Source organism: Amphibalanus amphitrite, unplaced genomic scaffold (assembly GCF_019059575.1).
Source record: "Amphibalanus amphitrite isolate SeventyFive unplaced genomic scaffold, NRLGWU_Aamphi_draft 001323F_arrow, whole genome shotgun sequence".
In the NCBI taxonomy this organism is placed as follows: Eukaryota; Metazoa; Arthropoda; class Thecostraca; order Balanomorpha; family Balanidae; genus Amphibalanus; species Amphibalanus amphitrite.
Genome location: NW_024882816.1, coordinates 1 through 69,558, shown reverse-complemented (window position 1 = coordinate 69,558; position 69,558 = coordinate 1). Strand labels below are relative to the sequence as shown.

The 69,558-nt window shown below is 55.7% G+C and overlaps 5 protein-coding genes across 5 annotated transcripts; 4 read left to right on the top strand and 1 right to left on the bottom strand.

Annotated features, from left to right (window-relative positions):
- Nucleotides 1–36,476: 36,476 nt before the first annotated feature.
- Nucleotides 36,477–38,530, top strand: LOC122372151 (ras-associated and pleckstrin homology domains-containing protein 1-like). Its single transcript, XM_043349034.1, has 3 exons — nt 36,477–36,655; nt 36,948–37,054; nt 37,296–38,530. Exons 1-3 carry the CDS (start codon nt 36,641–36,643, stop codon nt 37,933–37,935), a joined length of 762 nt encoding a protein of 253 aa, XP_043204969.1. The 5' UTR covers nt 36,477–36,640; the 3' UTR covers nt 37,936–38,530.
- A 3,341-nt stretch (nt 38,531–41,871) lies between these two features.
- On the top strand, nt 41,872–43,940 carry LOC122372150 (cuticle protein 16.5-like). Its single transcript, XM_043349033.1, has 3 exons — nt 41,872–42,051; nt 42,539–42,612; nt 42,875–43,940. The coding sequence occupies exons 1-3, from the start codon at nt 42,037–42,039 to the stop codon at nt 43,542–43,544; spliced, it is 759 nt and encodes a 252-aa protein (XP_043204968.1). The 5' UTR covers nt 41,872–42,036; the 3' UTR covers nt 43,545–43,940.
- Nucleotides 43,941–44,289: 349 nt separating this feature from the next.
- LOC122372149 (sodium- and chloride-dependent glycine transporter 1-like) lies at nt 44,290–47,146 on the top strand. The gene has a single exon (XM_043349031.1). The coding sequence runs from the start codon at nt 44,480–44,482 to the stop codon at nt 46,862–46,864; it is 2,385 nt and encodes a 794-aa protein (XP_043204966.1). The 5' UTR covers nt 44,290–44,479; the 3' UTR covers nt 46,865–47,146.
- A 4,460-nt stretch (nt 47,147–51,606) lies between these two features.
- LOC122372148 (E1A-binding protein p400-like) lies at nt 51,607–55,208 on the top strand. Its single transcript, XM_043349030.1, has 3 exons — nt 51,607–51,725; nt 52,224–52,369; nt 52,769–55,208. The coding sequence occupies exons 1-3, from the start codon at nt 51,702–51,704 to the stop codon at nt 55,206–55,208; spliced, it is 2,610 nt and encodes an 869-aa protein (XP_043204965.1). The 5' UTR covers nt 51,607–51,701.
- A 2,830-nt stretch (nt 55,209–58,038) lies between these two features.
- Nucleotides 58,039–67,681, bottom strand: LOC122372153 (nascent polypeptide-associated complex subunit alpha, muscle-specific form-like). Its single transcript, XM_043349036.1, has 9 exons — nt 67,552–67,681; nt 66,222–66,485; nt 65,787–65,873; nt 65,249–65,456; nt 64,592–64,715; nt 62,004–63,124; nt 60,635–61,048; nt 60,044–60,297; nt 58,039–59,286 (listed from the first exon to the last, which is right to left on the bottom strand). Exons 1-8 carry the CDS (start codon nt 67,648–67,650, stop codon nt 60,071–60,073), a joined length of 2,544 nt encoding a protein of 847 aa, XP_043204971.1. The 5' UTR covers nt 67,651–67,681; the 3' UTR covers nt 58,039–59,286; nt 60,044–60,070.
- Nucleotides 67,682–69,558: the final 1,877 nt, after the last annotated feature.

The following is a 69,558-nucleotide window of genomic DNA, read 5'->3' as shown; positions in this document are numbered from 1 at the left end:
CGGATCGATCGTCCGCTGAGTGACGGACTGTTTGGGCGTGGTGTGATTGATCGTCCCGCGCGGGCGGCCAAACATGAGCCGTATAAATGGTGAGCGTCTCTGATCAGAAGGGCGCGCCCTACTGAATAACCATTACCTACCGCACAATAATCGGCAGACAAGATATCGATATCGCCGTCTACTACAGCTTATCAACATAGCAAAGAATCATGAAACATCGGAGAGGTCCTGACTACCTGACTTGGAACTCATTGCAGAAGTGTGGTTAAACCGATATACCTACACAGATAGACGACAAACAAGCAGCTAGGCCGCTTCCTAGGCTCAGCTTTCAGAAGAGGACCTAGGTGAGACTGTTATAGCTCGCCTCTGAAGCAGACGCACAAACCCCATGCTAAGGTCGGATCAGTTTCCGAGTCCGAGCTCTCAGCCGGCTGCCGACTGTTTCCTCGGGCCAGACGGAGTGTTTTGGTCGGGCCGTGCTGTGGAGACTCGCCGTGCTCGGTAGAACTCAGGTAGAACTCAGGTAGAACTCCTCGGGCGGCAGATGGAGTGTTTTGGTCGGGCCGTGCTGTGGAGACTCGCTGTGCTCGGTAGAACTCAGGTAGAACTCAGGTAGAACTCCTCGGGCGGCAGATGGAGTGTTTTGGTCGGGCCGTGCTGTGGAGACTCGCCGTGCTCGGTAGAACTCAGGTAGAGCTCCTCGGGCGGCAGATGGAGTGTTTTGGTCGGGCCGTGCTGTGGAGACTCGCCGTGCTCGGTAGAACTCGGGTAGAACTCCTCGGGCAGCAGATGGAGTGTTTTGGTCGGGCCGTGCTGTGGAGACTCGCCGTGCTCGGTCGGACCCCGCCGCTGATCTGGCGCCGATACGGCGCGCCATGTTTCATCTGAGCGGCGCTATTACACCGGCCGCGCCAGCGCGCCAGTAATTGTCTCACACCTGATAGGATCGGGCACCTCCCATCGGGCGGCCGGCGACCAACCATAAGTCAGCCACCGACCGCCCACGGGCCCCGCCGGCCCGCCGACAATAGAGAGCGGCCCGGGAGCCGGCTGACACGGCGGCCCGGCAGCCCCGAGCACCGCAAGCAGAGGTCACAGAGCCGAGGTCACCGGCTCATCAGCGCCAGAACAAAGGTGCAGCGCGTGTTTCTCCCGTGTAACGGTGAAACGCGCCGGAAAATTAACGAACACGAGGAGAAAATTATGAAATTTCTTGGCGTAGGTACTCCAAAAATATGAGACCGACACGGATGCTTATCTAAATTACCTATTGATGGATCCACCGTTCAATGAGGTCACATTAGAATAGCAAAGCAAACATTCTCCTCTTCACACACCGTATGTTAGACAACTCATATCTTACATTTAAACACAGCGAGAAAGCCCAGAAGTTCACAATAATTTTATTCCTCCAACAAACAACGATCGGAGTCGCTGTATCTGGTGATACAAAACTCAAACCAACGAGTATTTGAGTGCAAAAGTTTCTGAAATCAGAAATATCTTACCGCCCGAAAACTAAGTAAGAGCCCTGTTTACCGGTTGTTTGCTTCCTCAGATGGTGATCCCGGCGGCTGTAGTGTGTAGTAAATCTCGGCGCCCGCACGGAATGGGACTACAATCAGCGTGCGCCAGGCACCCGGCAGCGGGGAGGGCCGGGCCGCTGCGGGCCCTATCTCCCCGCCGCCGGCCGCGGAGTCGCACAGCGCATCACCCAGAGGAGGAGGCGACACGGAGCCGAAACGGCGGCCAAACGTTTCCCGAATATCAGAGTTCAGACGCCCATCAGCGCAGGTGATACAAATGACAAATATTCCAAATGCATTGCATGAATAATTTGTCATGTCAACAACAATTTTAACACTACATGCAACTCATCAGAGTTTATAATGCGCACTGCTCGACTCAGAGCCGAATTTCACGGACCTGTTGCATGGAGCAGTGATCCATCCGGCTGTTATCAGGGTTCACGGGATCCGTGCCTGATAGCGCCGTTAGAGGTCGGACGGGCTCAGCGATTGGGGGTCGTCCAAACTCGTCCCTCGGGTGTGATATAGGCGGTGCATGGAGCACGCTAATCCAACTGACACTCCCCGGAGAGACGTGTGATAGGCCAGGTAGGCATGGCAACGAGATAACGATGATCATTCACCCAAACGTTGCTACCCAGGCTTCTTCCTTGAACCTAATCATGACAACTGAACCCTTTTGATGTGTGTTGAAGCAAAACCAATGACCATTCAATCAATCAATCAATAGCTCTCGCTTAATCCTGATGCTGGATAATATGTGAGGTTAGAAAAGTCAGCTCGACGATTCTGTTATACGAATGACCGCTGCAGCACATACAAGCTAATTTTGGACCCCCAGTTACTGAGAAGGTTTCGGTAGAGCCGGCCGATGAGTTGATAAGCAGCGCGACATCACGGCCCCGTTTTAAGTGGCGGCGGCCTCATCAAGGCTCGGCGCGGCGCTGGGTGTTCCACGAGGCCGAGCGCAGCACGCCCGGCACGCGGCGGTGATCGATAATTGTCCGTTACTAAACAGGCTGGTTTGGGTCGCAGACTCGGCGACCGCCGCGGCCGCGCGCATCCGGTCCGCATTTCGTCACGTATTTGTTTGTAATTAATCGGACCGTCGTCGGGCGGGCTATTTAGCGGCGGAAGCTGCCCCGGTTACGGTGGCCGTCACCGCGCTCGGCCGCCGCGGTCTGATCATGGTGGCGCGTCGGCCGCCGCCGCGCGGATCATGTCACGTAGCGGCGCGATAGGACGGCCGCCGGCCCCATTGGCGGCGCTCCCATTAACCTCTTCCTTTATGGCCGGGCCGCTCGGAGCAGGGCGCTTTATGGAGCCGCCGCGGCCGCCGCCGGCCGACTCACGTCCGAGCCCAATTCCACCGCCGGCGGCGCCTATTTGCGCGGCCGCGGCGTTTTCGGCGCACGGCCCCGTTTGTGGCCGCCGCTAAACGGGACCGCCTCCGGCGCCCAGTTGCAGTTCTGTGAACCAATTTTCTGCGACGTTGCCGAAATGGAAAAGTCTGTCGTTGGCGCGAATACGCCGGACGGCTGATGCTCAGAGTGCATAGAGTGGAACGCCTTTTTATTAACGTGTTTGCAGTTCATGATGACATCGTTAAAAAACTCCCGTGACAAACGATTTTTCATCTATATAATTGTTGTCAGCGCCCCTTAGAGCTCACCGGTTCACAATGTTTTAATTGCGCGCAACCTAATTTTGACTAAGCGTAATTGCATATAGGGTTGCAAGCAACGTGAAATTATTATGTGAGCCCCCCACCGTTCGCTTCAAAGCATCATTTTACATGTGAACTGTGGCAAACTGAGCACTCCATTGAAATTACTTCATGACATTATACTGATGAGCGGCAAAACAATGCGTTCGGTTGTAAACGAACGCTCTAATAACGTCAAATAGCTTAATAAGTAGAGTTATTTTCCGCAATGTTTGTAATTGCACGGTGGGACGCAGGCGCGCTGTCTCACATTTCCATCAACTTTCAACAACCAACACAATGCACCATTGTCACGATATAGTGCACAGGTATGTCAGTTTTAGTGCAAATTGGAAACGAGATCCTGGTTTGCACTGCAGCGGCAAAAAAAAACGTAATTTTAGGTGATGTGCATCCACGACAAAGGAATCTCGACAAAGGTAGTTACCACGGCAAAGCAAATCAGTTGTATACAAGCATATGAAGAAAGAAATCCTTACAGCGTTTCACTTGTGTGTATATTTAACAAGAGACAGTACACACATTCCTAGACGTGTTCATCTCATGCCTCATCAGCCGTTTTCACGACGGCCATCTGGTACATATTTGGTGCACATCTGGTACAGATTAGGTGCAGATCTGGTCAAATCAGGTTCAATGTGTCTCTTAGCAGCTATCAGCTAGGGTTGCACTAATTGCTTAATTGCCTGCTTTGTCATATTATCAGAGAGCATCATCGATTAAAACACTGAAATAAATTCATAAAATGAAGATATTTGCTGTAAAAGAAATTAGGTGCAGAGATTTGGTCAAATCAGGTGCATTCGCCGGAAAGCCCGTCGTGAAAAACGGCTTTTCTGTACTGGCACCCGAATTCATAAGATCGTCCTTTTAGATCGCTGCCGACTTAACTCCGTCGTAGTTTGATATAAAATGGGTAAATAAATCTCAAATAAGTCGAACAATAACGACTTAAGCTCATCCTGCAACTTTCACATCACACCTGTACCGTGGTATGCACCGCGACAGTTCCATCAGAGCGGGACAGCCGCCCGCGCCACCTGCAGTCCCAGCGGTGGTGGCGAGCAGTGCCGACAGTCCCATCAGAACGGGACAGCCGCCCGCGCCACCGGTCCCCAGCGGTGGTGCAGTGAGCAGTGCCGGGCGGGGCCGTGATTTGTCAATCTGGCACCGGCACAGTACCGAGGGCGGGGGGGGGGCGGGACGCTATTCTGCACACCACCCGCGCACAGCTGTGGCGGGGACGACACGGCGGTATACGCGCCCTTCACGTGTCGCTCCACACGTGCGGCACGTCACGTGGAGCTGTAGTCCCGGACTCCCGTGACGCCGGGCTCTACATCCTCTCCACAAAACGATCGCTCAGGACCAGCAGAGGCCGACATCATACAGACAGCACCTGCACCCGGCAAACGTCAGAAGTGACACGGGAAACATCAGAAGGCCGTCAGCGGACAGCCCGCCCCACCGGTGGAGCCGCCGACCCGCCGCCGGTCGGCCGGGCGCCGTCTGTACCTGTCAACTGCAGCCGAGCCGCACGTGACCGTCATTATCAGCCATTCATGGATTTGTCACAACCAGGCCGGACGCATTGAGCAGAGATTAGAGGCCGCGGGCCGGCGGCCGACTCGGTATCGATCGGCCGCCAGGTCGGACCGGCCGCCGGGCGCCGGGCCGCGCTGGCCGGCGCGTGCCGCCATGCAAATACCGGCCGGGGAGCCGGCCGGCCGGCGCGTGTGACTGTGTAATCTGCACGGCGCATTGTTCCGATTCAGCGCCGGGTTCGTATTTACATGAGCGCCGTGCGCGCACAAAGGGAGCCGGCCGCGCGCGCCGCTCCGCCCTGCAAACAGGCGAGATAACGCCGCTCACCGCTGCAGCGGCAACGGGGTGGACGGGCGCCGCTCCCCTCCCCCGCACTTTCTCCCCTGACTCTGCACTCCCTGCCCTCATCTATCTCTACCTCTGCCCTCTCTCTCTCTCTCTCTCTCTCTCTCTCTCTCTCTCTCTCTCTCTCTCTCTCTCTCTCTCTCTCTCTCTCTCTCTCTCTCTCTCTCTCTCCTTTTCCGCCTCCGCCATCGCCCGTCTCCTTTATCCCGTAAGGTATGAGCAAGTGGGCCATTTCGAGGCAGACCCCTGCGTTAACTTCCCCGGGAGATAAACAGAATTCAGCGCCGGCCCGGCCCGGACGAGTCGAGAGGAGAGCACAGGCTGTGATAGGAGTGGGGGCAGAGCGCGCCGGCCACTCTGCGGACAACACCCAGCCTCTCGGCCCGATATCGCCTGAGTGCGCGCGGCAGCAGAGTGGCCGGCGGAAGACTCGAGTGTTTGCCGCCGACCGGCAGACACCAAAGACCGGACGCGTTGACTCGGAAGGCCGCTGCTTCCGGTCGGCGCGGGGTCAGACGGACAGACGGACAGACGGACGACAGACAGGGAGAGTCAACCGGGCTTGGGCGCTCGAGAGGTCCGATCGTTTCCGCTAACCGTTGACAAACATTATCGAAATGGTTATTGGCCAGCCGCCAGGTATGTCGCAAACTCGCAATCATCATTACGCGAGCGTTGTGTTGAGGTTTCAATGCTACCACATTTATAAAGTTTAAATCAGTATGTACTTTTGCAAGCTTAGCGTAGGTTCTTTCTATTTCAAAGCCTTCATACAAAAACCAACTGTAAAGCATTGATATCGAAATCGTTCACCTTGGATGTCTCGACGACAAATGAGTGATTGCTTGACAACATTCTCATATGATCCTTCCCCATAGGTAAGACATCGGAGCAAGTATCTGAGCAGGTCCGGTACGAATCAATAAATTTATTGCACGACTTAACCATGTTCATTGGTCGACTGCTTATTGATAGACACTTGACATTTCTGCTTCGGTCATCTCAATGTAACTACTCTGTTCACTGCCAGCCATGAGCTGTGCTTTTATCTAAGCAGCATTACCTATTGCAATATGAACAGTTAATAGCTGCAGCATGCAAATGGAGTTTCTTAAATATGCATTATACATAGGACATATTTCTTATCATACGATATTTTCGTGCATACTCGTATTTTTCAACGTCCACATCAATGAACAATGACTATTTGCATTTCAATTCATAATGAAAGTCACTGGTGAAATGGCTCCGAGCCATTGCGATATTCAATGGCATTGAATATCGCGAAGATGGCAAAACATCAGCATATGGATTATAAATCGAGACCCTTTATAAATTCTTTCGAGATTGTTATTAAAAATAAACGCATGAAATGGATCGACAAATTGTCATAAAAATGAGCCATGGACTTGGAGGGGCATGTTCCTCGGCACTGTGTCGAAGCGTTTTATCTCGGCGTGGCTCCTCAGAGCTCCATCTGGGTACGGCGGCGGTGGCCGGTGCGTGACACGCCGCGGCACGGTCCGTATGAACCGGTGACCCGAGACGAATCGCGCCTGATGGGGCCGACGGACCGAGAGCAGCGAGCACCTCCCACCGGCAGACGGAGGGAGAGACGGAGAGCGCCCAGAGGAGACCCGGACACTGCACAGTGCCCGACAGAAAGACAGACCTACAGAGACAGATAAGCCAGACAGACGCGCATTCGTGCCCGCGGACAAATTTACTGAATGATGAAGTTACACACAAACATACTAGACATGAAAGGAACGAGCGGGGATCACACGCCACTATATACAGCGCGGGGGCGTAGGTATTTCGGCAGCCGCCGCGCCGCCGGCTCTGCACTGTCATCACCGTCCGAAACCGGAGCCCCGTCTGATCGCGCCGGTATGAGCCCGGCGGCAAACACCGGGCACACGCAGCTCCGCGAGCTAGCAGGTCGGCCGGCGGCGGGCCCTATCGGGTGTCCGCCCCGCCCCCGACCACGGCAGCTCGCCTGACCCGAACCCGCGCCGCCGGTGACTCGGCGCCGGCAGAACCATTCGGCTCCTATACTGCCGGCGGCGCCGCAACATTCCGCGAGCTCCCGGCGGCGGCGGCGACAGATGCGGCGCCGGCGGCGGCCGCGCGCGGACACGCCGGACGGCCCTCGATAAACAACAGTGGCCCGGCCGCGTCGTTAATCATGGCGCCCGGTGCCGGCGACGTTTCTCATTTCGCCCGGACGGTATACTGTCGTTTGATTGCTCGTATGCGGTCTCGGCCGGCGAATAAATGTCGCGCTGCGAAATAAGAACGCTTTATGGAGTCGGGCCGGCGCGGCGGCGTCGGAGCGCGGCGACACAGCGCGCCGGCACTAAAACGGGCGACAGGCCGTAACGCGGCGGGCGACGGCCACCGAGCTACGCCGAACGGGGCGCCGCAGACGCCGATCGCGACACCCGCCGGTGGCGACAGGGGCGTGCGCGGCCGATTGGGCTCACCGCGGGGAGACCGGGCAGAGGGCGGAGGGCGGACCGGTCCCCAGGCGGCCATCTTGGTCTCCTGTCCCTGCAGCGGTGTCAGCGGTGCTAACCACCGGCCACCGCAGCCGACTGTATGTAGGTATCTGCACTCTGCAGCGGTGTCAGCGGTGCTAACCACCGGCCACCGCAGCCAACTGTAGGTATCTGCACTCTGCAGTCGGGCCAGCCACTGCGCCATTCACTGATCACTGCAGTGGTTACACACACACACGGCGGGACTTCTGATCCCACCAACTTAAGATTTGGTCTGAGGTGACCACTGTAAACTCAAGGCCCCCAAAACACGCAAACTAAATGAGGGTCAGCTCAGCGGGGCATGTTTGTCGCAGCCTGTTTATCAGAGCACAATTACACCTGCAGTGCGTGCCGAAAGCTGTCTGAGATAAAGCAACTGATGCAGCAAACAAAGGTTTGACGCATTGTTCTATTGATAATCAACCGATTACCAAAACATTCGTTCTTTTGCTGTCCCTACCAACAACCTACCAATACATAATGAAGGTTTTAGTCATATTTGTGACATATACAACGATATAAGCTAATCAAAAGATAAATATCTCGTAAGATATTAGGAATAGAATGCGTTGGCGTAACAATGTTGTGACAACGGGACTAATACAAAGACGGAATCGTGAAATTATCCAATCACTTGGTGACACGCACCTCGCTGATAAAGCTGACCGCCGCAGAGGGACCATCAAACCAGGATTGGTGTCGGACACTGATCTATAGCGCATTAAATGATAACCGGCCGGGTCCCGGGTTACCTGCATGCAACGGCGTGGCCAACCGGGTCCGTCGGGAGCGTCCGGCGTGGCCCACGCCCCACCGGGTCCGTCGGGGACGTCCGACGTGCCGTGGAACGAATCGCCGTCCTCAGGGTGAACTCTGCTGAAAACCCGCCCCATCGCCCTCTGCGAAACACGCCCTGACGAGGGGCAACGTAACCGATTACCCATCTCCAATCACAACGTGTTTTAAACTGTTTACCGCGAGTTTGTGACGTAGATTAATCGGCTGCGTCATCGGCCCGGACCCCGATACCATCCTCGCTTTCCGCTTTTTATTGCCATTGTTTCCACGCTCGCTTCCCCGGGCGGCGAGGGGACCACTCGCTTTTCATTGATCATTTTCGACACGTCATTTGGAGGGGAGACCGCACTGCTTCCTGCGCCGCCGAGCCCCGAAAAATGTAAACCCTAATTTTATTTTGATTCGGCCGAAAAGCCCGGAGGCGGCCGAAGCGGACCCTCGGTTCACGGTCAGGGGTAGGCCACATTCGGGACGGCTCTGAGGGCCGGTGACCAGCGACAGAGCGCCATCCCGTGCGCCAGAGACCAGTTCCGTGACTCGATTCCGGCGAGTGTCACTGTCGGCAGCCGGGGCGCACAAAACACGAGCCGCGGACCGCCAGAGTGTCGGATCGCCGCTGCCGCCGCCGCCACAGCCCGGCCCACCGACGCTATTGGGTCATCTATTATGCAAAATTCAATTCCATTCGGAGACAAGGGGATCATTTGCGGGTTAAAAATGAAGCAGAGGCGGCGCGGCCGTGTCAGGGGTCGCCGCCGTTGCACAGCGCGCAGCGGCCGCGTGACGCCAAGCCCGGCATTACCGGCGATAAACACTGTTTTCGGACGCGGCCGGGCACACGGGCCGCGACCCGCGCCGGCTAAAAGGTAACTCGGTCCGCCGGATACGTGCCGCCGGGTCGCAGCGGCCGCAACCGAAGCCGCCCGGTCGGGGGCGACACGTTCCATCCGAGCGAACCCGTTGGCACCGGCCGACCCCCGGCCGCCCTTCGGCGCGCCGCCCGACAGAAATTGGACGATCGAGTTACGGCGGCGGCTCTATTAGAGGGCGCGCGCACCCTTTCACCGCGAGGACACGAAATTAGAGCGACCACGGGTCACTCCCTGTCGCTTCTGTCCGCCGCCGACACTCGGCGCCGGCCACAAATCCAATGTCGCCCGGCTTTAATCGAATCGGCGACGTCACCACACGCGCGTAAATTAGATTCATCTGTTTGCATTCTATTTCTCGGCCGAGAGCGTGCGCACATTTCCGGGCTAATTCGGTTTTTAGGGTCAGCGTCCCGCGGGTGCGATGGCCGGCCGACATGATCTCGGCTTTCATCCGCGCCGTAATGAGAGAGGAGGCCGCCGCGCCCCCCGGGGAGCCGCTCGCGCCGCCCCGTCGGCGTCGATCGCCCCGGGCATCGGTCCGTGTCTCGTCGACGCCGACGAACGGCCGCCGAGATCGCGGCGGAGGGCGCCGGGCGGCCCGGCGGGACGATGTGAATCCTCGGTCCAAGCCGCCGCAGCGCGGACCGAGCCGAGCGCGGCGCGAAGACGGGAAATTCTCCCGGAATTCTCGCTGAGCAGCTCGGGTCGGTCGCGGCCCGGCGACCGGAGCCCGGATCGGTGGCGGCCGCTGTTGACACTGCGGCTCAGCAGGCGCCGGCGCCGCTCTCCAGTGAGCGCCAACAAAGGGGCGCCGAGTGGAGGGTGGCCGCGGCGCGCCACCGGGCCGTAATCCGCCGGCAGCGCGGCCACCCGGGCTGGCCGCGTCGGCAGCTGTCGGCGCGCTCCGTCCGCTCCGCTGGACCGGCCCTTTCCGCCGTGAGCCCCGGCCTCGCGGCGTGTGCGTCTCAGAGCGCTGCGGTGTCACCGCGCGCAGATCCGCTCCGGAATGTCGCCGCTTATGGAAACCACGAGCGGCCGCTGTTCTCCGCCTCTGTGAGGAGCGCCGCCTCCCCCTGACACGACCCGTCACCACACTCACAATAGACGTGCCCGGGAGATTTAACCGCCGCCTCAACGAGCCCCTGTCGTTCGCGCCGTCACATTCGACCCCCCGCCTTCCCCCCCCCCCCCCTCCACCGAATACCTGTGAGCCGCGAGACCCGACGGCCGAGAGTCAGGGCGATCCGCTTCTGCAGGCTGAACCCAACTCACCGGTCCGTAGAACGCTGAGTTGAAGACACTTCAGGATGGTGAAGGACGTCAACGAAGTCGGTCATAGAACAGAGAGGCCGCGCGGATGAGACCCTGCCTCGGAGAGATGCTGTTGGACTGGGCCTCAGGGTGACAGGGGCGGGACCGGACCTCGAAGGGATGACAGCAGCGCCGGCAAAGGTCAGCGGAGGACATTCCGCGCTTTGTCCGGAATTTACATACCGGAGATGGAACAGGCTGCAGGCGCGTAAAGAATGCCTCGAGAACGCATTTCAATAGCTCTCGTGCTATATTTTCTTTTTTATGACAGATTTATGTAATGACCAGGTGCGCTGATCCGATGGCTAAAAGCATGGTTGTTCATAATAATTTGTGGTAAAAGAATGAGTTTGGTAATACTATTATATTTATATTCTCGTCATCATTTGATATGAATTGCCTGCCCCTTGCATACTGCATAGGTATAGGTAATTTGCAATATTAGGCATAGGCGGCGGAACGGGGGTGGCACCGGGGCACCGTGCCCCCCCCCCTTTGAATGGGCTTTGCATGGAAAGAATGGGACCAAAAGTCGGCAGTGCCCCCCCCCCCTTAACTGAAGGCGTTCCGCCGCTACTGATATTAGGTACATGCTATTTGCAGCAATCCGAAGACATGAGATGATAAATAGCATGATAGATTCGAATTCTGGTGGCAACCAAATGCAAATACCCATCTTGTTTCCCACGGTAGGTCGGTGTCCAAGAAGACTGATACTACCTAGGTATATTCGTCTAGCATCCTAGGTAATTAGTTTTGATACCCTCAGGGAAGAAGGGGATACCTGAAGGGCAGTTTTTATATTGCCAGCATTATTTCTTTGATTAAACTATTCCGGAACAACAAAGTGGGAGCTGACCAAATATATCACACGCTAAAGTACTTCATAAGCGCCTAAGTATACCTCAGGCCTCCGCTAAGTATAGCCCTCAAAATTGGCTTCCACTTCTGCACATGTTTTGCAGCTGGGCTTTGCCTCCGAACGGCGAGTTATGAGCACACATGGCCTCCATGATGCTAATGGCTGCGTACCCTCCGTATTAACATAAAAACGCACTGTTCATCTTGGTCTGACATACGGCCGAGCGGGCACGCACGCCCACCCTGTGTCCACCAGGGTATAATTATACATTGCAAAAGCGTCCCATCCATGCGCGCGCATTCACCGCGGCCCGCGCGCCGGTCCATTAATTGCCTTTATGACCCCCGCGCCACTGCAGCCGGCGCGCAATTTGTTTATAATCCCTCCGACCGCAAAACACACTCTCGGGGGTATTGTCTGAGGGCGGCGCGGCTGCCGGCAAATCACCACCTTCTGCGGCGCCGAATTAGCCGGCCATTGACGGCTACCAGCGGCGGCTAATGGGCCGCGGCCGCCGCGCAGATCGGCCGATCGGATTCTCATCCATATCCAGCGGCGGCGGATTCCTGAGATGGCGCGCGGCGACCTCTGTGTAGCCGGGCGACCCGGCGCCGCCCCCGCGGCCGCTACACATGTCGGCGGCGCCGCGCACCCGGCAATTAGACGGAGACGAGCTGAATGGCGCGGCGGGCCGGGCATTGCTGCCGTGCCGGCCGGGTCGGGCCGACACCTCCACCGCGCCGAGACGGCCGACCGGCGCTGCATATTCATAGGCTGGTCGGCGCGCCGCGCGGCCGCTCGCCGCCTATGTAGATGAGCGGGCGCGCATCTGTGGCCCGTCCGCCGCCCCGTCCCCGCCGCCAGCCCGTCTGTCTGTCTGTCTGTCTGTGTATGTGTGCGAGCACGGGGGTGCGATGAGCGTGTAATATGCAGGGCTGGTCGGCGGCCGCGGTGCGCCGCGCGCACCCGTTCCGCACGCGCCGCGCATAATCGAGCCGCCGGCGCCGCCACAGCGGCCAGCACGCTGTGAAATCTGAAGATGTGCTCATCTAACGGCGGTATAATATCCATCCGTTGGCGATCGAGCGTGCATAACGAGTCGGAAATCGGCGCCCGAAGCTCAGATTTCACGCCCAGTTTGACGGCGGCGCTGCGTGCCTGCAGTGGCCGTGGACGCCGCGCCGGGGACAGAGTCGGACGCTCGGTCACGCCGCCGGGCTGGCCGTCGTGTACCGGCGCGCTGGACCCATTGTCCGGGAGCGGCCGCAGCGCGGTCGGACGGCGCCGATACGGCCCGTTTGTCCGACCAGCCGGCCGACAGCTAATTGGCACTTCATTAATCTCAGTCCGCCCCTGGGCTCCGTTCCTTTCTTCTGTTTGTTCTCTATCGGGCCGGGGTGACGTTTCATTTGTTGGACACCATGTAAAACGTCCCAGCCGCGCCTAATGTTTCTGATGCAACACGCCTTTTTCTTCTCCCGCTCTCGCAACCGACGACTGGGGGAGTTGAACTGCACTGCGTCCGCATGTTTGAAATGAAGATACTTGCTAAATAAGCATTTCGAGCCCTCCACTTTTGATATCCTAAATCCAATCAACTCGACGTCGGCGCTTGACGTTTTTTAATCGGGTCGTCGGACTGCGTTTTTGCGATCAGCCGTCGCCACACCCGTCGGCGAATTTCCTGAGAAAACATCAAACGCAAGCGCCGCGCGGCGCCGTCGACAAAGACGCACGTGTCGTCCGATAGAGCCCAAATTACATGTCAACAGCGTATGATGGAGCGGCGAATCGATGCCTGCCGAGCTGGCGGCGGCACGACGCGAGCGGGCGTCGCAGCGCGTCGGACGCAGCCGCCGGAGCCGGCCGTCCAGCCTCCCAATCGATACAGCTTCATTACAGCCGAGCCCGCCGGCCTAGCCTCCTCTCCGGGCGCGCCGGCAGCTCGCAGCTCACAATCGCAGCTCGGCGTCCGCCCGCCGGCGACAGAGCGGGCCGCTGTCACACCGCCGCATTCAAAAACACATCACCTGGGCGGAGCGCGACAGTTAATTTCCTCCGGCGGCCGTATCTCCCCTCGCACGCCCCTCGCGCCAGCCTGCGGCCGGGAACGGCGGATGAGTCTGTTGTTCCGGCGCGTTGGAGCTGCGGCCGGGGAGAACTGTCTCCCGTCGTGTGGAATTGCGCGGGGTGCGCGCGCGGATCGCGGGCGGCAGCCGCACATGATAATGTGATTTCTGCCCAGCCGGTGGAAGTCGGCGCTGTTCATCACGTGCAAAGACTGGCGTGACCGTCCGCCCGTGGGCGTGGTGTTTTGATCAGCCCGTCGTCACGGCAGTCCATCAGGAGGCGTTTGCCGATATCGTGAGTTCGTGACAGGTCACCAATTGACCCAATTTCTCAGGGGGAAACTCAATGAGTTAATAGTTCGTTGGAAGTCGCTCCGTTGTGCAGCACCTTGCACCATGCCCAGACCCTATACACGCCGCTCCCCTCCCCAAATGCTCTGCGCCCGCGCGGTGGCGTGACAGGCCGTTTCGTGATTCGGTCGGAGCTCCATTCATCTCCGTCCGTGCCGGCGCCACAGCTGCAGGCTAAGCGGCCCCGAGCGTGATTTTTCGCCTTCCGCGTCGACGCGGGGCGGGGCGGGGCGGGAGTTCGCGGCTCCCACAGCTCCCCGGCTCCCCGGCCGCAGCTCCCCGGCTTCCACACCTCCCTGGCTGCAGTACGCGGCTCCCACAGCTCCCCGACTGCAGCTCCCCGGCTCCCCGGCTCCCCGACTGCAGCTCCCCGGCTCCCCGGCTCCCACAGCTCCCCGGCTCCCCGACTGCAGCTCCCCGGTTCCCACAGCTCCCCGGCTGCAGTACACGGCTCCCCGGCCGCAGCTCCCCGGCTCCCACAGCTCCCCGGCTCCCACAGCTCCCCGGCTCCCACAGCTCCCCGGCTCCCCGGCCGCAGCTCCCCGGCTTCCACACCTCCCTGGCTGCAGTACGCGGCTCCCACAGCTCCCCGACTGCAGCTTCCCGGCTCCCGCAGCTCCCCGGCTGCAGCTCCCCAGCTGCATACGCGGCTCCCCGGCTCCCACAGCTCCCACAGCTCCCCGGCTCCCCGGCCGCAGCTCCCCGGCTCCCACAGCTCCCCGGCTCCTCGGCCGCGGCTCCCCGGCTCCCCGGCTTCCACAGCTCCCAGCGGCTGCAGTCTCCGGCTTCCACAGCTCCCCGGCTCTCACAGCTCCCTGGCTGCAGCTCCCCGGCTCCCACAGCTCCCACAGCTCCCCGGCTCTCACAGCTCCCCGGCTGCAGTACGCGGTTCCCACAGCTCCCGGCTCTCACAGTTCCCCGGCTCCCACAGCTCCCCGGCTGTCACAGCTTCCACAGCTCACCGGCTGCAGTCCCCGGCTCTCACAGCTCCCCGCGGCTGCAGTCCCGGCTCTCACAGCTCCCCGCGGCTGCAGTCCCGGCTCTCACAGCTCCCCGCGGCTGCAGTCTCTGGCTCTCACAGCTCCCCGGCTCCCACAGCTCCCCGGCTGTCACAGCTCTACGGCTCCCAAAGCTCACCGGCTGCAGCACGCGGCTCCCACAGCTCCCCGGCTGCAGTACGCGGCTCTCACAGCTTCCCGGCCGCAGCTCCCCAGGGCCGTCCGAGAGGCGTTGGAGCCAGAGATTTGTGGCAACGCCATCCTTCGCCAGAGGCTTGCCGCCAAAGCCTAACCCGCAATCTATCGGCAAATAAATTACCGACGCAACAAGAGGTCGGCCGCTGTCCAGCGGTCAACAGGAGGGAGCTGGCGCCGCGGCAGCGCCGGAACGCCGGTCAACAGGAAAATACGGCCGGCCGAGGCGACTGAGGTGGCTGTCACACGACGAGATACTGCAGGGAGGAACGACGAAAAGTTTTAATTGCTTCCAACCTGAGACCGGGAGTCAGACAATGTTCGGACAAATCTGTTCTTGTTTCGCGCACTCGGCTCGGGTAAAGCAGTGGGAAAATAAAAAGGAATGTCTCAGTGTCATGAAAAGTGGAGACAATGCAAAAATTTGGACATATACATAACTGCCTAATAGAATGTTTGATAAGAGGCATACTGACGAAATTGGCCCTGTCTAGTGTCTTTCCCGCGTTTCGTCTATGTTCCCTATGTTCCGCTGTGTTCCGTCTCAGGAACGGTCGGTGCCGAGGACGGCTCCTCCAGTGGCTCTGCGGTCCCGTTAGCGGCGCTCTCCCGGCGGGAAGGGCCTCCTCGGACGGCCCATTGATCGGCGCGCCGCCGGAGACGGGTCGCGACAGAGCGGCCGGCTCTCTCCGGCGCGCGGCGCATTGTCCACATTCCGCGCTTTAAAAGGCGCATCTGGTCGGGGAATGCGGCCGGCCCGCCCCCGGACACAGCTGGGACAGCGCGCCGCGCCGGGGACACCGCCGCCCCGTCCACACCGACTTGACTTGCATGAGCGCCGCCCCTCATCGGCTCACCACGCCCTCCGCGCGACAGACGGACAGGGCAGACGTGACGGACGGACCCGCCTGGCCCGCATGGCTGTAACAGACGGACCGGCGGGCCACGGCGCCCGAGAACGGTCCAGGATGGACGCACACCGCCGAGAAGGGGCGAGGTTGGGTGCCCCGTTCGCACGGACAACGCACACGATGAACATTGCTGCCTGACCCGAACCTATGAAGGCTAGAGCGTGTTTAAAATGAGTAAATTTTGGACGATAGCGAGGATTCACGCTATCTGATAACATGGCCGTGATTTGTGACTATCAGGAAGCTATACTGCAATCGCGGAGCAGGAAGGTATAAAACAAAAATTTAGGTTTAGTAAAGCTTATGGTGGCGAGAAGGCTTCAAGATTGTAACGTCAGCCAAGCCAGCAGCAACGTCTTCAGACAATAAGGCTGAAATGATGTGATTTGTGCGCCCCTATACAATATATGATGGGTCACATTTTGCTGATTTTAATTTAACTGTCAGCGCCGCCATGTCGACATGTTTAGTGTTCCGGCGACATATCAATTCGAGTGGAACTGAGATGTTCCAGCTTGCTTGCTTTTCATTTTCCTGTGAGCTATTGTGCTGGCGTCAGCGCTCGTAATGCCCTCTGTGCCGACTGCTGACGGTTGTCCCGTTCCCCATATCCATGTCGGCTGAGAATAGCGTGCACACGAGCTCAGTTAAGCATAAAGAATAACTCCCATAAAATTACGCCGTGATTTACCCGGCAATGCTTGCACATTCCACTGTAAGTGTTTGATATTATCCCTACATGAGCCGTCCGTTGCGGTGTTATCGTCGTTATTTATTGATGTCATTCTGCGACATTGATCGGCCGGTAGTGTTATGGGCGATATTGCGTTTATGCATGGTTCCCCACGCCATTTAAATGGCCCATAACCACAATCAAATGGCGCGGAGGCTATGAAAATCGAGCTAGTCCCTAGTGCGTTAATTAACTGCATTTACCGACACCCATTTTACGAATTACGATTTACGCCTATCGTGACAAAGAAAGTGCGGTAGATAATTAAATGCAAGTTGTTATTAAACACTTCGCTCAGAATGTCGGAACAAATCGCTAGCGTATATTATCATGACACAGTGCAGTGACGCATAGTGCTAATTAACTGCAACTGAACAACAACAATAAATACGGTCATTTTTACAGAGTGGAATCATGTCTCGTAATGCAATATTGCAAAGAGACGTGCCGCGCCGATCGCCGCTGATGGGAGCGCCGCTGTCCGATAGTTGAGCAGGACGCGGCTGTCTACCTGTCCCGCTGTTACGAGGCCCTTCCGGTCATTGCGCGTCTCCCGGCAGCGGTGCCCAGCTGACCCGGGCTCCCCAGTTCCCGGCTACCTGCCGCCAGGCAGCGGCCGGCGCCGGCCGAAGCAGTCCGTAAAACCATGAATAGCAATGGTCGTATTCGGTGTCCAACGATCGCAGCGCTGCGGCCGGCACCGTTTACTGCCGGCTTAGTATGCATTAACGGCAAAATACCGCGCCGAATAAAACTGAGTCACAAATCACCGGCCGGCGGTGCGCTTTGGTGCCGGCCCGCCGCGGTCCGGTCGGCGCGCTCCGTCGGCAGATCACGCCGGTAACGTTTCTATGAATGCCGATTAAGCCGTTGGCGGTGGCCGGGCACGCCCGTGCACCTGTGATCACGCCGGGCGTCACCGGGAGCCACTGCATGGGCAGCGGACGGACAGACGGACAGCGCTGACCGCAGGCCAGCACACCTTCACCGGAGTCGCTTTATCGTCTGCAGACGGAAAAACGGACAGACAGCGACGACCACAGGCTGTCACCTTCGCTGGGAGTCGCTCAATGGACATTGGACAGAGGGACAGCGCCGACCACAGACCGTCTCGGTCACCGGACTCGTGCTGTGCATTGTTGGCTCCTGTGTGGCGCCTCCGCCATCCCGCCGCCGCCGCAGAGCCGCGAGCCGGTCCGCTCTGGCCGTCCGCGCTCGTAACCGACCGCGTCCCAGCTGCCGACATCGGACCGTGCACGGTTTGCGGACGTCGGCTGCCCGCTGATGGCCGATTTCCGGTCATCATGACCGTGCCGAACGGCGCCCCAGTGGAACCATTCGTCCGAGAATTGGCGGCCCGCTCGACAAAAACCTGTTGAGAAAACCGTGCGGCGGCTCTTCTGGTTACCCCCATCGGGTGGGTTCCCCGCCGGGTTCTCCGCGGCTCCCCGCCGGCTTACCATTCAGACATCTGGCCGTTCTCTCGGTACGGAAGGTGGTGGTCCGGTAACCCATCTGGCGGACGGGCGCCGTGTGCGGCAGACGCGGCGCGCTCAGCGGGTCTCCCGGCGGGCGAGCTCTGTATCCCTGCATCATCGACCGAGCGCCGCCGGCCGACCCCACCTGGCCAGACCCGACCCCCGCGCCCGGACCGGCGGACAGAGGGGCCGACGGCAGTAACACGCGCTAACGGCGCCGCCGACACCCCGATGACCGCTCCAACTGTTGTGTTCTCACTGGCAGTGTGTGTGAGTTATGGGCGGGGCCGCCGCGGGCCGGGCCGGGGCACGACACGGGCGCCGCAAGCAGGGCCGGACTGCCCGATGGCCTCATCTGGAACAGCACAGAATGTGGGCCGACGAGCCGCCCGTGTCGGGCTGAGAGTGGGCAGGCAGTCGAGACAGGGCTCTGTCGCCTGCACCCGCCCCTGTCGAGTCAAGGCCCCAGAGCTGCTCCGCTGAGACAGGGCCGGCCAGTGCAGAGCAGCGCCCCACCTCCGCCGAGCAGGGGCTGCGGAGCTGCACCCGCCTCCGCCCGGGAGCGGCCCGATTGGTGCCGAGGTGCCGGCCGGCGGACACTTATTGTACTCGGTCGTCGCCGCCCCGCTGCCGGCCCCGGGGTGACACCTCATAAAGAACGCTCTTTCTTGCGAGCACTACTTTGTCCTGATTCATTTTTCTTCTTGTAATTTTTCGTCGGCCGAGAAAGACAATGGCGGATGACTGGTCAAATTCCGTCAGTCAAGATTAATGCTTCCAAGATGATGACGCCAACAACAGCTCCTGTGGCAAATTACATACGGAAAGGAAAAAGACAAAACAGGTCGGCAAAAACGGGCTCATTTGTTTTCCGCAGGGGATGTACTCACTGAAAAGACCCTGTAAATGCACCTCCGGCTGTCCCCGGCGGTGCGGCGCGCCGGTTCCGATCGGGTCGGGTCAGCGCGGTCAGGTGGCCGGTGGTGGGCGGCGGTCGGCCCCGGCGGGGGTCAGGTGGCCGCACCCTCGGGCGGCCGCGCTGTGAAGTGTTCAGCGCGGCGCGGGCGGCGCCCGTGCCACGCGGCTGATGTATAGTATACGGTCGGTGGGCGGCGGGCAGCGGCCGGCCGCTCTGAAGTGGCCGGCGTGACCCGCCGGCGCCGGGGGGCGCCCCGGCTGCCGCCCCCGCCCCCGCCCCCGCCAGCCGCCGTATCGGAGAGCTGCTGGAAATGAAAACCTATAAACACGGTCGGCGCTCGTTTAAATTCATAGAAAACATAATGAGCCGGTCGGCGGCCGGCGCGCGCCGCGCCGGCTGGATGTCGCCGGCCGAGGGCGAGGCGCGCCCAGCGGCTCTCTGGGCGGACGTCCGGCCTCGGCGGGGTCACCCGACTTCGAGCAGCAGCCGGACGGGGAGGAGAGAGTCGCAGCCCTCAGGCGCAGCCCGGAGCCGCGCGGGGAACGTGCGCTATGCGAGACATGACAGGCGCCGACTCCCGAATAACATAGCACCCGGCTTCAATTGCCACCAAAATGACCTCTGCAGCCGATACGGCACGAGTTACACTCGTGATAGCTCGTTAGCGCCATGTACCGGCCGGTGCCGCTGCTGGGGTGGTATAACTCGCCCGCGGGTCCGGTGATAGCGCGGGATGTCGCTGCCGGCGCCCGCTGGACGCGGCGGACCTCGGCAGGGATATTCAGAGTATCGCCGATCGGGCCCGCGGCGGCAGCGCGCCACGGTAGCGTGCCATTGATCAGTTGCATGCGGCTGGCGGGCTGATGATATCTGGGGTATTCGCCGTGCTACTGGTGTTAAATGGCAGGTGGCCGGGCGGCGCCCGCCGCGAGTCGGCACTGCCGGCACGGTGGCCGCGCGCGTCGTGCAATAGCGATTTGTCAGCCAAGGCGAAACAGCCGGCCGCGGCGGCAGATGCCGCTGATGTTGGTTAAAACAAAACCAAAACCGGGACCGCACCGTGCCGTATCCAGTACACTTCCCACTGCAAGTGGCGCAGCAAAAACAAAAACAATCACGTTGTGGAGGGAGTCGGGCCGCGTGTGGGGCTAGCCCGAACTGTGGCCAGATCTGGGCAGCGCTGCCCGGGTATCCGTGCATGTAGGGCGGTTACGGCCAGGGGGCCCCCCATCGCGGTGAGCAGAAGACCCGTCGGGGCCGGCCGGGGCGGGACAGCCGCTCTCAGTGCGGTCAAACCGAGCGCGTTTGTGGCCGGCCGCCTCCGCAACATTCTGGGAACGCGGTGAAGCCGGGTGCCGGCCGGGAGGGCTCTCCGACCTGACTACAGGTCGGGCGAGCACCGGGCCGGACTGTGCTCACCAGAAGAACGGCGCGGCTGACTGTTCTCTAGCGGCCCTCGGCGGGTCAGTCTCATGGCGGCGGCTGGGCCTACCGTCCTGGTGTGACCCGTATCGCCCGATCTGTGAGTGACCGCGGGAGCGGCCGGCTGTCGACCGCCGCTGCGACTCTGAGCCGGTGACACCGTCCAGTAGCCTGTAATGACGCTGCTCTCCGCCGGTGGCCGCCGCCGCCGCCGCCGGACGGCGTTTTTACGTGCCGTCGGTGCTGATGAGCGGCGGCGGCGGAGCACAAAGGGCCACGCCGCCGGGGGAGCGGCGCGCGCCCGCCGGGGGGTCGCCGGACCTGTCGGCCGCGCGGCCCGCGGCGCCGCCAGCGCGCGGCGGGGCGCCGCAACCCGGCCGCGCCGCGCCGAGCGGCCAGTCATGACCGGGCGCCGCGCCGCCGGCCCCGCTCCGGCCGCGGCCGCGGCGGGGAGCACGCCGGCGCCGCATGTGCTGAGTGGCCGCCGAGGGCCGCCTGTCACGCTCTCAGCTCGGTCAGGTGGTCCCCGCGGTGACAGCTTCGACGGCGCGCGCTCGATTCGGCCGCCGGACAAAAAGGGTGCTCCGTGGCGCGGTGCTGATGGCTCGGACACCGCTCACAGCTGTCGGCGATCAACAACAGCAGAGCCTTACATAGTGGAAACCATAGTCACTAAAACCATTGTTGGCAAAAAAAAAAAAAACAGAGCAACAGAACAAATTTTCTATCAGAGAGAACACCATTGTACCCTTGCGTCACTCACCGCGCGGTCCACCCTGTGCGTCTATGCGGCCTGCGGGTCCGCGCGGGGAGCTCGGTCCGGGCCCGATCTCACCGGGGGCCGGGCCGAATTAAAGCCATCCCGACTCGGCTATTCATTGGACACGCACAAGAGGACGGCAAACACGGCGCCGGCACGGGCGCCGACATTGTTAATCTGTTTGTCATGTGCTTGAGCCGGTCTCGGGGGAGGCGGCGGCGGCGCGGCGCCGTGCGCCGTTCCTGCCGCTGCGCGCCAGATGGTATCGGCCGAATTACGGCGGCGGCGCGCCATTTTCCATTTCGCGCCTTCCCGATCGGGCGCGCGGCCTGCATCCCCGCGGGACATTACCGATGCAGATGAATTCTCGGGCGCCCCGGTCGCAGATGGAAACGGCGCCCCCGGGGGAGGTTGGGGTTGATTTTATACATCATTAATTAAAGCAGTAACGCCGGCACAATGCCGCTCACCGTGCCGGTGGGGCGACTGGGGTCGCCTCGCTTTGTGATTCATTTCCGTACTTAACTGGCGATTTGACATGGACCAATTGCCGATTAGCCGGTGCACTGGTACACTTGTTATCCCGTCATAAAGGCATTGAGCGGCCGGGCGTGACAGGCTGCCGAGGCGCACCTCTGCAGAGCAGTCTCAGACAATGCATTGGCTGGCGACATCACGATCACACACCGAACTACCATCACCGACATCTCCCGAGAGCTCGACATGGACAGCGCCGCCCGAGCGCCGGTGCGGGGCCGCGGGCTGCAGCAGCGGCCGGCCAGGGTGTGAGATAGGGCTAATGACCATTGGTGAACTATCGCGGCCGCCGGGCGCCCGATCCGATGGAATCTGCGATAAGGGTGGGTGGTGCGGAGCGCGCCCGCTGCGGGCGCCGCCGAGCTGACATCGTTACCAGTGCATTACTGCGAGCGGGCGCCGCCCAGCGCCCCTCCCCGGCAATATTGGACGGGCGGCCGGCACCGCAGACCCTGAGAGGGCGGCCGATTGGCGAGCAGGGTAGCTTGCAGAACAGCAAACCCTGAGAGCGGCGAACCGGGCAGGACGGTACGGAGTCAGTCTGCCCTCAAACGGAAGGGCTGGAAGGAAACAAATTGAGGGTAAATGTTCACATCGAATGGCCTATGTCGTGAATAAAGCTTGTTTCGTACCTAAAAACTTCACGTAATGGGTACTCGAGTATCACGCGAACCTTCTAAGCTTTTCGATCAGGTAAGTACAAGGTTAAAACCGCTTGCAAGCGAGACACTTTAGTTCTTATCCAAGACAGCAAAGAACGTTTCAAGCGCAGGTACCTACAGAAGATTTCACAACTGGTTGTATGCGTCGTTTAAAAGTGCAAATATGGAAGAGGTTGGAGCATTTGCTACGTTTCCACTTTGCCGTCAAGTTTTAATTGCAATTTAAACTGTACCGCCCTCACCGGGCTCTCATGCTTTTCGTCAAGTCTTCATTGCATCTTCAAACGTTTGAGAAGACAAACGTCGCATTTGTACATTTATCAAAAGAGAATGCTGCGGAGTTTGGACCACTTGTTTACGCGCCCCGTTGCCGGTCCGGTGTCTCCTCTATGACCGCCGCACTGCTCTGCACCGCTCCGGCGGCCCATGTTGTTCTGCCCGTCATCCTCCCCGTCTCTCCGTCAGGGAGGGCGGCCCTCCGTACGGGACGGCCCGTCATAGCGCTCACTCCAGGCCATGCATACAGAGCAGGCTATTTCCGTGTTTTCTCGCGGCGCGGCCCGCCCGTGATCGACCTGCCCGGTCCGCGACACCGCCGCCGCCGCCGGAGCGCGCTCCCAGTCAATCGTAACCGGAACAAATGGGACGTTTCCACGATTGGAACGAGCAGGCAGCAGAGGTGGTGGGAACGGCCGCCGGTCCGCAGCGGCGGCCGGAATTCGGGCGGATCGGCCCCCGGTGGGCGGGGACAGCGCCGGCGACCCCGCAGATGAAGCTCGAAAATGGCTGTAAATCTGGCCACAACAAAAGCGGGCCGTGCGATAAATCCGTGTTGACTCGGCCACTACAGCGGGCCACTTGGTTTTTGCACGTCAGTACCCGGTCATTAACTAGTAACGCGGCGGATTTGCAAGAGGCGATACAATCTGTGAGGTAGCCGAGCGGCGCGCAGGCGCGGCGATCCATTACAGCAGCGTATTTCATAACTCCGACTGCCCACCCAATAATTAACGGGGAGCTCTGGCCAACCCTTCCCGGGCCCGAGATTCCACTACGAGAGCACCGCCTCATAAATAACACGCGTGGCAGGCCAAATTGTAGAGGTATCAAAATATTTCATTATCAGCCACACCACAACGGCTATGGGGTATAATTTCGCGGGCAAAGCACTGTGTTTTCTTCAATAAATTCATCAAAGCGGAATAAATACAATGATTAACGTTTTATCATGTCGAGAGGTAGTAGGGACAGAAGTCGGCCGCGCATCCGGGAATACGATTCAACCCTCATTCGACTTTTTTGCGCTCGAATTCGACTTTGCGCAAAATAAAACGACAGCGCTTAAAAGCGACAGTTGCCGCAAATTGCACACTCAAACTGCGCTGAAATACGAAATTTCTTTCATGTCGCAAAATCTTCAAAGTTATGCATTCTAGGAAGCTCGCTGCAATGAAAAGAGGTAAATTAAGCCCCCCGGAATATGTGATAGTATCAGGACACTGTTTGATTCCGCCACAAATGAGAAAAACGCGATGCAGAACGATGCGGTGAAACTGCGCTCATTCGCGACAAATCGTGGGTAAATTGCGCCTGTATTCAACAGTCCTGTTGGAGCCTGAGTGGTCGAGCACTTTCCGTTTTTCTGTTCTCATTCGTTTATTTCGTAACCAATCTTTAAAAAATGATGCTCATTTGAAAGAGATTTTCTCGCTCGTCATTTCTGATGCATAATGCATACATTTGGTACATCACACTCACAACCATATGTACTTGAATTTTCAGATGAAGGATTTTGCCGCGAAGACGGAGTGTGTGTCGTATACCTTACCTAGATGTTGAGCTGGAATTCGGTGAACAAGTTTTTTTTTTTAAATAATGACCTGAAGGTGACCCAAACACTTTTAATTGATAGGTGTGTTTGGAAAACGCATTCCGACAGCTTTTTTTTGCTTTTAACACTGTATTTTTCTCGAAATACCTGTTTGAATAATTTTCCCGAGTCGACTTCAGGCGCAATTATCAGACACAGCCTAAAAACGACACTACCGAGTCAGATAAAAGCGCACTGCGCCATTTTACGACACTCTGCAGTATGATCCGAGCGCATATGCGCCCTTTCCAGACACTTTTATGTTTGATTTGGGCGCATTGCACTTACACTTGACGGCACAATTTACTTGACAGAGGCGGCTTCAGCCACTGGTTTTGTGGATTTAATGCCTTTTATGCTATACTTTAGCATGTTTAGATGTTAACGATCAGTTTTGTTGTATTTACTCTATGCACATACTTACCTGTTGCTTGTGCGGGACCCCTCTTCATTAGGCCTGTTATGCGTAAAGTATTAGCGGAGGGGATTTCCTTCGCACTGGTGTATGTGCTGCCAAATGTGTCCGTGTGGCGCTCAGCTGGTCGGTGTTGGCCGAGATATGAATGCATAGGTGTATGCAAGGCGGACGGCTCCAGTGGCGGTCGCAGGGGGGGGGGGCATCAGGGCCATGCCCCCCCAAAAGGCAAATCAGGGGGGCATCATATCATTTGCCCCCCCCAAACAACCGATGGGCCCCCATGGCCGTATGGGGCCCTGGCCCGTATTCGATTGTCACGAGGCTCGAGAAACCCACGCCAGCTATTAACAGCTCCTATACCAGTCTTTGAGGGTCCTACACTGACCTCTGAGAGCCCTTCAGTGGCGGTCAAGCGTCCACATTGACCGCTGAGGACCCACATTGACCTCTGAGGGCCCTCCACTGGCCTTTAAAGGCCCCTAAACCGGCCTCAGGGGCCCATACGGCGTCTGATAGCCTCACGCCGGCCTCTGGTGGCCTCATTTCTGTCTCTCTAGTCCCAAGACTAGCCTTTAAGTGCCTCTGAGGGCCCCGCACTGGATTCTGAAGACCCGATGTCGGCCTCTAAGAGCCCGCATCGGCCTCTGGGGGCCCATTTTGGCCTTTGAGGGCCCTCCGCTGGTCTCTGGGGTCCAACGCCGGCCCATGCCGGCCTTTAAGGGCCCCACACTGACCTCTAAGGGCCCATGCTGGCCTGTAAGGACCCACATTAGCCTCTGAGGGCCCCTGCACTGGATTCTGAAGACCCAATGCCGGCCGCTCAGGGCCCGCATCGGCGTCTGAGGGCCCATCTTGGCCTTTGAGGGCCCTCCGCTGGCCTCTGGGGTCCAACGCCGGCCCATGCCGGTCTTTTAGGGACCCACACTGACCTCTGAGGGCCCATGCTGGCCTGAAAGGACACACATTAGCCTCTATGGACCCCGCACTGGATTCTGAAGACCCCATGCCGGCCTCTAAGGGTCAGCATCGGCTTCTGAGGGCCCATCTTGGCCTTTGAGGGCCTTCTGTTGGCCTCTGGGTTCCAACGCCGGCCAATGCCAGTCTTTTAGGGTCCCATTCTGACCTTTGAGGGCCCCATGCCGGTCTGTATGGGCCTACATTAGCCTCTGAGGGCCCCCCGCACTGGATTCTGAAGACCTGATGCCGGCCTCTAAGAGCCCGCATCGGCCTCTGGGGGCCCATTTTGGCCTTTGAGGGCCCTCTGCTGGTCTCTGGGGTCCAACGCCGGCCCATGCCGGCCTTTAAGGGCCCCACACTGACCTCTAAGGGCCCCATGCTGGCCTGTAAGGACCCACATTAGCCTCTGAGGGCCCCTGCACTGGATTCTGAAGACCCAATGCCGGCCGCTCAGGGCCCGCATCGGCGTCTGAGGGCCCATCTTGGCCTTTGAGGGCCCTCCGCTGGCCTCTGGGGTCCAACGCCGGCCCATGCCGGTCTTTTAGGGCCCCACACTGACCTCTGAGGACCCCATGCTGGCCTGAAAGGACACACATTAGCCTCTATGGGCCCCGCACTGGATTCTGAAGACCCCATGCCGGCCTCTAAGGGTCCGCATCGGCCTCTGAGGGCCCATCTTGGCCTTTGATGGCCCTCTGCTGGCCTCTGGGTTCCAACGCCGGCCAATGCCAGTCTTTTAGGGTCCCATTCTGACCTTTGAGGGCCCCATGCCGGTCTGTATGGGCCCACATTAGCCTCTGAGGGCCCCCGCACTGGATTCTGAAGACCCGATGCCGACCTCTAAGGGTCAGCATCGGCTTCTGAGGGCCCATCTTGGCCTTTGAGGGCCTTCTGTTGGCCTCTGGGGTCCAACGCCGGCCCATGCCGGTCTTTTAGGGCCCCACACTGACCTCTGATGGCCCGTGCTGGCCTGTAAGGACTCACCTTAGCCTCTGAGGGCCCCGCACGGGCTTCTGAAGACCTGATGCCGGCCTCTAAGGGCCCGCATCGGCCTCTGAGGGCCCATCTTAGCCTTTGAGGGCCCTCTAATGGCCTCTGGGGCCCAACGCCGGCCCATGTTGGTCTTTTGGGGCCCCACGCTAACCTCTGAGGGCCCCATGCTGGCCTGTAAGGACCCACATTAGCCTCTGAGTGCCCAATTCGGTTTCTGATGGTCTCAAACTGCCCTTTGCAGGTCCTGTACTGGTCTCTGAGGGCCCTAATTTTGCCCCTAAGGACCCAAACCAGCCTCTAAAAGTCCCACACCGGCCTCTGATGGTCCCAACTCCCATTTCTGTCTTTGGGACCCAAACTGACCCCTATGTGCATCTGAGGGCCCCGTACTGGCTTCTGAAGGATCGATGCCGGCTTCTGAGGACCCATAACGGTCTTTAAGTGCCTCATACCGACACCTGAGGCCCCACACTAGCCTCTGAGGGGCCCCAAACTGGCCTATGAGGTCTCTACACCGGCCACTGATGGCCCTATTATGTTCTCTGGGGGCTCAAGCCTTACCTTTGGGCGTCACGCACTTGCCTCTGAAGGCCCACATCAGCCTCTGGGGCCCTACCTTGGGCCTTTGCCCTTTGAGGCCCTTCGCTGACCCTTGGGTCTAACACCGGCCTCTGGGGGGTCTGACACCGTACTCTAAGGGCCCCATTGAAGCCTCTAGGCGATAGGTACCTATCGCCGAAGCGCTATCGATGGGCCCATAAGGGCGCTGTACGGTGAGAAGGGCGCTATAATACGATAAGGAGGGCGCTGACAGGTCAGGAGGGCGCTGGCAAGTGTGGAGGGCGCAGAAAGATCAGGATGCTGTGTGGTAAGGACCATGAAGGCGCCGACTGGTCAGCCCAGAGGGCGCCGAATGTGAAAAGGGCGCCGGCAGGCCATAAGAGCGCTGAATGGCGAGAAGGGCGCCGACAGATCAGAAGGGCGCCGAACAGACAGAAGGGCGCTGAAGATGATGCCAGGGTGCTAGATGGTCAGGAGATTGGGGGTGGATGTCTGGCAGTTCAGGATTGTGGGTGCACCTTCACCCACAAAGAGATATAAAATTGTAAACCTGGGCGCCAGTGCCGCATGGTGTACCGCAATGGCTAACCGTCGAGGGCGCCTAGAGTGCTGGACATTAGAAAGGCGCCTTCGGCGCGCCTTCGGCGCCCCGAAATAATCGTGGAAGGCGCCATCCAGTGAGGGCGCCTACTAGATTTGGGGGGTGGGGCTAAAGCCCAGTGTGCCCCCCCCCCCTTGGCTGCGCCCCTGTTTAGAGCGTTTTACTGTTGTGTTTTCTATCAAGATAAGGTCGATGAGATTGTTGCCTGTGCCCGCGTTATGTACAGTCCACAGCAGAAGTAATGTGGGGTTTCAGTCATGGGTACGTTCTGCTTCTGAAGCTTAGGAACGATTAGCCGAACTACAATGAAACTTTGAATGTAGCTTATATGTATCGTCACCTTTGCAGCTGCAATTTTAGCTATTCACATCTTCTTTTCGATCACTCCGCATTAAACAATCGCCAGTCAAAGCCAATCGTTGAGATTAGTAAAACCCTACATTACTTTAGCGGTGGGCTGTACCTACCTACTGTGTGCGGCCGTCTGATCCTTGCGGGGCGGACGACCATTGACGTCATTTCGTCAGCTGAGCAAATGTAAACAAACCTACTGACGAGTTAACCCCGTAATATACGGCCTTGGACGATAAACCGATTAATGAATATTGTCCTGGGCCCTGGCCCCTGTCTCACCGCCCGACGCTGCGCGCGCTGGGAGCTAAGGCATACCCCTGGCGTCACTCGAATGACGTTGCGAGCGATCTGTTAGCTTATGATGAATCGCGTTTGGAACAGAGGTCCTAAGGAACCAAGTACAAAGAGAACAGAGGTTTGAGTGCGAATGCTGCTAGCGTGCTGGCGGAGCGGCGCGCTAGCGTTTTGCGATGACGTCATAGCTTAGCGTCAGAGTGAAGTTTGTTGATGTTGCCATGGAAACCCAACGCGCCGACGCGCGCAGCGCACTCAGCGATCTGCTGTGAAACACCACCCTGGAGTCAAGGTCACTGGAGTAATTGGGAGACATTTTCACTGAAGTTCCTCTACGTCATTAACGCCTTTGGTTTCACACTCGAACGCCGTCAACAGCCACAGTATTTATAATAGGGCAAAGTTTCCCGAGTATTTAATGATAGTAACTACAGAATGCAGATGGACCAGAGACATGCGATCAGCAGCTCATGACTATGACATTCGGTTGAAATAAATCAACCACCAATGAAGTCATAGCCTACGATTAGGCAGCCCAATTCAAAGAAGATATGGAGCCGTAGATTTGTGGACGGCTCCGGCTCCGGTTGAGTACCTAGGCTCTTATTGAGCTTCGGACGCCACAAGCCATTTGCTACTTCTTCCCCACTTTCTTACCCCCCCCCCCTTCCTCCCTGATTCCGCCACTGGCGGTTTCTGTCGCCTGCCGGCGCAGATGGAATGGGTGCGCTCGGACGGCTCAGTCGACTGTTGTTGTAAAGCGCAATTTGTTAAAATATGTGCAATTCTAACGCCGAATTAATTCGAAAAAGTGTCGAATGCCAAATCGTCTCCTGACTACAATGTTTGATGGATTGGCAATATCGTTGGTACCGAAGCATTATGAAACATTTATCTCGCTTTATTGAAGAGAGCAGGTTAAACTGAGCACGTTTATTGTCTTTAATTGCGTACAACTCTCGGTTCGATATAAGCGCACTCTGTCTATTGAAAGCGCACCTCTAGGTCACGTGACTGGGGTGTGTCACGTGATTGCGCTTAAAACCGAAATCGGCGGCACGCTTGAAAACTCATTTGTTTCCCGAGATTGTCTGCTGACCCGGCGCGACCTCTGGGCCGGCTGAAAAACTGTGACCGGCGGGCCGGAGCGGCCCGGCCGGTCGGCTGACGGACAGACGCTATTAGCCGGCGCCTTCTCTCCATTTGGGCTGGCACGCAAACCGAGAGACGGCGGCACAGAGCCGCGCCTCCGGCCGCGCCCCGGTCACGGCACGGTCACGACACGGCCGCGCGTCAGTCACGAAAACATCACACTTCCGTCACGGCTGTGCATCAGTCACGGAAACATCACACGTCAGTCACAGACATCTTAAACGTCAGTCAAGGACATCTCAAACGTCAGTCACGGACATGGCACACGTCAGTCACGAAAACATGATCCGTCAGTCACGAGAATATTTACGTCAGTCACGAGAACATCACACGTCAGTCACGGACATACCACACGTCAGTCACGGCAGAGTTCGCGTCTGAAGCGGACATATTACACGTCAATGATAAACATGGCACGGCCATACTCAGTCACCATATGACCACATAAACGTCAATTCCGTGGGTTCACCAGTATCGGTGTAGCAACATCAGACGAGTGGCACCGGTCTTTCAGTCGCACCAGCCTATGTACTCAATGTAGTCTGGCCAGTCTAGTCGGTGAAAGTCTGTTGTGGCCGGGAGAAGGAACAGCACCCTAAAACGAGGATTTGCTGTATTCGGTCCGCCATTTCTGGACGGACACGAAGTAGGAAAGCAGACCGCTCTCGCCACAGCGCTGAGCGAGGGCGCTGGCTGGGCGGGGCGCCGTCTGCCGCCGGCCAAATCTGACATATCTGTCAACTGCTGAGTGACGGCTTGTCGTCGCGCAGACGCGCCCACTAGCGGAGCTGTCATCTGCTGAGTAAAGACCGGTCGTCCATCGGACGTTCTATGAGACATCTGTCAGGTAGCACGGTTTCCCGTCTTGATGAGATGTCTGCCGTGACAGAGTGTCCGACATCCGTCAGATCGGACGGCCGGCAGGAGTGCAGGATATGCTGTCACTGAGGCCGCGGTGACCGCTCAAATGCGGGTATGGTGACAATGAGGCAGCTCCTGGCAATTAAAACAAGGGACGCGGTTCTTTAAAGCGCCAGCTTAAGTCTAACGTGCGTGTGCGGATCATGCATAAGCGCATTCATTCATAGGCATATAATTATAAATGCAAAGAGACGAATAACCGGTGCACGTTTAAGGTTTGCATTGATCTTTTTCCGTTTAAATGGTTCATAATTGCTGATTGCATTAACTGATTTGCTTTCGCCGCGAATTTCGGGTAATTTATTATCACCTCCGATAGTGTGCATAACCCGCGCCCCACTGGGGTCTGCGTATAACACGCCCTAATGGGGGGGGGGGGGCTCTTCATAGCTCCCCCCCCTCCTAACTCCGAAACTACTGGGCCGATCGTCAAAATTCAAACGGCGTCTGATAGCGCCGGACAAACTGTCGAACGAATCCTAAGTTCATTGACCTCGAGGTCACCGATGACGTCACAGGTCAGGTTAAAGTAAAGATTATTAGCATGTTGGCTTGTTCACATTTTGGGCTCTGGCCGCCGTCTTACAAGTCAGATCAGGCTAAGTTTTGGTTTACACACTCGTGAACAGATGCTCTAGGTACCCTGAGGGTACCAAACTTGTAGTTTGATTTTCAGGTCAGGGTCAGGTCATCACAGGTCACGGAAATATTATATCATGCGTCGGTCACGTGACACATGTTTTATGGTCCATTTAGGCCAAAGATTTCGAATTTGATGTCGTCTGCGTCATTCGAGGTCATTTTGAGTCGAATTTAGCTTAGGTCAGGTCACAAAAAGGTCAAATTTTGAAGTTAAAAATTTTCAACAAAAAAAGGTGTCTATTGGATGCAGTTTGAGCTCATGAACACGATGGTGCTATTTATATTGATGTACGATGTCAAATACGTACTGAAAATTTGATTTGAAAAATTATAATTGTGATTTTTTTTTTGCTATAATGCGTAGGGGAAGTTGGGGGAACGCCGAAGACTTTTTTCTGACGCCCGTAGCACGCAAGGTAGACAACATACGCTATTCTTGTTGGCGTCATTCGAGAGGCCAGTCTTTTGCCTTTCAAACATACCAGGCGCATTTGATGAATTCGCATACCGTTAAGCGCACAAACTAAAAATATCAAAGAAGTGACTTTTTCGGCGTTGCCCCGGACTGCGGGGAAAGCCGAAAATGGGAGAAATGATCTACGGGGAATCCCGACATTGATGTTTTGCCATTTTATCTCAAACTTTATCCAGAATTCATCAAAGCTGACACACGTTTCAAGAGCTTGAGGACGCGGTGCACACTGGAAGTTATAATTGTGTGATATAATAAAAAAATGCCAGGTAAATCATTCCTTATAGGTAACAGGCCGTTGTGTCGGTTGAAAGTGTAATTTGTGTGACTAAAAATACGCGTTGCTATTCTACAGCAGTAAAGTCCTCGTAGCGTGCTTTTAACACGTGCGTAATCGCACGTTTTCGGCATTACCCCAGCCAGCCATACTTTCATTTGCAGGCCCATAACTTTTCAACGTGCTGTATAAATTTCAAATAGGCAGCACACTTATGCAAAGACATGCTAAAGATTACTTGACCGAATTGGCCAGACAAACGGTAGCATAATGAGTAAAAAATGCAGCTTCAAAGGCGCATGTAGTACAAGGGAAACGTACCTTGAAAACGCTCTTGGCGCCCTCACAGTCGAAGTATTCCGAATGACGACTCGTAACAAACATGCGATAATTGTAGTCACTTAAGCTTCAGAGCATCACTGACAGGTGGCATCCATGTCTTACGGTTTTCGAAATATCTCGAATTTCGGCTTTGCCCCAACTCCGGCATTGCCCCAACTTCCCCTATAACTTGGCCATTTTTTAAGAAATTTAGCTAAAATTTGCTAGAGTAAGTCATAGGCATGCGTTCTGTCACATATATTCCGTTTTTTTTTTTCGAAAAGTCAAAAAAATTATAAAAATATAAAATTTTAATTTTATTATGTGAAATTTTCGAAATTTTCAAAATTTTTGAAAATCCGAGATAGCAGTTTGATAGCGCAGTCAATTTTGAGTCCTTTCATGCAAAGAAATTGGATCTAGCTTAAAAACTGAGCTCTTGGGAGCCATTGCCGTGGTTCAATGTTTTGCGTCGAAATCGGCCGAACATGACGTCACTCTGACGCCATTTCCGGCCGACCTATGGTAGCTACGAAGTTCAAATTTTGACACAAGGTGTCAAATTGATGCAGCCGAAGGTTCTGAAAGTTTGGCGTCGATAAGTCAAGCGGTTTGGAAGTTATTGCAGAAAAACGGGAGGGGGGCTATGAGTAGCCCCCCCCCCCCCAGTGGGGCGCGGGTTAACTCAGACCGACCGAAAATTATCGCTAATGTCAGGCATTGATATGTTTATTCACATCCGATGACAGCATTAGCATTGAAGTATTATCGCGCTAATACTTCAAGAAAGCTGCAGGCGACCCCGCGCAGATCACAGTTGACGCCACACAAACTCCGATAGGCCAAATTGAGCCACTAAATCACATAGAAGTGGAGAATAATATACATATAGCTTGTCACACGTTTGCGAAGCTTCAGTAGAAGCATGCAACGACAGGGAACTCAACTTAGCACTCAAATACGAAATGGGAACTCAACTCAGCACTAAAATATGAAATAACTAAAAGCCTAGGGTATGTTTTGACGATTCAGCTACGAAGCAGACGATCCCTGCCCATCAAAAGCGATGCCACGGAACATAGGAGCGTCGCACACAAACAATGACAGTCCGGTTCAGATCAGTTAGCGGCGGCGGCATTGCTCCCTCAGAGGGCGCTGCGGAGTGCTGCTGCTGACGGGTGCGGCAGCACTGGCAGCACTGGCAGTCCCGTCACCGGGGGCAGGGCCACTGCCAGTGCAGCCGTCATTGGCGTAACAGAATGATTTTCAGAGAACAAAACAACTGACATTGCTTCCGAGCCGGAGTGCAGTGTCTCCACGTCGAAGGGGATGGCTCGAGATTCTCTAACAACGCGAATTCTAGATGAAAAATCGATGTTACTTTGATGTGCGATGGGCTTACATACAAACTTGTCTACATTTACAGTCCGCTTTCTTCCAAGGCGGCAGTTACACCAAATTAGGTTTTAGCTTTATTTTATGAGTCAAGAATAAATATCTACTCAACTATTTACAAGACTAGTTATAAGCTAGAGTCAAGGCTTATTATATAAATCCCTTGGAAACAAAGGCGTTCGTTCGACGGAGCTGCAGCTGATACTCAGACCATCAGCGCTAGAAAAGGCTCAGGTCGCTGCAGATGGCACCACTGTTTCAATACTAGTACCGTACATGGCCGCCAGAGGGGAGACGAGGTGACGGCGGCGCCACTGTCGCTATATCCTCGGAGTCACACAAATTCTCCCCGGCACCACAAACCCCTTGTCCCGGGACTGAACGGTTAACATCATTCGAAAGAGAATAAATAGCTCCTCAGGATCAGGCCCGCGTGCCGTGGGGTGACCGTCTGCGAGGATTGGTGGCCTGTCCCTCGTGACGGGCTCAGCCCCGCGGCGCGCCAGTGGCGCCACCCAGACCAATGTCTCCCTGAATCCGAAGATCATACAGCCCTTAAACGGTCTCATTAGAACGAAAGGACATACCCAAACAAAACGTAGATCAAACATTCAAACCAGCGCCATAAATGTCACCAGAGTGTAGAACAGATGCTCTGGGAGTTGTCCCAAACTTTAACCCGCGCCCTGCTGGGGGGGGGGGGGTGTTTGAACACCCCCCCCCCCTTGTGGTTTTTGGTACACCTTATCATACATCAATTCTACACATGTTGTGAAAATTTCAGACCAAGGTCATTCAAGGTCAGGTCACCAGGTCACTTGAAGTGACCTCACCTCATAAAAAGTTTCAATGTCTGTCATAGCTACACCGAGTGACCGATCGCTTTGAAACTTTCAGCGATTGCTAAGAGCAATAGCATGTACAAAATGTATATCTCAGAATTTTGATATCGATGACCTAAGGTCAGGTCAATTTTGCGACCTGCCCATTATAAGTCAATGGGAGAAAATTGAAATGCGCCTCTTTTGGACGAAAGACATTATAAACACTCTCAAACACTGAATTACAAGTGTTTTAGACACACTGAACATGAAAATAGTGTCCGTGACCCCTGTTTATGCCCTGAGGTCAACTTAGGTCACGAATGGTATCTAACAGTTTTCGCAAATAACTTTTGATAGAGGCATGCTAGAGCGATGAAAACGCCTTAGACGTGTTCAGCTCGACGATACGGATCGACTGATATGCAACATGACCCTTTCCGGTCAGGTCATGACCTTGCCCTGAGGTCAAATTTTCAAGTTGACCTTTCAAGGTCAACTTATAGTTCATTCGATGCGTCTTGACGAGAGGAACACGATGCCGGTAAAAGTAAGCTCGTACAAGGCTTGGGTCAAAAGTTATTGCAGAAAAACTGTTTCCGAAAAAAATCGGCTATTTTTGCAGTTTTTGCCCCCTGCAGGCAAAACCATTGACGTTAGGTCAAATCTGAGAAAATTACTCAGAAAGGGCGTTAAAAGGGCTATCGAATGCGCTTTTCCGCGGCGCTGTAGCTCTATTGGTTCCCGAGTTATGCGTTGGCTTCTTGGAAATTGTCGACATTCGACCTGGAAATCGGCGAAATTTTGCCTTCAATGACCTCTGGTGACCTGACCTTTGACCTGACCAAAAAATTGACCGAAGTGATTTCCTCATTATTTTTGACGCTCTTTCGAACGCCGCCTTCCGCGTATCGCTACGTGGCCCAGGAGCCGAGTTAGAAGGGGGGTGTTCAAACACCCCCCCCCCCAGCAGGGCGTGGAAATCCAGGACCCCCAGCCGGGCGCGGGTTAATGGCAATCGCATGCTGGCGAAAGTATAAATTTCAAAGGCATCTTATCCTAAAAGAACATAAAAGGCCCTATAGCCCTTGTTCATTCAAGTTCAAATGAATGACATTTCGTTGCTAGAGAGCTACTCTGCATTAATAATGAAAAGATTTTAGAACATACGCTGGCCGTTGGCGAAAAGCTTATATTTCTTATCAAAAGACCGCTATTTCGTTCGTTCATTCGCGAAATATCGGAAGAGACCTGTGCGTTGTGCAATGGTGAATCACTGACAACCAAATCATTAAAATCAGCCACCAGAATATAAATTACCTCTACACAAGACCAGAGACGAAACTCAGCGTTCAAATCCAATAAAAAAAAAATGTCGCCCATCCGGTGGATTATCAGGCGCTCTAAGTCAAAGCGGGACGATTTCCTCAGACCGGCAGATGTACGGTTTCTCCGAGTTAGCGCGACACTCATATAGTTCTTCCAAGACACCGAGTTGTGCGTACTCACTAATTGATGACATTCTGTCAATCTCTCTGGTAATCCGGCATTTTTCGAGAGCCGCGGATGCCTGGTTGTCTTCGGAGTGAAAGCCGGGAGAAGCTGCCGCCGCTCGGGGACCGGTTCGGCTCATCTTCGAGGCTGTGTTTAGGTGGACGGCTGGTGAATTATGGTGACGGCTGGGGCCGGGGAGGGGGGTGGCCTCTCGCCGGACGTCCGGACGGCCCGTGGGCTGGCGAGAGTGACCGGGCCGGTAGCAGAGGACGGGGGGGGGGGGGGAGTGACCGGTGGATAACCGCACCGGCCGAACGCTGCAGTGGCACTCCGGAGAGCCGGCGGAAAACAGCGACTCCGCAGCGTCCCGCTCGGATCAGCCGAGTCCGCAGCGTCCCAGCCGAGTCCGCTGCGTCCCAGCGGAGTCCGCCGCCGCCGACACGAACCAGCCGAGTCCGCAGCGCGCGACAGGGACAACAGGGGCGCCGCGCTCGGGGCCACACCGGGCAACCGCCAGACGACACCAGCATGAGGCTCAGCACGGTAAGATTACGAAGTTAGTGGACCTGTGCACTGTGCCGATTCAAGTGACAAGTAGACTGCAGTGCTCTGCCGCCGCGATTGTAGCTTCATGTGTGACTGCGATTGCAGCTCACAGCTTCAACAGCTGTCTTTCTCATTATCTAAGCAGCATCTTACGCGTCAATGGGGGCACGGGACTACAACAGTTCCTTGTGTGAATATTCTTCTGAAATTCAAACATTTTGCTTAACCAATCGTGTCCCTGTAATACTCAGTCAACTGTCTGATGGTGGGGATGTTGGCACTGTTTCAGACGATTCTGCTCGTTTCCTGCATGGTGAGCCATGTGTCCATGTCGAAAGGAGGCAAGGGGCATAAAGGCGTCTGGGACAAGTTCAAGAACCTCTGGCAAGATGACGAGTAAGTTACACAAAAAGTAAACGGTAACGAGATCGTAAGCGACTTTACGAAACCTTTGAAATGTTCATAGTCATGCTCACTGATGCTACCGTTGTCTGCTGTTCGTATGAGCTCCTTTGTCCATCTTTTCTGGGTTGTCGAATAGTTGTGATCATATACATTCACTCCCCGTTTATCAATGAGCTGACCACCAGTCTGTCTCCCGACCGTGTCCCTTGACACCGCTGCCGACGCCCGCCAGGGAGGAGTATATCGAGGTGGCGGTGCCGATCCCGGTTCAGCAGCCCGTCTTCCAGCAGCAGCAGTCCGTCTACCAGCCGCAGCAGGCGGTGCCCCTCCTCCAGCAGCCGGTCGTGATGGTGCAGGCCGCCCCGCAGGCCCCGCCGCCGCCGCCGCCGCCGCCCCCGCCGCCGCCGCCGCCCCGGCCCGTCATCCACGAGGTGGTCAAACACCACGTGGTCAAAGAGCCGCCCGTCACCAAGTTCGTACGCGAGCCGGTGCCCGTGCCGCGCTACGTGCCCGTGCGCCACGAAGTGCCCGTCGACCGGCCCGTCTACGTCACCAAGACGCACGAGAAGCCCGTGGTGGTGACGCGCTACGTCACGCGGCCCGTCTACGTCACAAAGTTCCTCGAAAAACCCAAGTTCGTCACCCAGTGGCGGGAGCGTTACGTGACGGTGACGCGGTACATGGAGCCGCCCAGCTCCGGATACGGCGCGCCGCCGAGCACGGGGTACGGCGCGCCCCCCAGCACGGGGTACGCGGCGCGGGCCCTGCACACTGAGCAGGGGGAGGAGGGGGCGGCCACCCCGCCGATACCGCAGAGGGTCGACTGGACCGCCGACGGCGCCTCTCGTCAGTACAGGGCGGGCGACGATTGAGGCCGACGGCACCGACGGGGGACGATAGAGGAGGGTAGAGCAAAGGTGCACCGGCACCGCAGAGGGTCAGTCAGATGCTGCGAACGAAGTATCAGCTCGCCGGAAATCAGAGAGTGAGCCGAGTAGAAAAGGCAAATAGTGCAAGTCAGAACTCGTACAATCTGCGTTTGTTTGTCATTTGCCATCATCATTGCGAGAGTTAGTCAATTTTGGTAGGTAAATGACCAGCTTGTTACCGCCCCAAGGTTTCTTTCTGGCAATCACTATGGGCCATGTCGATAAATCAATATAGGGAGGGGCAGGTTGTGAATACGAAGAGTAGCATTGTAACTTCAAATGTACCATTTGGTAGCATTTGGCACTTATCGGTTAGCTCACGAGTTTGTTGTTGTTACGTTGCGATATTTATGTCAGTTTGATATCAGCCGGTGCCCATCGTGTTTCATCAGCTGAAAGTTACTTGTCATTGATTGTTTAAATGCTTAAATGTTGTAGAAGTGCGTGCATTTGCCATACATGCAACAAGTTGCTATGATCTGATTTGTTTTGTTATGTATGTTCCTGATTGTTATGTCCAAATACATGGAAAACTAGACAGCATTTTTAGGAGACTGTCAGCAACGTTCAACAAAAAATAGGATTTTAAGGTAAAAGTAGCGAAGAAAATGTTACAGAATCGCAGCCACAGCGACTTTCGCCTTCGTGTTCTCTACTTACAGTCTAAAATCTAAATCATTAACTATCTCTTATGGGTAGCTTGTCACCTCGACGTCTTCTTTGCGATGGCTAAGAACACGTCACAGATAGAGATATCAGATATATCATTTGACATACATCGGCGCTATCTTCGGCGGATCGGTGGATCTTCGGTACTACGCGCATTTTAGATTCTTACAGTTTGGAGGCATACCGATCTTACATTCTCTATAAGGGCCAGATTGGTCAACTGACCACCTCACTATTATACGTTAACAAGGAAAATACAGAAACTGATTAGGTACTTTGCGCCGGAAGTGACACAATCATGATTTCATATCTTCTTCCAATTTCAGATAATTGTTCTTCACTTTGAGCCTTGAATCATGAATGACGTCATATTTGACGTTAAGTGATATTGACGTCAATCAGGTTGTTGGAGATACAGTGGAATCCGTTTAATAAATCCACTTTGGTGACAAAGATGTCTTGAACTTATTAAGCGGTGGCTTTATTAATCGGATTAAGTTATTTTCATTTAAAAGGCGTGTATTGCAGCTGCACGTTCCGTTCCCCTGCAATACAAGCGCATAGGCTAGCATTGCTCATTGCTTTACTTATTCCAATGAAAGTGACCAGGGGCTCCGGCATCGGTGGGGTCGCGGGGTCCAGTCCCCAATAATTTGACTTTCGTAATGCAGCCTTATTCATAAAGGCGTGCGTTTCAGGGTTGGACAACCCCCAAACCTGCGAGCGTAGAAATGCCCCTGAAAGTGACGGCGCACACTGCACAGCTGTAACACCAATTAAGTCAACATATCCATCCACGATCACTGCCCGTCATGCCTGCTATGCCAACGCGGAACAGCCGAGCGTGCCTGCTTTGCCGGGAACATTTATTTGAAGTGCATGTTGATTGCGCTCTTTATAGCCCTGAACTTCTGTTTTTAAAACTCCAACTGCTGCAGACCGCTGCTCCAGAACGGTTCTTTGGGAGCGGGTTGGATGCCACGTTTCGAGTGGGGAGACGTCACTGCGGACTTCGAAACTCCCAAGTGGCTTTATTAAGCGGAGTGCGTGGATTTATTAAGCGGATTTAGGTATTAACTATGGGTATCTAATTATCTATGGAATTGGAGATAATCCGTGAACAGCTAAAGCGGCCACAATAAGCGGCTAGATTTATTATCCGAGGATTTATTAAGCGGATTCTCCTGTTCGTCCATACCTGGCGACTACAATGATAAAGCAAGTACGGAAAGGCACAATTCAACTCAGCATGAGCTACCTAATCAAATGATTAGACCTCCCTCGATGAGCTTCTGACCTACCTGGCCGGGTTCAACTTGACCTTGTCCTGCGGCCAACATCGAAGGTGATCTCCTAAACAAAAAGTATGTCATCAAACGCTGCTGAACTTGACCGATCGCGATCAGCCGATATTGGTCGCTGATGGTCGCTGAACTCATTGTTCAGCGACCATTTTTCCGAAGTTGTTTTTTCACATTAAATTTCGTTCATATACGCATTTGTCGTTTTTATATACCTAGGTATATCGTATATAAATAGGTGCACTTACATCGCTCGTGTAACACATATGTCACTCATGTATGCACATAGGTATTGGGCATGTACCTATTAATGTGAGCGCTTTTCCCGAGATTGTTTACCAAAAACTGCTCTTCGAAATTTGGGCCTTTGATCTGACCTCAGAGGTACTTACCTAACCACTAACCAGTTGGCCTCAGACCTTAACACTGGGAAACATTCACTGCGTCTCGTAACGGCGAACATCGAACATGCTCGTTTTTCTGCCAAGCTCTAGCTCTAGCTGAATCGGGTTGAAAGGCGAAGGTAGCATACCACCTCTAGGCCCTTCGGTATATCTATCGAAAACCAATCGGTACGTCGAGGGTTAATTCAAACTGTGCTTGCCGTTGGAATCGTCCGATTGTTCATCCTTATTATTGAAATCATTGAAACTGCATATCATGTGCAATGCGTAATACCTATTGCACCTAAAATGAATGGTAGCCAGCAAATACAGGTACAAGTTGAGAAAGAGAATGAGAATGAGAATGAAAATGATAAAGGGAGAAAGAGAGAAAGAGAGAAAAAGAGAAAGCCAAATAGAAAGCGAAAGAGATAGATATAGAGATAGAGATAGAGATAGAGAATGAGAAGGAGAAAGAGAAAGAGAGAGAAAGAGAGAAGGGGAGTGAGAAAAGGGAGGGGCAGAGAGAATGGGGGCATAGGGAGGGAGGGAGGGAGGGGGAGAGAGAGAGAGAGAGAGAGAGAGAGAGAGAGAGAGAGAGAGAGAGAGAGAGAGAGAGAGAGAGAGAGAGAGAGAGAGAGAGAGAGAGAGAGAGAGAGAGAGAGAGATCAGCTTGCATCTTATCCCAATCATACCGAAATAATGCCACCACTTATATTGCAGATCGAATCGGTCGTGACAAGACAAGTAACCAAATGCGAAAGTAAAAGAAAGTCGTGAAATACTTCCTCTTCGTTCAGCTTGATAAATTTAGCTTTAGAAAGCACAATGTTCTTAAGCTGGAACTGGTTTACTAAAGTGTCATTTTGCAATGTGATACAGTCTATGTTGATGACATTTTCGCAATTAATTAGGATGCTGCACAATCTTGCAATGCATTTTCCATAAATCAATAAGTCACCGATGAAGATAATTCCCGGGATTAGAGGCGTGCCCGGCCGACCGGCAGCTCGCAGTCAGCTCTCCCGCGATGTCCCCCGAACTGAGCGGCTGCCTGTGGTTCCTATTGTCCATTGTGAGTGAGGTGGGCTTTTGGAGTCGGCGAGAGAGTTGTTAGGTCATACAACCGGACCCGGATCAACCCTTCATCTGGTCTCGTCGGTCAGTTCGAGAGGTCACATGGATGATATCAGTGACCAGTAAACTATCAGACAAATGTATCAGGTACACACCGTGATTTGAGTTTAGAACCAGACATGTATGTGAGGTATATGAAAATGAATTCAATCCGGTGCTGTGTTAACATTTAGTTGACATTCGGTTGAGATAATGGCACAGTTGAGACTGAGCTCGGGCGAGTAAGTTATTTTGTCGAGATGATAACACAAGCCAGAGATAATTATAGCCCCACCTTCTGGCCCAAGCCTGTCGGTCCCGCTCCCGTCCCACTGAACCTATCACGGCCGGGACAGGTCTCAACTCCGACCCCACCGCAGCTCAGGGGGCAGAGCTCGACGTCCGATGGCTGCCGGCCGCCGCTCGGGTCGGGCGCGCGCCGCTCCGCCGGCCCGTGTTGCCTCACCGCCAGGTCGGCAGCTGTGCAGAGAGTGTGCACTCTGCGCAGGGCGGGACGGCGCCGCGGAGACGGGTGGGCTCACTCGTCAGCCGGCGGCGGCGGCGCCGACATCAGCATGGCCCCCTCACAGGTGAGACCCGCGGGGATAACGCTCAATCCTCCCTACACACACCCCGTATATCTATCCGTCACCGAAGATACAGAGGGTGCCGGTGGGACGTTTAGGTGCTGACAGCGGCGGCCCGCTTCTATGGTCACTAGAATATCCGCAACTATTCAGGAGTGCTAAGTACACTGAGATCTCGTCCTACGCAATGTCCATGGTTCCAGCTTATTGTGGAAACAAATAGGTACGATTAGGGAAACGAAAAAGGAATGCTGTTTATGATTTGCTATTGCATTGCATTGTCAACATTAATCAGTCAACAATTATGCTAACGTCTTTTTCTAGCATATTATGAGCTATTATTTGTAAATGGCCTTCAGACAACTTCTGAGAAGAACAGATTAGTAAATAGTTGCATGCATTCAGGTTTCTTAGCATACTAAAACAGTCCCGTCACTCGTTCATCCCTGTACTCATATTTACGCACACGTATGTACTTTCGTTTCCACAGGTTGCGATAGCTATGCTATTTTGCTTTGGTGTAGCTCACTCAACATTTGGTGGCCACAAGGGGAAAGGAAAAGGGTGAGTCCTAAATAAAGTAGACTGTGATGTTACTTCCAAAGCAGCCGAACAATTATTCTCAAGTACAGTTTTTCGCCTGTATTTGGTTATAGGTACTTTTTAGTGAAATCATAGACCTCTGTATACATCCCTCTGTATACGGTATACAGAGGTCTCTGGTAAAATATTTTTCGGCCATGACATTCGACCGAGCCAGGTATTTTTGTTTGCCGCGCCATCTGACACGTCTACCGTCCAGTGACCTCATCCGTTCTGTTTGCAGAGGTCGTGTCACGCTGGCGGCGCCGTCCTTCTCGTACTACTACCCGGTGCAGGCGGCGTCCGTCTCGTACGCTGCGGCGGCTCCCCTCCAGTACGCGGCGACGGCGCCCGTGACCTACGCTGCACGGTCCTATGCCCCGGCCCTGACGTACGCAGCGGCGGCGCCGGCGGTGGTCCAGGCAGCCCAGCCCGCCGTCATTCAGTCGAGTCCACAGGTGGTGTACCAGCAGGCCCCACCTCAGCAGCAGGTAGTGTACCAGCAGGCCCAGCCGCAGGTGGTGGTCCAGCAGGCCCCGGCGCAGACAGTGTACCAGCAGGCCCCACCTCAGCAGCAGGTGGTGTACCAGCAGGCCCCACCTCAGCAGCAGGTGGTGTACCAGCAGGCCCCGGCGCAGCAGACAGTCACGGTGGTCCAGCAGTCGCCGCCGCAGACGGTCACGGTCCAGCAGGTGGCCCAGTCGCCGCCGCAGACGGTGACTCTGAACCAGCCACCGGTGACGGTCACCTCGCTACCCCAGACGGTCACCGTGCAGCCGCTGGCCAGCACCGTCACCGTGCGAGAGCCGGCCGTCACGGTGACGGTGGTGGAGCCGCCGCCGCGCGAGCCCGCCGCCGGGTACGGGGCGCCCGCGCGGGACCCCGCGCCGGCCGCACACTCGTACGGCAAGTGAACAGCAGTCCGAGCGGTCTGCAGAGCGCCCCGGTACCTACCTGGGACCGGCGAAGGACCCAGCGCCGGCGCGGCGGCACACGGGTACGGCAAGTGAACAGCGGTTGGCGCAGTCTCCGAGGGTCGAGTGACGAGGAATGCGACATCATTGGGAATCCAGTGTGTGCTTAAATTCAGCGTAGTCGTGCGACATCATGTTCATACACATCCCTCTCCAGAAGTGTGGACATGTCAGCCAGTGGTAGGGCGTGATGTGAATGTATCTGGATTCTATGCATGATATGATGATATCAGCAACGGCACGCTGGTGATACAAAATAAAATCGAGACATTCCTCTCGCATCACTCCACTCTTATAACTTTATGTCAATATAGGTATAACGCCACGTTTTACCAACGACAGCCATCTTCGCAAATGGAAAGGGTCAGGAAAAGTTACGATTCTGAGTACCGGCAAAATGTTGAGCTATATCATAAGGTAAATAGGTAAGTGACGTCAAAAGCAATGGATTGCTTACTGCTCACTGCAACCAAAGGAACTACTAATGATGAGTTACTGATCAACGAATCAGTGCACAATACCAATGGTCGAGATAGGGGCACAATGGCGATACGTACTCTTTTGGATCTCACCACGATCTTTATCAAAAATAATTTGGGAAGTGCGTCTGTTCAACTGCACGAGTTTTATCAAGAGAGACGTAAAAAATAGACAGCCAATACAAAAAAGGCCTTGAAACAGGCAAAAAATAGACCATTAAGAAATCGTTTACGTCGATTGCGTATAAATGGGACAATAACTGGGTTCCACGAAGTGGTCATTCACAATAATTTGCATATGTCACAAGAAACCTGATTGAGCTGAATCGATTAGCAAAAAGATACATTGGACACAATAATCATTTCTAAGGGCGGAATCTATTGAAAGTTATCGAGATGGACTACTTTGTCACCATACCAGAAAGTCGTTCAACAAAAGAAACGGAGGCAAGCACCACCGATGGAACTGAACAAGTGACCCTCCCCGAAGTTCCGGCCGTGAACACAAAGAAGCCGGCCACACTCACCCCCTCACTGCTACTACTCGCAGAAACTAGAAAGCGAAAGATTAACACAGAATTTGGCACAATCGTCGTAGACTCTGAGGGAATCGAGGTGCTCTCAAACGACAGCAAAGACTCCAGAACAGTTCGGAAGACCAGGTTCCGCGATCCGGCCGCCCGGAAGTTCGAGTGTCCGCAGTGTGACCTCGTCCCGCAGGAGGCGGCGCAGAGGCCGGGCGGCTCGCGTATGATTCTGTTCAACCCGGCGCGCACCGTGTCGCGCCTGCTGGAGTCGATGACGGAGCGCAAGGTCCGCGAGGACCGCGGCGTCTGGGGCTCGGACGGCGAGCTGCTGGCCGTCGGCTGCAGCGCGCTGGTCAGCGTCGTCACCCTGCTCTACATGCCGCACCTCAGCCTGCAGCACAGCGGCGGCGCCTTCCTCCTCATGTACGCCGCCTGCCTCGTGCTGTTCGGCGCGCCCATGCTCCTGCTGGAGGCGGCACTCGGCCAGTTTTGCGGCCACGGCCTGGCCCGGCTGATGCCGGAGATGGCGCCGGTGCTGAAGGGCTTCTCGTACGCCATGCTGGTCTCACTGATTGTGATCGCCATCACGTACATGCCAGTGGTGAGCAGCGCGGCGCTCTACAGCGTGGAGGCCACCCGCAGTCCGGCCGCCTGGAGCACCTGCTCCAACAGCTACAACGGCCCTTTGTGCTACACCCACCGGTTGGACCAGAGCTGCCAGAGCCAGGGCGCCGCCCTCTTCGTCGGCCGGCGCTGCCTCACAGTGCGCGAGGTGTGCGAGCCGGCCGACGAGCGGGTCGCGCGGTGGAACCTCTCCTCCGCGTGCGTACCTCAGTCGAACCACTCGTTCATGTTCAACCACACGCGGCTGCACCAGCTGCGGACCGTCGCAGGGGTGGAGTTCTTCGACCGCGTGCCGTACGCGGTGATCCCGGGGCTGCGGCGCGCGCAGGGCGCGGTGGCCATCTCGCTGCTCGTCTGCTGGATGCTGGCGGCGCTCGTCTCGCAGGCCGGCGCCGCCGGCGTGCGGTACACGCTGCCGTTCGTCATCGGCGCGCCGCTGCTCGTCGTCACGGCGCTCACCATCTCGCTGCTGAGCTCGCAGCGCGCGGCGCGGGCCGCCCTCAGCCTGCTGGCCATCGACCCCGTCTCACTGGCCGACTCGCGCGACTGGCTGAACGCCGCCAAATATACCCTGTGCACCCAGAGCACCGGCCTCGGCGTCAACAGCTTCATCTACAGCCGCAACATGCTGACGCACAACTGCAAACGCTCGGCCGTCACACTGATCGCCGTGAAGTTTGCGGTGAGCGTCATATGTGTGGTGTGCTACGCTCTGATGGCCGGGACGCACGCCGTCGAGGTCGGCGAGGAGGCGCGGGAGCTGACCGCGGCCTACGGGGACCACCACGCCCTGGTGCGGCTCACCTCGACCCTGGGCATGCTGCCCGACAGCGAGAACTGGTCCGTGCTGATGCTGCTCGCCATCGTGCTCGCCGGTCTTGGGTTCGTCCAGATCGTGCTGCTGACGATCGAGGCGAGTCTGCGCGAGCTGAACCTGGTGCGCGGCCTGTCCACGCGCGCCGTGGTGCTCCTTCTGTGCGCCGTGTTCTTCGTGGTGGACGCGGTGAGCACCGTGCAGGCCAGCTACTTCACCTTTCTGTCCGTCTACCAGCACGTCAGCGTCTACATCAGCATCGCACTGACCACCGCGCTGCTGGTGGCCGTCAACTCCACGCTGAGCGTGGAGCGGCTGCTGGACGACCTCCGGGACGCCATGAACGTCTCGATGCGGTGGTCGTTCAACTACTGGGGCATCTCATGGTGCATCGTGTGCCCGGTGCTGCTGGTGGTGCTGTTTTTCGGCACGGTGGTGGAGGAGGCGATGCTGCCGGGGCGGCCGCTGCGCGGCGAGCTGACCGGCTGGACGTTCTCGGTGAGCGGCCTGCTGGCCGCCGGCCCCGTGTGCCTGCTGCTCGGCTACGTGCTGATCGAGTGCCGGCGCACCGAGCGGTTCGACAGCGAGCTGGACGTGTGCGCGCCCACCCGCCACTGGCGGCCCGGCCTGCTCGACGAGTGCGTGGTGCGACAGCAGCCCTCCCAGGAGGTCATCGACAAGCCGTCGCAGGCGCTGATGACGTCCAAGTCGTCTCTGATGACGTATGTGTACAGCCCGGTCATCGGCTGGTCCACCGAGGACCTGGCCTCCAAGGGCGGCGGGTCGCGAGGCCGCTCACCGGCCGCAGAACCCTAGGCAAGGGAGCAGCCCCTATGTGTGTAAGATGGGACCCGCCCGGTAGGCGCAACATAGCAATGTGTTATTTTCGACAGTCATAATCACAATAACTGCAATGTGTTCTTACGAGCTAAAATGGAGCCCAGAAACCATCAAGACCCAAACGTTATGATTGATTATTGTGCGCTGATTTTAGCAGTGTTGCAGGATTATCCTATATGTGGAGCGAATGTCTCAGTGGGCCCCATCGAACAATGTTCCCCTGCAATTGTGAACCTGAATATGATATACTGAATACGAGTGTTATATTTATCGATATCGAGGGATTCGTAGACAGCTCTAGTGCCTGTTAAGCTATACGGTACACCCAGTTAAAGGTAGTGTGCCAGCTTTCTTGGACCGTATGGAGTTAATGGCCCAGATAAGGAGAACCGGATTTTTAGAACTTATCCATACCTTCAAAACTCATGGAAACGTCTTAAATTCTTCAAATTTTGAGTACCCCAGTGCGAAATTCGCCCCGACGGGTTGTCGGTCGTACCCCAACCACATTTCACACCACTATGAACAATAAATGCACACACTGAAATCGCTATTACCGATATGCTCATCCAATCAAGTTTCGATAAACCCGTTCATCATCATCTCCTGCGGTTTCGAACACGCCTGTTAGGTGGCTTCTGATGCTCGTCGAGGTCGGAATTTCCAAATACGCGTGGTGCGTCGGGCCGCGCGCTCTGACTTCGGCCACGAAAAATGCGTCAGCTGATCATTGTCATTTCTGCCACTTGCGTGTGGTGAAATGGGGTCATAACTTATAAGACGGCTTTTTCATATCAATTATTTTACATAAAATCATATTTCAAACCATAAATAATGTTCGACAGCCAAATAAAAGAAACAATACCAATACGGGCTTACAGTTTAAGGCTCGACATTGTGTTGTCTACGATTAGACAGCTGATAACTCATTCCCGTACGTCGTATGGTCGTAACACTATAATGACCTTTGCTTATCGTCACAAGTGCGCCGCATTCGCGATTGTTGCCCGACGCCTGTTTGCAGGTGAGCCCACTACAGTTGTTATACATATCTAAAAACCGAAAAACTTTTAGGCGAAAAAGGCACTATTCCAGGCCCATTTTTGATTTTTTTTTTTGCGATATTAGGTAAAAACAGAAGCTTCTTATCCTAGGAAAAATAAAATGGGAAATCTTTCAAAGGTGGCACACTACCTTTAACTAGATGCCGGCAGCGCTCGTGCGTTGCCTTGGGCCAGAATTGGAGGATCCATAGCTCAATGACTTCATTAAAAACCGACTTTTGTGTCGCTAGATCGACGTTTCCCGGGATCAGAGGATTCCTCGTCAAAACCGTTATCCGCCCCCCGCACGCGCAGCTTGCACCCCTCGGATATTATCTCGCCGGAATGTCGTGATCAAATGTATTCTTCTTATGACCTGCAAGTTTTGAACCAGTTAGAGCTGCCGTTTACCCTGCAGGCGTGGCAACGTACGAAGGGGTGCAATCGGCTTGCACGTGCATAGCTCAATCACCACAGAGTTTAGCTCAACCAAATGTGCATTATTTTGGAGGCCTTGCCTGGGACTACCATTGAACCGATTTTGAGGTTGATAGCTTAAAATTTCTTTGAGCCAGAGGACCTCACGTCAAAACGGTTTTCCGACCCCAGCACGTGCAGCCTGCACCCCTCGCAGACGGTGACCCCCCTGGAAACTGGTTCAAGGTGTTACCGATGTGTCCCGCCAGTATGACTTTGCCCGTGACCTCGGGTTGACCTGTAGCCTTGACAAAAAATTTCGTGTCACCGAAACTTTGAAGCGGAATAGCATGTACCACGAAGCACCGAGCGAACCGAGGCCAGCACCAAAAGTTTACCTCGCCGGAGACGAATCAAACGGTCCCACTTTCGTCCCGATCGGTCCACCCATTTTGACTCCAGGTCCAAAAAAAGCTTGGACAAACTCACATACTCACTCACTGACAAACAGGTTCAGCCGAACTTTTTTTCAGCGACCCACCAATGGGAATTTCCGGATGCAAAAGCATGCTATCGTATGCTTTTGATCCTCCAATTCTGGATCAGCATAAGACGCCGAGGCTTTTTGGTAATTTCAAACAGATAAATCCCGTCGGAAAGCAAGCCATTCTGTACTTTTGGATGACTTCCTCCAATCAAAGCAAAACAATTGCTCAAAGCACTGTTAACCCGCGCTCCGTAGGGCTATCGGCGGACCCTACCATCCGTAGGGCGGGGGGGGGGGCGTTTCGGCCCACCCTAAGATCTCGGAAATTTACCGGCCGATTTTCAAAATTCAAACGGCGTTCGATAGCCCCACAGGTGAACTACCTTGTGACCAAATTTCATTGACCTAGGTCAAACCGATGACGTCACAGGTCAGGTCAAAGGTCGGATTTTCGCCGTTCACAGGCATTTCAAGAAATGTGTTGTGAAATCGAGTAAATTGGTAAGTTATTGAAAACCATCGATGGTACATTGTTCGTCAAACACATACTTTGCTATCTGAGGTCACTGATGCCAGGTCAGGTCACAGAGGTCAGGTCACTGGGGTCACCTGGGGGTCACAATATGAAAGTGTCGTGTGATACATGTTTTATGGTCCATTTTACATGACAAATGCGATTATGTGGGTCAGGCAGCCTTTGGGGCCAGCTTAAGTCACGTTTTGGTGAAGGTCAGGTCAAGGTCAGGTCAAATTAGGTCAAATTTCAAAGTTGATATTTTTGCATAAAATGTGTAGGTATCACTTCGATGCAGCTTGTCACGCGGAGTCTAATGGTGGTCTTTGTTTTGCTCTACGTGGTCTAGAATTGCCAAAAATTGAGTTTGAAAATTTGACGTCATCATTTTTGAACAGTTCTTTCGCTATAACTTGGCCAAAAAACAAGATAATGATTTGAAATTTGGTATGTAGATAGAAGACGGTAGGTACTATCACATATATTCCGGTATTTTCGAAACTCAAAAACTTTTTGGATTTTTTGACAGATATATCCAAAAATTGCTTTTTTGATTTTTGGGGGTCAAAACTCAAAAATTTCAAAAATCCGAGATAGCAGTTTTGTAGCCCTGTCAGTTCTAAACGTTTTATGTCTTGATCATTTTTCTGTATCTTCAAAGCTGTAGGCCTGACAGCTCTTCTCGCAAAGGTCTTTTTTCGGTCGAAAATGGCAGAACGTGACGTCATTCTGACGTCATTTGTGGCCAACCTATCATAGCCTCTGGAAAAATGTTTGGTCACAATATGTAAAATTGATGCCCGGAGGGGTTTGGTGGCGATATCTCTAGCCGTTTAGGAGATATCGACGGAAAAGGACAGGGGGGCCGTTTCGCCCCCCCCCCCTACGGGGCGCGGGTTTTAACTAAATTCAAGTGTAAATGAATACCTCGTGACAAAATGATAAGTAAAATTGAAGCGATAATGCATAACTGATGAAGCAATGGCCATGGCCACAAGCCCATGTCGATTGTCTACGATCGTCTTTTGTAGTTAAAGTCCGATGATATCATCATGAAATAATCCGCAATGAAAGTGCTCAGGGATGTAATTTCCAAACATATTTCATTTATGTCAAATTTCTCTTCTTAACCAGGTTTGTCTAATGAGCACGCTTCAAAATTGATTTATCCTACAAAGGATTGTTCAAGAGAAATGTTGATGAGCTGAATATTGCAGTACCTTTTGTTACAGCCCTGCGTTGCATTGAACAATAACGTGGAAACACAACTAGATATTCTCATGAATCCCGAATCAAATTAGACGATGAGGTGTCTGAACGTATCTTCAGTTTGCAAGGTAGGGATAGAGCGTAATGGGAACTTTTAACCTTCGTGGATCAGCAGAATTTGGCAGAATATTGGACACAGATTACTTTTAATTCCTTAGTTTAGCGATGCTGTCTAGTCAGTATTCGGCCTAAATTTCTTAAAATGTCCCAATATTGAGAGGCTCAATAGCTAGAAGACATTGCCCAAATAAAAGTCGGATGAGTCTTATATTACTTCCAATCAATAGATAATTTCGACACCCGATATTCATGCATTGGATTTTCTTAAAGACCAGGCATAATAAGAAATTCAGATAAAGATCCTGCAATCAATTTTCTTCCTCAGCACATGCGAAGATTACCTAAGACTCGAAACACAGGTACTCCTACCTAAAAAGAAATAATTCAACTCGGGTCATGTAGAAAATAGAATAAAAACGTTTGCACTTTCACTCCTCTAATAATAATATGCCTTTCCTTTCTAAAGCGTTATCGAAAACGAAAGTCGTAGTGCCGAGGTTCCCGAGACCAGGGTTCACACGGAACAAAAGTGTTGTAGACAAGATATGGGGATAATACGGGACTCTCACCACTTCCACAGTGTGTAATCCGGCGGTACCGACAGCTCTGACGACACCAGCCTGCAGTAGCGCACTCGGAAAAATCGGGACGCATGTCGGTGCGCACGAGCGGACGACCGTCACATGCCGTCGCATTGAGCAACGGACCACATCAATTTGCCGCCGACCGCAGAGGAGGCGGCCGGTCGGGACGAAAGTCGTCACCAGAAGCGGTCGGCCCGGTCAGCCGGTCGGAGGAGCGGCGTCGGCCGGCCGGGTCACGTGAGGTCGCCGGTTCTGGGTCATACCGAGGCTGTGCGGGGGGCGTCCCGTCCGGCTGGGCCGGTCGGACGGCCGCGGGCGCTCTCAGCTCCTGACCGGCGGAGAGAAGCGTCGCGACCCCGCTCAGTCAGTGTCGCCGCCGCGGAGACACACGGGGAGGACGTCCGCGCGGCACGGTCCGCGCGCCGGCTGCTCCGACACCATGGTTCACACGCGCCAATTGACGGTAAGCTGATCGATTCTTTAGCCGGAAACCGCTTCGGTTGAATATCATCGCAAATTAGTGCATGCATGCTATGATTGATTGTTATTATAGAGACAAAGTTCAGAACTTGGCAGGGCAATTTCAGCTTTTATGCCAGTTGTAAGTACTCGGTCTCTGAATCGGTCTGTCTGTGTTCCGGCTCTGGATCAGTCTGTCTCTGTCCCTGTCCCTCCCTGAATCAGTCCGTCTCTGGCTCTCTGTCCCTGTCAACCCCTGAGTCGGGCCCGTCTCTGCCCCCTGTCCCGTCTCTGAGCTGGGTGTGCGCTGCAGTGTCAGGTGTGGCTGCTGACCTCAGTAATGGCACCTCCCGCCGCGCGCCGGAAGTTGGTGTGTCAGAGCCCTTATATGTATGTGCCGCCAGGTGTTGCTGCTGGCCTCAATTTAATGGCGCCCCCGCGGCGCCGGACAAGTCGTGTGTCAGAACCCCTCGGCCTCCCTGACGCCTATATGTGCCGTCAGGTGTTGCTGCTGGCCTCAATACTGGCACCCCCCGCCGCCGGGCAGGCCATGATGGCTCTGGCGCTGGCCAGCAGAGCCGCGCTCGCCGGAATGCTCTACTCGTCCATGATGGGAAGGCCGTCGTTCATCGGCGGAGGAAAGGGAAAGTAAGTCAACGATAATATCAGCGACTACCATGTTATAGGTAACATTTGCACGCCTTTTTAGATGTGAATGTCATAGGCGGCGTAATGGGGAGGGTACCGGGGCACCGTGTCCCCCTTTGATTTTGGCACTTTAACATTAGCCCTATGGGCTTTGCATTGAAAGAATGGGACCAAAAGTTGGCGGTGCCCCCCCCCCCCTGTTAATTGAAGGTGTCCCGCCGCTACTGGTGAATGTATGAATTAGTGCTGACTGCTGACGCAAATTAAAAGCTAGAATCTTGCGTTCTTTCCCTACATTCAACTATCCTCTAAAAAGTTTTTAACTGTGGCATAATTTCTGTACAGATAAATGAAATATGTTCGGAGTGTCATTGGTAACCCTGTTTCTTCCCTCTGCAGAGGCCACAAAGGTCATAAAGGTGAGGTTCTCCAGCAGGACATACCGCGTGCCGAGCCCGCTACTCAGATCCTCCGCTTCAAAAAGTACAAGTTCAAGAAGCCGAAGCCGATAGTGATCCGGCACCATCTCTGGCCGCGTCCCGAGGAGTACCACGAGTACGGGGAGGACATGTACTCCCACCACAAGGAGGACTACGGAATGTCCGGCCACCTGGACTCGGGGGATGACCATGGTTACGGACACACAGCCGAGTACGGCTTCCCCAACAAGGACATCGAGGAGAACAAACACCATTACTCGTACGGACAATACGGAGTGTTTAGGTCTTTGGAGGAGAGCATCAAAGCCTCCAGTCCACTGAACAAGAATAAATACCAGTTCCCGGAAATCCTGGGACAACATAAGAAGGGTCACAAGCACGGGTACAAGGGCGGCCCGCCGCCGGGCCCCCCGGGGGCGCTCGTCGTCCGGCCGCCGCCGGCGCCGGCTCCCGGCCCGGTGACGGTGACCGTGGTCCGACCCCGGCCGACAGTCACCGTGGTGGGGCCGCGGCCGCCCACCGTCCTGCCACCGGCGCCGCCAACCGTCACCGTGCGGCCGCCCACCGTCACTGTGCGGCCTCCGGCGCCGCCGCCCACAGCCACCGTCCTGCCGACAGTCACCGTCCGACCGCCCATCGTCACCGTTACCGCCACCCTGCCGGGACCGGCCCCGCCGCCGGGCCCGCCGCCGGGCGTGGTGACACCGCTGCCCCGGCCGCCACCGGTCCGTCCCCCCGCGCCGCCCACCACCCGTCCTCCGGTACCCGGCCCCGCCCCACCGACCCCCCGTCCCCCGGTCCCTGGACCCGCACCGCCCACGCCCCGCCCCCCGGTCCCTGCCCCGGTCCCACCGACCGTGGCGCCGCCGGTGCCCCGTCCCCCGGTGGTCCGCCCTCCGGCGCCGCCTCCGTTGGGCACGGCGCGGCAGGTGACCTTCCCGGTGACCACCCGGCTCTCGGACCCGGTGCAGGTCACCGGTCGGACGCCGGACTCGGACTCCGGAGCGGTCCCCGCGGACGAGGAGGAGGCGGAGGAGGCGCGGCGACCGGTGCCGCTGGGCGCGCCGCTCGTCTCTCTGGCCGAGTACACCTCACAGGCCGAGCTGGACGGACCGCTGGAGGGCGGCGGGCTGCGGCTGGAGCGCGACCCGGTGACGGGCCGAGCGCCGGGCCTGCAGCTGTTCCCGGGCACCGAGCCGCCGCAGGTGTACTCCCGACTGGAGGAGCGCCGCCGAGCCGACCACGCCCACACCGTAGTCTACGTCCACTCGGGGGAGGGCCAGGACTGGTCCCCGGCGGGGGAGCAGCGGTGGTCCCCGGCGGGGGAGGAGGAGCAGAGCTGGGCCCCCGCGGAACAGGAACAGAGATGGTCTCAGGCAGATGGTGAGCCGGTCATAGGTCGCTCGCTGACGGCGCGGCAAACCTCAGAGCGCCGGTCAGAGAGGCAATACCGGACGGAGGAGTCGGAGCCTCAGCACACAGAGTACCAGACAGACGAGACACAGGCTCAGCACACAGAGTACCAGACAGACGAGACACAGCCTCAGCACACAGAGTACCAAACAGACGAGACACAGGCTCAGTACACCGAGTACCGTCCTGAAGAGACGCAGTCTCAGTACACCGAGTACCGTCCTGAAGAGACACAGCCTCAGTACCGCGAGTACCGTCCTGAAGAGACGCAGTCTCAGTACACCGAGTACCGTCCTGAAGAGACACAGCCTCAGTACCGCGATTACCGTCCTGAAGAGACGCAGCCTCAGTACACCGAGTACCGTCCTGAAGAGACGCAGTCTCAGTACGCAGAGTACCAGACGGAGAGGCAGCAGCGCGCGTTGTACCGGGCAGAAGACGGCACGGTGTACGTCTTCTCGTCAGACGACAGCGCGGAAAATCAGAAGGAAAAACAAGAGGAGGATCGAGAGGAGACGGAGCGGGAGAGGCCTGCCGAGTACGAGCAGCGGTACCAGGTGGTGCGGCAGCGGGTACCCGCAGAGGACCGACAGGAGTACCAGGTGGTACAGCAGCAGGCGAGCGCAGAGTACCAGTATGAGGTGCAGCAGCCAGCACCCAGCCAGTACCAGGTGGTGCAGCAGCCAGCAACCAGTCAGTACCAGGTGGTGCAGCAGCCAGCAACCAGTCAGTACCGTGCGGTGCAGCAGCCAGTAGCCGGTCAGTACCAGGTGGTGCAGCAGCAAACGCAGCAGCAGCAGACATCTCCCCAGTACCGACAGTATCTGGTCCGGGACCGGGCGTCCGGCCAGTACCAACTGCAGTACCAGCAGCCGCAGGGACCGGTACCTGCCCAGTACCAGACGCAGTACCGCGCGGTACAGCCGGCGGCCCAGTACCAGCCGGTACAGTACGTCACAGTACAGGCCAGGTCTATACAAAAGTAAAGTAACAATCTGCCGGGGAAACGGCAGCCGTGAGCAGGTGCGAACCGATGCTCGGCATGTGCTGCATTATCCTCTATGAATCGTTCATTGTTTTTATTATGTATGTTACCTAGTGTGCTGTAACACGTGAGGGTTGAGGTGTTATCTGTAATGCAAGTAATGTTAAATTATTTTAGATAATAAAAAGTGCTTGAATGACTGTCTGGTTTCATGTGAAGCTAGCATCTCATTGCAGTATCTATTTATAGACATCGATGTGTTCGAGCTCGCGGAAATGCTGGCAGCTACTCGTTAGCTGAGGGTGCTGACTGCTGAGGGTAAATAACTGCACCGTATCAACATCGAACATCAATTTTTAACATTACCTTCCTTTCTGATACATATCCTTAGTATAAGATACCTCTAAAAAATTTATTTAAAAAAAAAAAACTAAACAGCTATAGCCGGGCTACGGCTTTAATTGATCGACAGGCGCCGGCGCTTCAGTGTCGACAATTTCGTCACTAGATGGCAGGAGCGGCGGCGCCTGAATCTATGCTGTACCGCATGACCCGTGGACGGGGAATGCGTCCGCTGCAGCCGCGCCGCGCTAGGGCATAAAGGATCAACCGACGTGGTGAAGGAGCTGCTGAAATAAAATGTCTGATAATATATATTTGAGGTCTCAATACAGGGATGCTTACAACAAGCAGGGTACTGGATGGGTGCGAGTAATAAGCAAAGCTGGAGCGGCCGAGCGACCTACGAAGTAACGCGCCAGCCTTGAGGGAAGAGGAGGCGTGCCCCACGACGGATTTCTCGCGATCGCTCGGAACGGATTAGGGATAAGGAGCTGAAAGTTAGCTTACTTGACTTCAGATAAAAGGCCAGATCTTGTGACATTAACCACATCAGGTCCGCTCACTGACCTATGACTTCATAAGCGATCCTCTGCACGGTCCAAAAATGTTGCAACTCGTAAGCTCTCAGTGGGTACCGTGACAAAGAAATATTTCGCAGGGAACTAGAGGTTGTACAAATGAATAACCTCCAGAGCACTCACGACTTAAAAGGTCACCGACTCTGGAACCCGAAAATTCGATACCTACCAGTTGTTGCGTACGGCGCACGCTTCTTTCTGTCGCAAAGCTCTAGCTTAATCATTGAGCGAAACGGAACGGCTCGGAGGAATGCAGCCCCCCCCCCTCCGCCTCCTCGGGCCTGTATGTACTTACAAGTCAGCCTATGCAGAAAAACGACATAAGGATCTGCCGGGTGTCGCTATCATGAAAAGAAACTGACTTGGGTATCACGAAACGAAGGGATCGCCCAGCCAGCAAAATTGGCCTGGGCCGTAGTTGGTTTTACTCTGGTTATGTTTTATTCTGGTTAGGTCCGGCACTTATCTCCGGCCGCAGTACATACGGGCAAGGTCTGAAACTCTACTGGAGTTGACACACGATCCCAGAGCTCGCCCACACCACAGCCAACTGTGCAGCATCAGCCGTGCCATACCTCAACCGTACTTCAGCCGCAGTAAGCCAGAGCAGCTAAGAGACAGCCGCGTAGCAACGCCGTGGTAGGGAGCCGGACTTGACGGTCCGAATACCTACTCCGAAACCATACCAACTCCGGAGCGCTACGGCAAAGACTGGCTAGCCGGAACAGAGTCATGTCGACCCAACCCCCTTGTTCCGACGGCGTTGGCGGTTTAGGTACCACACCAGCCCAAATCTGGCATGTCGGATTTCGCGGGGCAATACGGACGTGAGCCAAACCATATTGATAATTGATATTGCTGCAGCTGGGCAAAATGCTATTTCATTGGCTAACTTGAGTGTACAGTTGAACACGGGGTGAATTGCGACGAACCTGACAGGTATCATGGTTTCTTTGGACAGACCCATTTAGCCAGGCAGAAACAAAACACGGTGGTACTCACCAGCGCAGAGCGTGGGCGGCCGCCGACCGCCGTCCTGCGTGCATGGCCTCCTCGGTCCGGTCTTGGTCCGTGGTGCGACTGCGGAGTCACGTGGTCCAGTCTGGTCCAGTCTGGGCCGCCAAACACCAGCCAGTGGAAGGAGCTCTGCTTATCACAGCCAGCACTGCACTAGTCTGCCAACGACCGAGCCCGGGACGGACCGCACGCACTGAAACCGAGCGGCTGACGCGGGATGCCAAGGTCAAGGTCACTGCCCCCGGCATGCCGCGACCTGCACCGCGCACTGAACTTGAAACCGGCGCCGCTAAAATGAAAATGAGTGACGCTTTGAAATTATTACTGTACCATTATCGATATTACCTCCTTTCTAAAACGCACCTTTCACTGACGTCGCTCTTTTCATGCACGAAACACAACCGACACACTCACGCGACTCAACACCGCCGTAAACAAACCGCCTGCGTCGAGCGGTCACGCAGAATACGACTCATCCCCAGAATTAAATGTTGATATCCACCGCAACGATAGTTTAGGTATGTTAAAAAGTACATTAATGCCTTGACTACATTTAATTTGCATTTTTAACTTGGCGATTTGATTGTCAAAGGCGAAGCGGCAAATGAAATTCGTCAGCATCCATTGATAAAGGTTAAATTATACGCCCCCCCCCACCCCAAAAAAAAAAAACAGCAATGGAACCCAGGCGCGACAAGCGAAAAGTTCCGTGGCAAGGGTGTTATGCGCAGCTCTCGTTTTTTTCTTTTTGCCGTCAGCTTCCATTACCGACGTGATATGCCCTGACCGGAGTTATAACGATAACGGACAGCTCGGTTCCGGCTCAGCTCGGAAGGTTGACTCTCGACTCAATCAACTTTTTGGTCGGCACCGACTCAGCACACACTGCACAGCGCCGGGTAAATACATCCTCTTGTATTAACGCATGGACATCACAACAGAACAGCAAGCCTATGAGTTTTGGGGGCGCCGCACTTCGCAGACGCCGGAAACACAAACCAGCAGCGAGAGTCGTATCTTTATTTCAGAAAGATTGCCAAGTACTTATACGGACTGAAGTTTAGCCAATCGGAGAATGGGTCAAGGCAACATAACACACACGTGTCTGCGGCGGCCCGGGCGCGCCTGGCGGCCCGTTCCGCCCGGCCGGCCGCCGCCCCCTCTGTGGACTAGCTGGCGCACATGTACCGTCCGGTGACTCTCGCCCTCTCTCCGCTCTCTGGCCTCCTTCCCCGCGCACATATACTCTTCTGAGGTCGGTCCGTTCGCTCCCGTGGCGGCGGCCGGCCCCGCTCAGCCCCTCGCCTTCTCTCTCGTGTCTCGCTCGATCTCCTTTGCAGTCGCTGCCCGCGGCCGGCGCTCCCGGCCACACCGTCCGCCGCGCCGGTAACATACCTTCATCGTCGGAAACACGCTCAGATGCCGTGAGAACAGCGCACAGCAGGCACGCGGCTTATCAAAAACCTACAGAGGACCACAGGCCCAAGTGCGCTCAATAAAAACCCATACCTGTGTGGGGTGTTTCCACAGCATAATTTCCACCTGTTCCCGAGATTTGCACTGCCCTGTCGCCATGCACCGCCTCCACGATCCGGTTCACGCCGCCCCTGGAGCGCGCAGCGGCGCGTTGAGCCCTATCCGTAGCACGGCGACCCGCTCTCAGGTCGGAGCTGGGCAGCCGCTGGCCCGGGCCGGTGCCTGCCGAGGGCAGGGCGCCGGCCGCGGCGCGCCGCCCCCGCTCCGGACCGGCGAGCACCCGTCAGCACCGCACCAGCATAAACCGGCAGAAACAGACCTTCCTTTGGTGCTCAGTGGGCCACGCCCGCGGCCGGCGGGTCCGGCCGGTCCCGCCGCCCCGGACGGCCGGCGGCGCCCGGTCAGGGGTCACACGCCGCCACCCGGGCCGACCCGGCCGACCCACCGCGAGGCACTGGGACCGGGGCCGACCGGCCGCGGGCAGCCCGCCCCTGCCCCTCCGTCAGTCGGCGCGGGCCGCGGGCCGCCCGGCGCCGCCCCGGTCGACACTTGCATCACAGATTTGGGCCCGAGGCGGCCGGCGCCGGCGCCGCGGCCCCGCCAGCCGGCCGGCCGCGGACGCCGCGCCGGGCCGTCGCTCGGGTCAGATATCGGTCAGAGGTCCGTCTGCGGAGAGAAAGGACGAGGGGCGATGGTCAGCATCTGACATAATACCTTACGAACGGTGAGCTTATGCGTAATGCAGGGCTGAGGAACGGTAGCACAAATGGTACGCCTACCATCATAAAAACCGCAGAAAAAAAAACACGACAGCGTAAGATAATACGTAGAACATAAAGGTACCAGCACGCCTATCAGTTCACGGGCAGAGGAAGGCGACCGCCCTTGGTATGCCAACGAACGACAGCTGATACTGACAGGTGGCGCCAGCGAGCCGGAGACGTCACCGAGGGCGGCCACACGGATCGCATATTAACACAGCCGCCGGCACGGGAAATCCGGCAACAGCTGGTACACAGTCAGATACTGACAGGGTCAGCAGTTGTGGTATCGCTACGTCACCTCACGGCTGCCTCATGATCGCAGCTAAAATGCTGGCCGGCCCCCAGTCCCTGACCCGCCCTCACACCCTCCCGGTACTCACTGGTGTGGCGGCGGCGGCGGTCGGGCGTCACACGGTGCCCTGCAGTGACTCCCCAGTCCCTGACCCGACCTGCCCCTCCCGGTTCCCGCGGTTACTCACTGGTGTGGCGGCGGCGGCGGTCGGGCGTCACAGGGTCACCGTGCAGTGACTCCCCAATCCCTCCCCTCCCCTCCCGGTTCCCGCGATTACTCACTGGTGTGGCGGCGGCGGCGGCCGGGCGTCACAGGGTGCCCTGCAGTGACTACCTGACCTCCCCTCCCGGTTCCCGCGGGTACTCACTGGTGTGGCGGCGGCGGCGGTCGGGCGTCACAGGGCCGGGTTGAAGCCCGGCGGCGGTGTGGAGGTCCAGAGGGCCGGCGCGGCGCGCTGCGGCGGCCCCGCCGGCGGGTACATGGGACCCGTCTCGGTGAGCTGCTCCAGCGAGCGGAGCCAGTGCGGCGGCGAGTCGGAGCGCGCCGGCGCCGCCAGCTGGCCAGACGACACGATCGCCGGGTCCATGGCCGTCCAGTCGGAGCCGGAGCCGCCGCTCCAGCCTGACGGCGGCGTGACGACGTCGTCAGAGGGACGCGGGCAGTGGGGGGGATAGTCAACGACACCACACTGCGTGACTGGCCGCAGTCAACCCAGCTAAAGCTAATTCACACCACTATGCTACACTCTGAATATGGCTCCGAACCCTTCACGCTCGCCCAGAAACGTGTCATCTGTCGTCAAATGGGCACACTAGCCGGGATGGCGCCACGGTAGCTATCGTCGGGACACTTTAAAGCAGCAACCCATACAGACATCCCCGGGTGCGGCATGTAGCGCCGGCATCACCACACGCCTCTCCGACAGTCCCTGTCTGCTCCGCGGCCGATCGTCCCGTACCTTGCGAGGTGGGCGGTTTGGGCGGCTGGGCCATGAAGCGTGCCAGCGGCGGCGCCGGACCGTGGTGGGCCGAGTGGCGCGCCCCGGAGCCCGGCTGGCCAGGCGGAAACCGGCCCACGCCGGCCGCCGCCGGCGGCGCGCCGCTGCTGAACGATATGTTGATGTTGGGAAAGTGCTTCTTGAGGCCCTGCCAGTCCTTGAGGCTGTCGTGGCGGGGCGGCTGCGGCTGCTGCTGCTGCTGCGGCGGCGGCTGGCTCTGGCCGCCCACCAGCATCATGCTGGAGAGATCCGAGAAGAGGCTGTCGTGCGGCGAGAGGGCGCGCGGCCGGCCCGGCGGCGGCGGCCGGCTCAGACCGTTCAGACCGTTCAGACCACCGCCGTTTAGGAACGGCAGCATCTTGCTACCACACAGATCTGGAACAACAGCGCGGCGGCACCGGTCAGTGGCAGTGGTCAGCAATCGCCACACAGGAAACACACAAACAGAACAGACGCCGTGCAAGACTCGTCGAGCGGGATCCCACGGATCGACATCACACAGTAGAAAGATCGACATTGAAATTCATTTCATCGCAAATATGAAATGAAATGAAATATAGAGCTGTCGGAAGCCGGACGAAGGCCTACATCTCGCAGAACTGGAATTTATCAGCTGCAATTCGTTTCACTCAGATCCTCAAAATATAGGAATATAAAATAAGAAAGTAATGGATTCAATAAAGGATACTCTGGAGATCGATAGGATTGCCACTAGATCAGACAGCTGCACAGAGCAGACGGCGCAGAGCTGAGAGCTGACGGCGGCTGCGCCTCGCGTCAGTGTCGCCGTGTTTGTAAACACTCGGCGAGGAGGCAGCGGCTTCCGAGTATTGTAAACACCCGGGCCCGGCTCGACTATATGCCGCTGACGCAAGGAACACAAACGGTATCGGGAGCCACCACACACAATACAAACAACGTCTCACAGACTGACATCCTCAACCAAGCACGGGAATGGCTTCCCTGGTGAGGATACTAATTAAACCATGCTACGACCCTGAGGTTATTATATACATCACATACATTACACCCAGTCCAGTTTAGGTCACAAGTAAATGCACTCACAAGTAAATGACTTCAACGTTACTAACACATAAATAAACCGCAAACAAAGAAGAAATGTTGAGCAGCCTGGGTTTCCCTTCCCACGCTGCTCCATTTAATTGGTTAGGGAAGTCTTATCAAGTGCCACAGCCACTGAAACGGGTGACCGCTTCTACGACAAGACTGCGTGGTCACATTTACCAGTATTTTATTGGGGCAGATTTGAGCCCGCCGTGCAGGCAGCGCGGCGACTGAGGCAGTCGCAGAGCGCGCCATGAGCTCTCACCTGGCGCCGGCTGCTGTGCCGGGTGGCCCAGCGGACCCAGACCCAGGCCGCTGGGGCCGCTGAAGCCCGGAGGCGGCAGACGCGCGCGCGCCGCTGCCGCCGCATTAAAGCTAGAGAGTCCCGGCGCGGGCGGCGGCGCGCCGGTGCCGAGCCGCAGCGCGTGCTGCCGCTGCGCCGCCTGGCGCGCCTGCTGCTCGCGCTCGCGCTCCAGCAGCGCGCTCAGACCCTTCTCCGTCTCCTCGAACGGGTCGAAGTCGAGGTCGTCGGCGCCGCCGTCCAGCGGCTGGTCGTCCTGCTCGGGCGGCGGCGTGGGCTGGCTGAGCAGCGCGGCCGCCAGCGAGTCGCCGCGGCCCGGCACCAGCCACTCGGCGGAGCCGGCGCTCGAGGCGGGCGTCGACGCCGGCGTCGGGTGCGACAGGCCCGGCGGCGGAGTCAGCGTGGCGATCGCTGGCGTCGGCGCCGGCGAGGGCACCGCCGGCACCGACTGCGCCGGCGCTGGGGCGGGGGACGGAGTGGGAGCGGGGGCGGGGGACGGGGCGGGTGAAGGCGCCACAGCCGCCGTCGGAGGAGGCGATGGCGAGGCTGACCGCTGTTCACTGGGCTCCGGCTCGGGCTGCTGCTCCGGGTCCGGCTGCGGCTCCGGCGCGGCGGCCGCCGGCGGGGTCGGCGCCGGAGGGGGAGGCGTGGCCGCCGGCTGGGCGGCCGGCTCGGGCGGAGGGGTGGCCGCCGACGCCGCCGGCTGGGAGAGCGGCGTGGACCTGCTGCTGTCCGTCTGCCGCTCCCGCGAGCCCGTGCTGTTCTCGTCGTCCGACTGAGCGTTCACTAGAGTCCCCGCGCCGCCGCTGCCGGCCGCGCCCGACACCGCACCCGCTGTCCGCGCCGGCGCCGCCGCCGACGTCGCCGCCGCCGCGGTCTCGGCGTTCCGTTTCCGACTCTTCCTGCCGCGCGACTTTTTGGTCTGCTGCAGCAGCGGCCAGTTGCCGTTGGCGCCGGCCGAGCCGCCGCCGCCGCCGCCGCCGGCCGAGCTGCCGTCCGGGGGGCTGTTTTCGGCGCTGCCGAGCCGCTGTGAGCCGGACGGTATCGGTACCGAGCCCGACTCCGACTGGGACGGATTGCCTCGCCTGAAACGCAGAGAGCCGAGACGGCAGTGAGCGGAGCACATAGAGAGACCACAACGCTCTACCGCGACTTCGGTGTCCGAAATAGAAACAAATATGGACGTCATGTCACAGTCCGAATATACTAGTATTTTGGTTGACAACAGCGTATTAAATGTACGAGCATGTCGAAACGTATGTCACGCCTCGCGGCCAATATAATACGATAATCCGCCCCATCCCATCGTGGAACATATTGGTATCTGGTTCACCATCACCGCCCACCGCGTGACCTTGCACTGGATACGGAGGGCGGAACGGTCGATATTTACCAGGCGCGGGTGGTACACTCGGGGGCAGATTGATGTTCCACCACTCCCTACCCATCGGGCTCCCATGGCTCAGCACTGGCCGCTGCCAGTGTTGCCTGCTCTCAGCACTGGTCAACACTGCCTGCCAGTGCCAGTGCTGCCAGTGTTGCCTGCCCCCAGCACTGCTCAGCACTGCCTGCCAGTGCCAGTGCTGCCAGTGTTGCCTGCTCTCAGCACTGGTCAGCACTGCCTGCCAGTGCCAGTGCTGCCAGTGCTGCCACTGGCCGCTGCCAGTGTTGAGCCATGGGAGCCCGATGGGTAGGGAGTGGTGGAACATCAATCTGCCCCCAAGTGTACACTGTACATACATGCGGTGATTAGCCAAACCTATAGTAAAGTTATCTTGGGCCAAACCTACTGCTCACGACCCTAATGTACCGACCGTTCACAAAGGCAAACTTATCGAAAACGGCGGCTAGTCATCAGTTGGTCCATCTAATCTAATGATGATTCACAAATAGTTAGTCGGAGTGAAAATCAGCGAGGAAGTGACAAAGAACAGGTTGCGTACACCTGTGCAATGTCACGCAATCAGCTGTTATATCTTATCTTACAACTACCGGCCCGGTGCCGGCATTACTGCAGCCCCTTAGTTCACGTGCAGGGATCAACTGCAATAACAAAGGGAGCCCCCTCTCCCAGCAGCTGGTCTATCAGCCGCCGGCCGTGACCGCACTGCCAGCGCCCACTCAGACCGGGAGGACGGTGACGGGTCGGAGCGGCTGAACGGGTGTATATTCTCCCAGCAGCTGGTCTATCAGCCGCCGGCCGTGACCGCACTCCCAGCGCCCACTCAGACCGGGAGGACGGTGACGGGTCGGAGCGGCTGAACGGGTGTATATACGGCTCAGAAAAGGTCAGCGGACATACATGGTACTGCGGGCCGACCGTGTGCGTCAAGAGCTCTCAGAGTACGGTTAGGACCGACACAATTAGGGTAATGCTCTGAGCGGCCGAGACTTGCGCGAACTGGTCCATCAGGCAATACTGGGCACCGACGAAACAGTTGAGCTTAAACGTAGGACCATTTACTTCGTCTCTCAATTGGAACTCTGGTCGATTATCTGGGTAAACAAACAAATGTCGACTTGGAACGATGCATGAAGAAGACGGTACGCACCTGTCTTTTACCCGGTTGATTTGATTTTGCGACTGCTGGAAAAGCTGGTCATGCAGCTTTTTCTCGTATTCTTGGTGTTTCCCTTGCTGCATCGCCTCTTTGGTGAAGCTCGCAGCCTCATCCCCTGGAAGTGCACAGAGTTTAGCGTGAGCGCACGATAAGCCGCTCCATTTCACAACTGCGCCATAAACTATAGGCATATCGGCATCACTTCGAACCACTCCAATAATGGAAAACAGTACGGGTCAGGTACGTGCCCTAAAAACAGCTCAGATCAACAGCAGTAATGTATGGCAGCTCGAACAGCTACACAGAATGCAATCATCGAGTGAAATAGGGCAGCGTGTTCAAACAAAGCTAGAGCGATAGTATGCCGCCCGTGTGGCTATTTAAATACGGGCCCTGAAAGGTGTGGCACAAACTCTCACTTCAATAATCCCGCTCGTGCGTCACCGTGTGCCACCGACCCGTCTCCGTGCGGACGGTCAAACCCGCACCGCCCCAGCAGCTGCTCTCACTACCGTCACCGTCCGCTGAAAACTTCCACTGTCCACCAGACCACGAACGCAGACTATGTCCACAGAGCAGCGTCCACAGAGCAGCGCTCACAGACTTCCCTCCACAGACCACCGGTCGCAACACATCATCCGAACTCACCTGGCTCATGCAGGTACATGCAGTCGGTCTTTGGACACGGCTGGTTCTTCATGAAGTGTGAGCAGTACTTAGTGGTGCCCAGCGAGGCCTTGAGCGTGCGGTTCTCTATGGTGACGTTGTTGACGGCCGCTATAGCCCGCAGCGCGTCGTCCGATCGGTAGTAGGTCACGTACGCACTGGCGCTGGGGCCCTGCGGTACGTGCCGATACTGCCAGAGACGTCAGGTCAGGTCAGGTCAAGTCAGAGGGTTAAGGTCATGGTCAGTACAGAAGGTCATTGTCAGGTCAGAGAGGCATGGTCAATGACTGTTCTTGTGCACATTTCTAACAAAACGAACGTCATTTAAGAAGAACATGAAAAAGCAAAATATCGAGAATTACAAACATTAAATGGATTTGATGTTCAGCATAACTAATGCTTTATATTGTAAGTAGGAAGTTTGGCAGTTCATTGTTTTCAAAGTTGGTCATAAAACCCAGCAAACTGCGACAGCTCTAGACGGTAACTCCAAGACTGGGAACCAGTCGACGGCACATACCTGCGAGCCGACGTACTGCGTGCTGTGGTTTATCACAACTTTATGGATTTTGCCGAACTTGCCGAAATATTCGTGCCGTTTTAACACCTGGAACCCCGAGGCAGAGACCAGTTAGTTCAGTACAGAGCTTAACAGAAACACAAAAGCTACTAGCTGCATGATGAAACACAAGATAATGATGACGTCACGAATGCCTTTGTTGGGAAGTGTCTGTAAGCAGCGGACTAAGCATTAAGCAGTGATTGAGGAGATGCGTCACATGCGAACGGCCGACTAATATCAGACGGCTATCCAGCGCTTACCGCACCTCGGTCAAGGTGACGGGGGGAGGGGGTGAACCCAGGGGCCGACCGGCCTCTGGGTCAGAGAGGCACATGGGGAGGGGGACCTGGCCCACAGGTAGGGGGAGGGGAGGGGGAGCGGGAAATGACTGACCTCCGGGTCCGAGAGGCGCGGCGACAGGCCCACCACGAACACCAGGTTCTTCTGCACCACCCGCACGTTGGCCAGGTGCTTCCTGTTCTCGCTCATCTTGAGCTTCTTCTGCAGGTCCTTCTGTTTTTTCTCGGCCTTGATTTTCTGCAGCTCCTCGTTGGTCAGCGGCTTGAAGTCGGCCGGGTTCTCCGAGTAGGGTTTGCGGCAGGCGGGACACAGGCCGTTCTCGTCTGTGCGGATCCGGTGCCAGCAGAACCGGCAGATCTGCGGGCACGCGTCGACACGGCGTCAGTCGCGGGCGCTCACCAGTGACATGGTCAGAGTGTGGAGGTGACGGTCCGACAGACGGCCCGGGACGGCAGCGCCGCAGCCGCACCCGTGAGGGACACACCCGAGGCCGCCACCGCTGCCGCCCGGGTGAGGGACACACCTGAGGCCGCCACCCCCGCCCGGAAGTGGGTAAGGCCTCTGCAGTCTGCACAGCACTGAACCGAATCACGTGGACTGAGGTTGACCGAACTTGCCTTCTGCAGTTTGGTTGAAGGCAAATTGGCAGAGCTAAAATAAACAAAATGCCATCGAGGGGAGGCAAAAAAAGCTTTAAATGTCATGATTTGAATCAATCATAAGGAATTTCTCCTGGAAAGCAACTACATTTGCTGTTAAAACAATTAACACTATCATATTTTCAGCCTAAATAGCTGATGGAACTAGTGATATGTGCACATCGCTGAAATAGTTTAAACAGGAGTAAAATGTATAAACGTGTTGAAATTTCTCAGGGAGGTGAGAGGTGACCATTTGGCTGTTCACTGCCTTAGACTGAGTATCAGCTGACATCTGCCAGTCTGGGACAGATGAACTGCCAGCTCAAATTGGTAGAGAGAGAGAGAGAGAGAGAGAGAGAGAGAGAGAGAGAGAGAGAGAGAGAGAGAGAGAGAGAGAGAGAGAGAGTGAGGGAGAGGGAGAGGGAGAGGGAGAGGGAGAGAGAGAGAGAGAGAGAGAGAGAGAGAGAGAGAGAGAGAGAGAGAGAGAGAGAGAGAGAGAGAGAGAGAGAGAGAGAGAGAGAGAGAGAGAGAGAGAGAGAGAGAGAGAGAGAGAGAGAGAGAGAGAGAGAGAGAGAGAGAGAGAGAGAATGGGAAAAGGGGAGGAAAGCTGGTGGGAGAGGGAAATAGAAAGGTAGGATGAGTGGATGAAAGTGTTCATGTAAAATATGTCTACAGCACCCTCTTACAATCACTGTTATCCTGGGTAGTGGGTGCAATAAACCTATCACTTTGCTTTTTGGTTACAGGTTGAACATTCAACCCTGACCTGATACACTTCTCACCTGATATCCACAAGTGCATGGGAAAAAGCTGAGATCATCCATCTCAAACTGTTCCATACACAGAGGGCACTCTGCCTGGTCATCCATGTCATAGGCCATCTTGGAGACTTATCTTCAGCACAAAGTTCCTGCTGGCACAGAGATGGGTAATCAATCATTGGTTGCAATAACAAAAAGGACAGTATTACCCACAACTCACATCTGATAAACAGTAAAAGCAAATTACATATTTGTGCTAAAGTGAATGCTTACAAGACATGGCATGGTTCAAATATAAAAGGTCTGGCATGGAACTCCAAAACATTCTATCTAACCACATTAGGTACTTTCTAGTTTCTAGCAAGTATAGACTTTTTATATATGATGCAAAGTCAAACAGGCAAACTTAGACAGTAAACTTAAACAGGTAAAGAACAGGTAAACCCTTGATTTCATTTCTAATTTAAAATGGTTTTATTGCTTCATCTAATGTATAAAATGCATCCATTAAAAGGCATAGCAGGGCTCCAAAATGTGGCTTCAGCAGGTTAGGCCAAGGGTCTGGACCAATGAGGTCGATATTTACCAACATTCAGTGAATACAATAAATTTGACTAAATAGTAAATTAAGAATCACTAGGCTTTTGACAAACAATACATTTATGTTTGTTTGGATGTTACATCTCTGTTTGTTTCACCATTCTTATGAAAAGGTGACTTACAGCAGAAATTTACTCCACAAATGTTTTACTTTATATACATACCTAACATAAATTTATTTTTTAACTTTAATTTTGTTTTAAAAAATAAAAGCATTTCATATCAGATGTCCATCTATGCATATAGGTAAGTGGGTAATGGGTAAGTTCTTTCTTTACTAGGTATCCCATTGTTAAAAAAAAAAAACTCAGGAGTGAGAGGGTTTGCAGATGCATAGACAACATTGGCGTTATCATACTCCAATAAACGGAATATGATTGAGTCCATAAGAAATGGCATAGCTAGTAAGCCAAAAAATGAACTACAAGGTAGATACTTAACAAATTTATGCATATAGTGGCATGTGTAAGATTAACTACAAGATACAGCACAAGCTTATGACAAGGATATCAGCCAGTCTGCAAAACGTGGCAGCCAGCTCGACGAGGTGTTTGGGGCAGCCGGAATCCTGCCCCAAATGGGGCAGTTGACTTCCGGGCAGCCCGATTTCTGCCCCAAATGGGGCATCTAATCGGGGCAGGTTAGATTATGCCCTAAATGAACTACCTACCTATATATGGCATAAAAACACACACATATTAATACATTACCCGTGCAAATGCTGAAGTCGGCCGCGGTTGAAACTCTAAACAATTTTTTTTACGAAAGGATCTGCTCATTGATCAAGGTTATATATAAAGCAGCTAGTGCTCCGGTTAAAATAAAATGGTGATAAACCCCACGTTCGATGTCTCTCGGACGACGTAGATTCTACGTCGTCCGACCAATCACGTTCCATAACCGCAGCTGAGCCCCCGCTGACCTTGAACGGGATTGGCCGGACGACGTAGAATCTTCGTCGTCCGAGAGACATCGAACACGGGGGCAGTTAGGGTGCAAAACTGCCTCATGTTGCCATGGCAACAGCGAATCAATCTGGAGCGAGGGGGCATTTTGTTTTTGCAACAAAAGATCGGGACAATGCCCCAGCCCGCAATGCACAATTGAAAAACTGAACTTACACCTTGTCTCCGAGTCTCGACGGTGATCAGCTAGCTTAATGGCTTGGTTTCAAGTGTGCCGAGCCGATGTGCTATAGTCTCGTAATCGTAGTCGCCGTCGCAGGTGTTCGCGGCATCATTTGGCCGGACGGCAACTATGTGAGGGTTATCGGACATTTATGAGTGTTCGATTAGGCTAGTGTTTGGTTTGATTTGATTTGATTCGTTTGTTAGGCTAGAAAGGAGTTAGCTCCGGGAGCACCTTTCCTACGTTCTAATACACGAAACACAGTGCGTAAAACATTCATAGCCCTGATGAAGGGAATTG

What these genes read in the sequence shown, in the direction of transcription:
- LOC122372149 (XM_043349031.1), top strand. Translation starts at nt 44,480, where the DNA reads ATGGACTACTTTGTCACCATACCAGAAAGTCGTTCAACAAAAGAAACG.
- LOC122372148 (XM_043349030.1), top strand. Translation starts at nt 51,702, where the DNA reads ATGGTTCACACGCGCCAATTGACG. An exon ending in TTCACACGCGCCAATTGACG is followed by an intron (nt 51,726 to 52,223) that starts GTAAGCTGATCG and finishes ATGTGCCGTCAG; the next exon opens with GTGTTGCTGCTGGCCTCAAT. An exon ending in ATCGGCGGAGGAAAGGGAAA is followed by an intron (nt 52,370 to 52,768) that starts GTAAGTCAACGA and finishes TTCCCTCTGCAG; the next exon opens with AGGCCACAAAGGTCATAAAG.
- LOC122372150 (XM_043349033.1), top strand. An exon ending in CACAAGGGGAAAGGAAAAGG is followed by an intron (nt 42,613 to 42,874) that starts GTGAGTCCTAAA and finishes TTCTGTTTGCAG; the next exon opens with AGGTCGTGTCACGCTGGCGG.
- LOC122372153 (XM_043349036.1), bottom strand. Translation starts at nt 67,650, where the DNA reads ATGGCCTATGACATGGATGACCAGGCAGAGTGCCCTCTGTGTATGGAA. An exon ending in CGCAGTACGTCGGCTCGCAG is followed by an intron (nt 65,457 to 65,786) that starts GTATGTGCCGTC and finishes CGTCTCTGGCAG; the next exon opens with TATCGGCACGTACCGCAGGG. An exon ending in ATCAACCGGGTAAAAGACAG is followed by an intron (nt 63,125 to 64,591) that starts GTGCGTACCGTC and finishes TCTGCGTTTCAG; the next exon opens with GCGAGGCAATCCGTCCCAGT.
- LOC122372151 (XM_043349034.1), top strand. An exon ending in AACCTCTGGCAAGATGACGA is followed by an intron (nt 37,055 to 37,295) that starts GTAAGTTACACA and finishes GACGCCCGCCAG; the next exon opens with GGAGGAGTATATCGAGGTGG.